This window comes from Pan troglodytes, chromosome 16 (genome assembly GCF_028858775.2).
Source record: "Pan troglodytes isolate AG18354 chromosome 16, NHGRI_mPanTro3-v2.0_pri, whole genome shotgun sequence".
Lineage (NCBI taxonomy): Eukaryota > Metazoa > Chordata > Mammalia > Primates > Hominidae > Pan > Pan troglodytes.
Window position 1 is genome coordinate 72,284,035 of NC_072414.2, and position 67,771 is coordinate 72,351,805.

A 67,771-nucleotide genomic window follows, 5' to 3' on the forward strand; every position below is an offset into this window, starting at 1 on the left:
GTAAGGATTGTGGTTGCTTTAAAAATCCCTAAAATCAAACTTATTTTTAATCAATGATATTTCAAGGAAATACAGAAATAAGAGCTGCAGTGCTTTTTATGCTAATGAAAATGTTTATTTCCCTGAAAAACATGCAGTTACAACAAAATAGTGGATACTATTGGAAACTGTTGCTTATTTTCATCCAAGATGATTTTTTTTTTCTACTTTCAGTGCCTGACCTAATGGTGATACTTTCCAAGATTCTTTTTTTTTCTTTTTTTAAAATTATACTTTAAGTTTTAGGGTACATGTGCACAACGTGCAGGTTTGTTACATATGTATACATGTGCCATGTTGGTGTGCTGCACCCATTAACTCGTCATTTAGCATTAGGTGTATCTCCTAATCCTAATGCTATCCCTCCCCCCTCCCCCCACCCCACAACAGGCCCGGGTGTGTGATGTTCCCCTTCCTGTGTCCATGTGTTCTCATTGTTCAATTCCCACTTATGAATGAGAACATGCGGTGTTTGGCTTTTCGTCCTTGCGATAGTTTGCTGAGAATGATGGTTTCCAGCTTCATCCATGTCCCTACAAAGGACATGAACTCATCATTTTTTATGGCTGCATAGTATTTCATGGTGTATATGTGCCACATTTTCTTAATCCAGTCTATCATTGTTAGACATTTGTGTTGGTTCCGAGTCTTTGCTATTGTGAATAGTGCCGCAATAATCATACATGTGCATGTGTCTTTATAGCAGCATGATTTATAATCCTTTGGGTATATACCCAGTAATGGGATGGCTGGGTCAAATGGTATTTCTAGATCTAGATCCCTGAGGAATCGCCATGCTGACTTCCACAATGGTTGAACTAGTTTACAGTCCCACCAACAGTGTAAAAGTGTTCCTATTTCTCCACATCCTCTCCAGCACCTGTTGTTTCCTGACTTTTTAATTATCGCCATTCTGACGTGTGAGATGGTATCTCATTGTGGTTTTGATTTGCATTTCTCTGATGGCCCGTGATGATGAGCATTTTTTCATGTGTCTGTTGGCTGCATAAATGTCTTCTTTTGAGAAGTGTCTGCTCATATCCTTCGCCCACTTTTTGATGGGGTTGTTTGTTTTTTTCTTGTGAATTTGTTTGAGTTCATTGTAGATTCTGGATATTAGCCCTCTGTCAGATGAGTAGATTGCAAAAATTTTCTCCCATTCTGTAGGTTGCCTGTTCACTCTGCTGGTAGTTTCTTTTGCTGTGCAGAAGCTCTTTAGTTTAATTAGATCCCATTTGTCAATTTTGGCTTTTGTTGCCATTGCTTTTGGTGTTTTAGTCATGAAGTCCTTGCCCATGCCTATGTCCTGAATGGCATTGCCTAGGTTTTCTTCTAGGGTTTTTATGGTTTTAGGTCTAACGTTTAAGTCTTTCATCCATCTTGAATTAATTTTTGTATAAGGTGTAAGGAAGGGATCCAGTTTCAGCTTTCTACAGATGGCTAGCCAGTTTTCCCAGCACCATTTATTAAATAGGGAATCCGTTCCCCATTTCTTGTTTTTGTCAGGTTTGTCAAAGATCAGATAGTTGTAGATATGCAGTATTATTTCTGAGGGCTCTGTTCTGTTCCATTGGTCTATATCTCTGTTTTGGTACCAGTACCATGCTGTTTTGGTTACTGTAGCCTTGTAGTATAGTTTGAAGTCAGGTAGCATGATGCCTCCAGCTTTGTTCTTTTGGCTTAGGATTGACTTGGCAATGCGGGCTCTTTTTTGGTTCCATATGAACTTTAAAGTAGTTTTTTCCAATTCTGTGAAGAAAGTCATCGGTAGCTTGATGGGGATAGCATTGAATCTATAAATTACCTTGGGCAGTATGGCCATTTTCACGATATTGATTCTTCCTACCCATGAGCATGGAATGTCCTTCCATTTGTTTGTATCCTCTTTTATTTCATTGAGCAGTGGTTTGTAGTTCTCCTTGAAGAGGTCCTTCACGTCCCTTGTAAGTTGGATTCCTAGGTATTTTATTCTCTTTGAAGCAATTGTGAATGGGATTTCACTCATGATTTGGCTGTTTGTCTGTTATTGGTGTATAAGAATGCTTGTGATTTTTGCACATTGATTTTGTATCCTGAGACTTTGCTGAAGTTGCTTATCAGCTTAAGGAGATTTTGGGCTGAGACGATGGGGTTTTCTAGATATACAATCATGTCATCCGCAAACAGGGACAATATTTGACTTCCTCTTTTCCTAATTGAATACCCTTTATTTCCTTCTCCTGCCTGATTGCCCTGGCCAGAACTTCCAACGCTATGTTGAATAGGAGTGGTGAGAGAGGGCATCCCTGTCTTGTGCCAGTTTTCAAAGGGAATGCTTCCAGTTTTTGCCCAGTCAGTATGATATTGGCTGTAGGTTTGTCATAGATAGCTCTTATTATTTTGAGATAGGTCCCATCAATACCTAATTTATTGAGAGTTTTTAGCATGAAGCGTTGTTGAATTTTGTCAAAGGCCTTTTCTGCATCTATTGAGATAATCATGTGGTTTTTGTCATTGGTTCTGTTTATATGCTGGAATACGTTTATTGATTTGCATATGTTGAACCAGCCTTGCATCCCAGGGATGAAGCCCACTGATACTTTCCAAGATTCTATAACAAATTTGCAGTCTTCTGAAATCATCCTCTCTAAAGGGCCCTCTCTGTCCTTTAGGCAAACATGAAACTGTGACAAATGTTATATTTACTTTCAGTCATATATGAACATAACCAAACACCTGAGTTAATAGGATTTGATCTTTTTTAGCACCTGCTACTCTCATTTGCCTTACTTCTGTTTTTGGAAGCATTTGAATTCCATGCCGACTCTCATCCTGCTCATACAGATGTATAGATAAAATGCAATTAGCCTCAGCCAGCTAGAATAGCTGAGGACAACAATGGAAAATCTTTTTGTACAATGCAGTGAATTATCAATAATGGATGATTACATGTCCCACTGGTCTGAAGGGAATACTGATTCTGCTGTATCATAAGAAGCAATTTCTGGTGTCAAATGAGGTGGAGAATGTGAGCTTTCATCTATAGTTTACATTTTTGTACTGAGCCCATCAGTGTTGATTTATGGGAAGTGATAGGGACATTTCCAAGTTTGTGAAAGGAGGGTTAAATTCATTTGTCAGAAAGACAAACCAAATGGGTTCCTAATTAAAAACACAAAATCAAAAGATAAAAATGTATGCCCGCTATTTATCTGTGCCATGTATTCAGTATGGCAAAGCAATCCTATGCTGAAAGTTGTTAAGTTACTAATATACAGGTTGCTCATTTGATTTGGTAGAATTTGTGATGTTCTGCAAAGAGAAAGCCTGAGATGCAAGTTGTTTAAGTGATTTATGTCAAGAAGACCTGAGGATGCTAATCTTTCTTGCTAGGTTGGGGAAGTTCTCCTGGATGATATCCTGAAGTATGTTTTCCAACTTGGTTCTGTTGTCCCTCTCTCTTTCAGGTACCATGGTCAGTTGTAGGTTCGGTCTTTTTATGCAATCCCATAGTTCTCGGAGGTTTTGTTTGCTCCTTTTCATTCTTTTTTCTCTAATCTTGAGTGCCTGCCTTATTTTAGCAAGATAGTCTTCAAGCTCTGAGCTTCTCTCCTGTTTGGTCTATTCATCTACTGATAGTTGTGGTTGCATTGTGAAGTTCTCGTGTTGTGTTTTTCAGCTCCATCAAGTCATTTATGTTCCTCTCTAAACTGGTTATTCTGGTTAACAGCTCCTGTAATGTTTTATCATGGGTCTTACCTTTTTTGCATTGGGTTAGAACATACTCCTTTAGCTCAGCGAAGTTCATTATTACCCACCTTCTGTTAGTTCATCCATCTTAGCCTCAGCCCAGTTTTGTGCCCTTGTTGGAGAGGTGTTGCAATCATTTGGAGGAGAAGAGACACTCTAGCTTTTTGAATTTGCAGTGTTTTTGCATTGATTTTTTCCTCATTTTCGTGGGTTTATCTACCTTCCATTTTTGAGACTGCTTACATTTGGATGGGGTTTTGGTGGGGTCATTTTGTTGATGTTGTTGTTGTTGCTTTCTGTTTGTTTGTTTTTAACTGTCAGACCCCCCTTCCATAGGGCTGCTGCAGTTTGCTGGGGGTCCACTGCGGAGGCTATTAACCTGGGTCCCTTCTGCACCTGGAGGTATCACCAGTGGAGGCTGCAGAACAGCAAAGATGGCTGCCTGCTTCTTCGTCTGGGAGCTCTGTCCCGGAGGGACACTGACTTGATGCTGGCGGGAGCTCTCCTGTGTGAGGTGTCTGGCGACCCCTGTTGGGAGGTCTCACTCAGTCAGGAGGCACGAGATCAGGGACCCGCTTGAAGCAGCCTGGCTACCCCTTGGTGGAGCGGGTGTGCTGTGCTGAGCGGAATCTCCTCATCCGGACTGCCCAGCCTCTCCAGAGCCAGCAGAGGGGAAAGACTAGGTCCGCTGAACTGCAGAGACAGCGGCCACCCCTTCCCCCAGGGGCTCCACCCCAGGGAGATCAGAGCTCTGTCTGTAAATCCCTGGCTGGAGCTGCTGAAGTTCCCGCAGGGAGGCCCTGTCTAGGAGGAGGGATGAATGTGGGTCCCACGTAAAGAAAGAATCTGGCCACAATCTGCCACAGCCACTGTGTTGCGCTATGAGAAATTTCTCTCAGTCCAAACTGCCCAGTCTTCCTGGCCCAGCAGGGAAAATGGCCCACTGGGGCCACAGTGATGGTGGCCGCCCCTCTCATTGGGAATATGGTCATCTTAGGTAGTTTCCAGCATGCTGCCGCTGGCCTCCCGAGTGGCCACCAAGAGTTTGCACAGTTCTGTGCTTGGGACCCAGGGTCCTGGTGGCATGGGCTCACAAGGGGATCTCTGATCAGTGGGTTCCACAGATGTGTGGCAAATGCGTGGTTTCCCTGGCAGGGTAGCACAATCACTCACTGCCTCCCTTGGCTGGGCGTGGGAATTCCTCTTACCTCGTGCAGGTCCCGGGTGGGCTGTCGCTCCACCCTGCTTTTCCTCACTCTTCATGGGTTGAGCCAACCTCCTGGTCAGTCCCAATGAGAGAACCTGGACACCTCGGCTGGAGGTGCGGGATTCACTCACTGTTTTCATTCTTCTTGGTGGGAGCCGCAGACCAGAGCTCCTTCTAATTGGTCATCTTGGCCCCTTGATTCTGCTAATCTTTCAAGGACAAGACTAGTGGACTTCCTTTAGGAACCTCCAAGTTTGAGTAAAATCACTTAAGCTTCAAAACATAGACCAAGTGCTGAGTTGACTTCATTCTCATTATTGCTCCCTTCCTCTCTTTCTCTTTCTCCCGTTTCAGACATTGAGTTGAGTGTCAGCGCTACTTGTTGCAACTCCAGCCTAAAGGTTCTACATTTATCCTTTGGAGACACATGGAACAAGTATGAAGTAAATAGCTTTGCATAGAAATGAAGATATCTCATACATCTCTTCTGATATTTCTTTCTTCTTGAATATCTACCTATGTATCTTTCTATGATCCATCTAACTCTTCATTCTTTCATCCATCCATTACTATTTCTATCTCATCTCCACCTCCACTGTCACTAATGTCTTACACATCTCTCCAAAGTGCAGATAACAAATATAAATATAAATGTAAGTTCATTTAATTTGTCCAAAAACAAATATAAATGTAAGTTCATATTTTTATTTTCTTTTATATAAAAGGTGGCTTATTAGTCACACTATTTTGCATGATTTTGTTGTTTTTAACTCTCTAATTCAGCAGGAAGATTTATTTTCATCCTTCAGAGGCAGAGTATTGCATCATATGGACACAACACATTTTCCATGTTTTATTTTTCAGAAAAAAAACTATGTTGGTTGGATATTTGGGTCATTCCCAATCTTTTTGTGTTACAAACTTAATGCTACAGTGAATAACTTGGTGTATATGTTATTTTGTGCATGTGTATCTGTAGTATGACATCTCAGAGGTGAATTGCTGGATGAAAGAGTGAATACATTTATAAGCTGGATAGATAGTGCCACATTCTTTTCCAGAGGAGCATTTTATGGATGTTTACTCCCTCCTGGCAGCATACAGAGGGCAGGGACGCAGGGGAAGGCTGCCCCCTGGTGCAGGTAACAAGGCATTGTTTGTACAAAATAACATGGATGAAGCTGGAAACCACCATTCTCAGCAAACTAACACAAGAACAGAAAACCAAACACCCCATATTCTCACTTGTAAGTGGGAGTTGAACAATGAGAACACATGGACACAGGGAGGGGAACATCACACACCAGGGCCTGTCGGGGGGGTGGGGGGTTAGGGGAGGGATAGCAGTAGGAGAAATACCTAACGTAGATGACGGGTTGATGGGTACAGCAAACCACCATGGCACGTGTATGTATACCTATGTAACAAACCTGCACGTTCTGCACATGTATCCCAAAACCAACTGAAAATTGGTGTGCTTGTTATTGATACCATGAATGGGAAATTCTACAGTCAGTGATAAAATATTTCTTACCCACCCCCAAAGTATTTGATTGGCCTAAATTCTAGGTAATTGCTGCAGTCACTGTTTGGTTTCAATAATCTGCATGCAATCAGTACATGGAAGTTAATTGGGAGAACCAATAGTCATACAGTTGGCCCCTTCAGACTCGGGTACATTTTTGTGTTGTGGAGTAAGAGTGAGAAGGCTCTGGAATCAGAGCAGACAGGTTCCTGGGGGCTCACTTCAAGTGCAGTTCATGTCTTCATGTAACCAGCTCAAATCCAGCTGCGCACCGCTCAGAAGCCGAAAACAGGAGAAACAAGGTGTGGTGAAAGGAAAGCAACATTATTCAAATGCTAGCAATTGGGGAAGGGCCAGGCTCATGCCTTTAACAGACTGTGTTAGTCCATTCTCACGCTGCTGTAAGGACATACCCGAGACTAGGTAATTTATAAAGGAAAGAGATTTAATTGACTCACAGTTCTGCAAGGCTGGGGAGGCGTTCAGAAAACTTACAATCATGGTGGAAGGGGAAGCAAACACCGTCCTTCTTCACAGAGCAGCAGGGAGAAGAACGAGTGCCCAGTGAAGGGGGAAGCCTTTTATAAAACCACCAGATCTTGTGAGAACTAACTCACTATCACGAGAACAGGATGCGGGAAACCGCCTCCATGATTCGAATATCTCCACCTGGTCCTTCCCACAACACGTGGGGATTATGGGAACTATTAATACAATTCCTGATGAGATTGGGCTGGGGACACAGCCAAATCATATCACAGACCATCCCCACTTTTTGGGCCAAGTGAAAGGGTTTAAGAAGGAAGAAGGTGTGGGGAATACTCAGGGGTGGTGCAGGAGGGTGTAGGCCTGCGTGCCTCGTTCCCATAGCTATCTTGAGTAATCACCTGTCTGGAGGGCCGAATTACCTCATTCTGACTCCGCCCAGTAGTGGTGGGCTAACTTCGTAATTCTCCTGGAGAAGGAGGATTCAGCAATTGGGTCTCTCTGCCTGGTTTGTTTCAATGTTGGCCCCTGGAATTTCTAAGCAAGCCCATAATTAGATAAGAGAGCACTGTGAACCGAAGTGGCTGGTGGGAAAGGGAGGAACAAAGAGTTTCAAAGTCTGTTTCAAGGCTGAAAGCAAGAAAGGAAAGAAAAAGTTTTAAAATGCATTTTGAGGCTGAGATACTCAGTTACATTAGCGACTTCTTCAACTATTGACTGATACTAAATTTTGAATTGGCCTAAACCCCTTTGAATGGTGGCCTCGGTTGGCTATGACATCCACATTTTGCCACAAGAAAAATCAGATTTTTGTACTCAATTAAGAGTATATTATTTCATGTGTACATTTGTTTTATTAGATTTCTGCCATCATTCTGGCTTGTTGAGATTATTTTGGCTTTTGTTTCTGGCACCTGCAGTAGCCTCTAAGGGTTTCAGCATCATATTAATGGCAAATTTGGAAGGTCAGAATTACCCATCCTCATTTTGATCACTGAAAAAAGAAAACTGAATGCCAAGGCCAGAACCTTGGGGCAGATCAGGAGATATTTTCCAACAGCTGGCATTATCCCATTAGTCAGCACTCTATGGGAAGGGCCCTTAACACACCTTTTAGTGCTTTATCATTATTTGGGAAGAAATACATGCTCATTATAGAAAATTTACAAGATATAGGAAAATATGAAAGAGAAAATAAAATCCTCCCTCCAGAAAAGACACTGTTAACATTTTCCTTTTTTTTCCCCCCAGACAGAGTCTCGCTCTGTCACCCAGGCTAGAGTGTAGTGGTACAATCTTAGCTCACTGCAACCTCTGCCTCCTGGGTTCAAGTAATTTTCGTGCCTCAGCCTCTCAAGCAGCTGGGACTAGAGGTGCATACAACCATGCCTGGCTAATTTTTTGTATTTTTACTAGACATGGGGTTTCACCATGTTGGCCAGGCTGGTCTCGAACTCCTGACCTAAAGTGATCCTCCTGCCTCGGCCTCCCAAAGTGCTGGGATTGCAGGTGTGAGCCACTGCACCCAGATGACACTGTTATCATTTTAGTGTCTTCTTCATAATATGTACCAGCATTGTCTAATACACTAACTAGTAGCCATGTGTGGCTATTAAGCTCTTGAAAACATGGCTTGTCAAAATTGAGATATGCTATAAATGCAAAATACACACTGGAGTTTGAAGATTTAGCATGAAAAAATGTAAAATAGCTCAAAAATATTATATTGATTCCATGTTGAAACAATAATAAATTACATTATTAAAATTAACCTGAGTTGTTTCTTTTTACTTTTTAAATGTGGCTGCTAGAAAAATTAAAATTACATGTGTGGCTCATATTATATTTCGTTTGGACACACACTCATTCTCTATAGTCTATACATTAGACCTTCAGGGTTTGTCTATATCTCAGTGATCCTGAAGGCCCTTGACATGGATGGGAGCATCTATGTGCTTATTTAGGTATGTGTCTGTGCCTCAGGGAGCAATGTAAAAAAAAAATCAAACCCCCACCAAGGAAGAACCTCCCCACCATCGTAGTCTGTGTGACTCTGGTAGAGCTGAATCCACACCTGGCTCACAAGTCATCCATACCTGGCCAATTGGCATAGTCCACTCTCCAATCAGCACTGGGCATGTGACCAAAGTGGGTTAATTACAGCCGGTTCTTGGACTTCACCAACTGCTGGAGAAGAGACATGCTTTTTCTACTGTGGTAGCCTACAGAATAAAAGTCTGCATCTGCCGCTGACCATTGCTAACCACACATGGAGGGTGGCTGCCTAAGAAAGAAGCCAACAGAGAGGGAAGCAGGGCAAGAGATGGAAGGGGACAGACCACCTTGTCTGGGCACCTGGATACAGCTCTGCCTGAGGCTGGAAGTCTCTGGACTTTTCATTATAAGAATCAACATATTCTACTTTCTGCCATTTTCCACCCATAATTTCACTTCTGTCGTTTGCAACCAGAAGAGTCCTGACTAGTACATACACTATGAGGCGTTTGTGTGAGACCAAATGTTTTAGCTGGTAAGAGAGCATGGCAATGGCCCAGCATCTGTAGGTCATTGACATTGACTCTCTTTACTCATTTTGCCCATGCTGCTAACTGCTCAGAAGTAATAAAGATGTCATTTCCTGGTAATTGTTCCCTCCCCATACACCTGACCCAAACCAATTGCTACACTGATGACATGAGTGAGGAAAAAGTAAAGTGTTCTAATGTTGTATTATATCTTTATGCAGTTATTAAATATTATCAGCAGAGATGGAAGCTACTGAAGATATTAGGCCATGTCCCTCAACCAAGTTAAGGGTCCACTTTACCATTACTTGTTTCTATTTGCACCCATATGCATATTATACCCATATTATCAATGTCTAGATCTATTTGAGGCTTGTTGTCTGTAAAGGATATTTATGAATTTTTAATTCACAGTTGTATTATGAACATTTTCCCATATCAAAAACATTTGAAACTGTAATTTGTGATGACTGATGCTATCCAATTATGTTAACCTAGTAACATTTCTCCTTCTTCAGTAGATTTTGGAAGAGTATTTCTTAATATCCAGTTGAATTTTTAATGGTACATTTTATAGTTTCATTGCATCGAGAGTGTTAAATGTGGCTCCTGTGACTCCTACTTTTTGGATCTTAAAGTTTAAGATGAATTTTTACAACTGATTGTAACTTGAAAATATGGATGTTATCCTGCAAAGTACAAAGTTTGGTATGTATATTTGTCTACTTGCACACACAGACATAGAGATCTGTTGATTCAATAATTATTTCAACTCCTTAAAGTCTCTTATTTAGTGGTCGTATCTGTAATGCATCGGGAGTGCTGCGTTAAAATCTCACAGTGTTAAGGGCAGTGCCAATGCGTAGCTTTGGGAAGGGCTTTTATTCCTTTCTATCCTCTATCAGCCACCGACTTCCGAAATTCCAAAGAAACATACAACCTAAATAAAAAACCTGCTTTGCTGTGCACATACTGCTTCAAGATAAGTCCCCCAGGCTCTTCTTCCAACTATAATGCTACTGTCAAAACCCTTCTTTATGGATAATCTGAAGCCCATTGCAATTGTGATTCTGCAAATTGTTGAAAAATCATTGAAGAAATAGCTATTGAACACCTGCTATATTTTAGCCAATGGACAAGATTTAATTCCTCTTCATTTGCCAAATAAATTTAGCTTTATATATTTTTTGTCATTTTGCATATAGTTTCATGACTATGTCCTTTGTTATTCATTATACCTCTCAATTTAAGTGGCTTTCCACCTCCTCAATTAATTGTACCAGTTATCAATATTATTGATATTATTATTAAATATAAAATATTAGTTTTTTCCTCTGAACTCCCAATATATTCTTCATCATTCTGCTTTATGTTATGAGAAGACCCTGTCAACATCTGTAGGTAATATGTATTTGGTGCTGCTGTTTTAATGAAAAATTTTTCCATCTTTATTAAACATCCTGCCGCATACTCAGTGGTTTTCCTTTCAGCAACACAGCCGATATGATCTGACTCCATTCAAAGCCCTTGCTGTCACTGTAATACCCTTGGTATTCACTAACTGGAGCCTTCTACTGAATAAGTAACCAACAAATATTTATTGAGGTCCTTACATGTGCAGAGCACTATTTGGGGGAAACGCGGGACATGATATAAATTCATTGATTCTCAAGGATTTACTATCTGCCAGCCTCTAACCTTGGTATTGTGGATACCAAGGTGAAGACAGGCATGCTACTTTGAGGATCTGAGGGAAGGGTGAGGACAGGAACTAAACTCCCCACAGGCTCTCTTGTCACCAGGAGAACAAAGAATGATGAGGATAGAAAGGGAAAAGGGAAGGCTTTCCTGTTGCAGGGAGCTTCTCAGCCTGCCTGTGGCCTTCGAGGGTAGGGATGGCTCCTCATCTCTGGGGTCTTGGTGGCCAGCACAGAGCTCAGCAGGAAGCAGATCCTTGGTATTGTTACCATATCAGGCCAGAAACGAAAGTGTCACATGGTGAACCGAATGCCTCTTGCTGGGCAAGTGGGACTTGGACCCTTCTAAGAGAAGTACGAGGGACATCCAGGTGGGACACACCCCACTGCGTCCCCAGAGAGTACACTGCTGTATGCCAGTCTCTGGAAACTGACTGACCGAACACTGTGACCAAACAGGCAGACTCGACAGGCATACGACAGATTATGACAGGTCAAAGGTAGTGGAATGACTTGGGTTTTACAGCCTTTTATTCCTTTAGATGAGTGATTTCAAAATCAGAGGGTCATAACTTGAAAAGCGATTGAGATAGAAAATGGAAAATGTAAAAGAAATGATTTGTGCCTGAATGGGAGTGATTCATGGGCTGCTATTTAGTTTTTAATTTCCAGCAAGCTTGCCTAATCTAACTTCCTCTGCCATCAACTGAAATATTAAGTGTAATTTCATCACATTTATTCCTAGAGATATTAAATAAAATGGAGAGCTCGAGAGCACATTAATATGCACTCAGAGTGTGGTCTGCAGTTTAATAAGCCTAATTTACAAGTACTCAGGCCGTGGCATTTATTTTTTAATTAAGTAAAAGAAGAACTTGGATGTATTCTCTTCAGCAAATGCATGTCCTTCTTCAAATAAACCTGTATGGTCCACTCCAGCCGTATGCTATAAAGATGCATACCTCCTAATATTTAATACTTTAGTTTCTCATTCTGTGAACAATAATACACAAAAATAAGGCTGAGAGATTGTCTAGATGGAAAATCACAAAATCCCTAAATGTCAGAGCTGGAAGGGGCTGAGATATCATTTCATTTCCTCCCAATACCCCCAACCCCCATTTCACAGAGGAAGGGTTGAACCTGGATGTGAGAAGTGACTGACTCAAAGTGGACAGAATCCAGCTCTGCAAGGCCCATGCAAAATGAGAGGGGGGAAAAAAAGGGATTTGGAGACCAACAAAACTCTCAGTTCAAACAAAAGCAAGAACAAAACAGGGCTTCTAATTCAAACCCTGAAACGTTTTGTTGAAGATTAGTTGTTAGAGCAACTCAAGAAGAATTTTCTTTTAGAAATCATTGATTTCATTTGAGGCCATTTGTTTTCCTTCTTTAATGCTCTCAAGCATGAATTTAATATCTTTACTCTAAAACAAATAGCTTCTGTAAGGCTCAAAGGACAAGGAGATATTGCAATCCACTGAGTCCAATAAGATCATTAATTATTTTGCTGACCATTAAGCACTGGTCCTCTGAGTTGATTGAAAAATTATGGGCTGCAGAACGTAATCTTCAGCACATCCTGTGTTACAGGAATCTGTTACCCATTCGCTGAGTGGATTGCCAGTCTTCAGCAGACCCTTCACCCACCTGTTCCTCAATGTCATTTCTGAGCACTGTTTGAAACTTCATCTTTCCTTTAGCTTGTCCAGGTGCTCAGCCTTCAGGATTTGTCAGTATTTCCCGGGCTCTGGGTGTTTCTCCCTGGTCTTCACTTGGGCTCCTACTTCCTGGTCTGACATTCACTTCTGACTGTCCACACAATCCCAACAGCCCAGGCTTCAGAAGAACTTTTCCTTAAAACCCTGTGAGCACCTTAGAAGAGAAAGTCTGTCCCTCCAAGCTCCGTACCTGCCCTCCCTGACCCCAGCTCTGTTCCCAAATGACTATTACAGACATATGTAGATGGTCACAGTGAATTAGCAGGTGGGGAGTTGGGAGCGTTCTTGTGAATTGGCTCTTATTTTTTATCTTTCTACAGTACAGATATTACAATCACACCCCAGGATGCCTGATTGCTTTAGAATAGCCCACAGATAGTGGCTCCAACACTCAAAGCTTCGCAACAAGCCCTCAATCTTAAAGAAGCTCAGGGACTTTTTAGAGAGAAATAAAACAGAATCAGAGAAGAAAGACTGTCTGAGTAATCACAGGGATTCTTCCAGGAAGCACTCAGCCCCAGATACACAATTTTTCCTTCTTTAAATCAAATGAGAGAAATGTCTTCCTCCATAGAAGTAGGAATTCTAGCACAATGCAAGTGAAGACAATCAAGACCCCATCACATTGAGTCATGAACAGCTAAGAGCAAGAGAAATTCAGCTAGGGAAACCTACACGGCTGAGGCAGTTTCTGTTCTTGGATCAGATCATACTTAGCTCATGTGCTGAGCAAAAGGCTGAGAATGCTCCATCACCAAATGATCAGTTCTGATGCTGCCAGCCCATTAGGCCAGCTTGGGAAGCAGGAGCGGATGACGTGGGTGGAAGAAGAGTCATTCAGAACAAGGGTGATGCAATAAGCCAAGGGCCATGCACAGCCAGAACAGAGCCACTGTCTGAACCTCCCCTGGGTGAGAGGACAAGAATTCCCCAAGGAGGAGGGATTGCGAGACCAATGCTGCCGCTGTCTGGCAACAGGGCCTCCTCAAATGAATTCCACATCACCCAGCACAAGTTTAGGAATAGGCTTTATTTTGGAAAGGAGGAACTTACAAAGGTAGGATCAGTAAAAGAAGAGACTGGACTTCCCCCCTCCTCCCAAGGCCCTCGCGGAGAGGGTTCTGGGCAGGGTGCTTTGCCAGGCACACACACACAGTGAGGTGGGGGGTGTGTTCCTCAGGCTCCTGCTGGCCTCTTGTGTAGGACATGGGCGAGCAGCCTTGGAGCAAAGGACTCACACACTGCTTTGACCAGCAGTGTGGATTGGGTGTAGCTGTCAGAGGAGTTGTCTCAGTTCATTTGGGCTGCTGCAACAAAATACCATAGACTCAGTGGCTTATAAACAATTGAAATTTATTTTTCACAGTTCTCTAGGCTGGGAAGTCCTAGATCAAAGTACCAGCAGATTCTACGCCTGGTGAGGGCCCCCTCCCAGGTTTGGCTGTCTTCTCGCTGTGCCCTCAGGTGGTAGAAGGGGCATGGCAGTTTTCTGAGGCTTCTTTAATAAGGGCATGAATCCCATTCATGAGAGCTCTGCCTTCCAATGTCCCCTCCTTTAAATGCCATTGCCTTGAGAACTAGGATTTAACATATGAATTTCAGAGGAGCATAAACATTTAGTCTACAGCAGCAGTTGTCTGGAAATGTGGCTCCTAGAACCTGGGAATATTAGATCCCATGGAAGCTGAAGCCACCTGTTCTTCATACAGCTCCCAGTGGACCCTGGTCCTAGTTCTGGGCAATCAGAGTGAGTCCTTGGATCATTTCCTGACCCTCCCTGTCCCTATATCAGTAAGTCAGGGTAGCCACCTAGAGTGACGGCAGATGCCAGGCAGGTGATTTGACAAAGAGCCCATGTAGGAAGCATGGGGATTGGAAAGCATGAGTTCTGGTCAAAGGGGACAGTCACAAAGAAGCTTGGGCTCATTTTTGTCATGTGCAAATGTGTGCCCAATGTCTCCAGAAAATTGGGTTTTACAAAAGAAAGCTTATTTCCAGATATTTTTTAAAATGTGGACTCAATCGAGACCATCCTGGCCAACATGATGAAACCCCGTCTCTACTAAAAATACAAAAATTAGCTGGGTGTGGTGGCATGTGTCTGTAATCCCAGCTACTCAAGGGGCTGAGGCAGGAGAATCACTTGAACCCAGGAGGCGGAGGTTGCAGTGAGCCAAGATTGCACCACTGCACTCCAGCCTGGCGACAGAGAGAGATTCTGTCTCAAAATAAAATAAAATATAATATAATACAAATAAAAAGTAAAAAGAGTGGACTCTACTAACTTTGTATGTTATTGATGAATTCATTTTTTATAGCACAGTGTGGGCCTAACAGACTCATCTGTGAGCTGGATGCAGCCTCTGGCTGCCAGTTTCAGCCTGTCTTGTAAATTGTCATTTGCAATGTGTTTTAATTCAACAAGCATTTGCTTATTATTCATTTTTGCAAATTTCATTTTTCTCCTGCATACAGAGATGCTAATCTATTCTGCAATTCCATAGGCTTGAGGGTGAGGGAGAAAGTTGGTATTGTCTAGAGCAGAGTTTGGCAAACATTTTTTGTGGTGTAACTCTTTTTTTTTTTTAATGAAATCTTCTTCACTTGAGACTCCAATACATAAAGCACATAAAAGTGATAAATGGGCTCTTTTATTTCCATAGTGGAAACTGACTTTTTGTCTCTCCCCCGTTATATAAATAATACATGTTTGTTGGGGGAAAAATAAAACAATACATAACAGTATAAAGAAAAAAGGGGGATGGGGCAAGCCTGTGAAATCAGACCTCCTGGCAGGGTCACCATTAACCCTTCCAACCATCATGATTTTGTGTATGTCCTTATGCACACACATATCTGTGTACACACACACATAACATTTACACAAGTGGGATTGTGCTGCATTTACTGTAGACTTCATTTTAAATGCTCATTTAGGTTCTCATTTTTTTTTTTTGCTTGTTTCTCCCCCTCCTCTCTTCTATCTCTTCACTCACTCTCCCCACTTCTCTCTCTACACCCCATGCCCAATATATGTTAAGAACCTAATGGGTATTTTTCCATTCTGCTCTCTACGTGTATGATGTCTATGTCTATGTCTGTGTCTGTGTCTATGTCTCTATGTCTATGTATCTATGCATCTATCTGATCTATTTACGTATACCATGTGTGTGAGTAAAATCAGATTTGAGGGATCATTGCTTTTGAAAAACAAATGAGATAGCCTCATGCATACTACCCTGAACATTGCTGTCCTCAGTCAACATGGAAACTGATGCACAAACTCATTTGCCGCTACACTGGTATTGTATCCTTCATAGGATGTTGATGCACCTTATTCAACATCCCCTTTACTGACACACATGTAAGTTGTTTCTGGTTTGGAGCCACTACAAATACACTGTAATAAACATTCTTGTCCATAAAATTTTATGTTTTGGTGCATTTTTTTCTAAGGTTAGAATCCGAGAAGTGAGATTATAGGATCAAAGAGTATGTTTTTAGTTTTAAAACATATAGTCAGATTGTTTTCTAATGATCTAAAACAATTCCCTGGCTTCCCTGAATGCTTACCAGAAAGATGGTTTACAATTCATTTTAATTTTCTCAGTCTGGTGGGCTGAAAATGATAATACACTATTTGTCTTGCAATTCTCTGACTTCAAAGGGTTTTGAATATCTCTTCGTAGGCTGATTAGCCATTTGGCTATGCTTTTCTGTAATGGGTATTCTTAGCCTTTTAAAAATTAATTTGTACATTATAGATATTAATTTACTATCTACCATATGCATTGAATTTTCTCTAGTCTACCATTCATCTGCTGAATTTATGATATCCAGTTTCTCTGTGAAATTGCAAATAGAAATCAGTTGGTTTCAGTTTGAAATATTTTACCATGTAAAATTAAAATGTATATTTAAAGGAATTTGCTTATCTTTTATTAGTTCTGATTCTTTGTCTCGTTTAAAGAAGTTTCCTCATGACTATATGGATATGTGGTGAGAAACAATAGGAGCAATAGTGGTTATTGATAACTAGCTGGCTATTGCTATACAACAAATTATGTCAAAACTCTGCAGCTGAAAAGCAACAGCACTAGTTGTCTTGAAGTTCTGTGGGACAGAATTCTGGCTGTGGCTTAGCTGAGTCCTCCTTGTGGGTGTCTCACGATGCTGCAATGAAGCTGGAGGCTGGGGCTGTATTCATCTCCTGGCTTTACTGGGGAAGGATCTCCTTCCAAGCTCATGTGGTTGTAAACAGGATTTAGTTCCTTGCTGGCTGTTGGCCACAGATCACCCCCACCCAGGCCACCCTACATGGGCCTCTTCATAGGGCAGCTCAGTACAAGCAAGCAGGAAGGGTTAGTGAGAATGCTAGCCAAGAGGGAAGTCATAGTCATAGTCTTCTATAGCTGAATCTTGGAGGTGACATCAATCACTTTTGCTGTATTCTATTCACTGGAAGCAAGTCACCAGGTCCAGCCCACACTGGGGAGGAGATTACATAGGATGTGAATACGAGGAGGTAGGACCCATCGGTGGCTGTCTTAGAAACCTGTCTGCCAGAGAGAGAGAATTACGTCAGTGTATGCGCTTCTATTTTTAGAGGAAGATAGTTTTGTCCTAAAGTAGTTGTTCATGTTTGGCTTTTTGTTTGTTTGTAGACCTCTAGACTTTAAATTGAGTCACTTTTTAAAAAATTTTTATTTATTTTTAGAAACAGGGTCTTGCTCTGTCACTCAGGCTGGAGTGCAGTGGTGCAATCATAGCTCACTGCAGCCTCGAACTCCTGGGCTCAAGAGATTCTCTTGCCTCAGCCTCCTGAGTACCTGGGGCTACAGACACATGCCACCACTCCCAGCTAATTTTTTAATTTTTTAGTAGAGATTGGGGTCTTGCTATATTGCCCAGGCTGGTCTCAAACTCCTAGCCTCAAATGATCCTTCTGCCTTGTTAGGATTACAGGCGAGAGCCACCACGCTCGGTCTCAATTTATTTTTATGATAAATTATTGCACTTCTTTCTATCTATGTTAATAAACATGCCTTTAGGCACCTACATTAATCCAAAGGCTGAGTTTGAGAACCCTTGGACTAGAAGTTTCTTTCTGGTTTTCAAACTCTGCAGCACTTTTCCAACCAGAAATCGACTTTCAGATGCAGCGGTACCCAACAAAGTGCACTTCATCCATTACAAACGCGTCTTTATCATCTAATTAAGCTGCTTAGGATTTAGTGAACAGAAAACCCATAACTGTGCTTTATTCCCGCATTCATTACACAGATGCTGCCTGATATGCTTTTTGAAGCTGATTCACTGACTCTATATTTTCATTTCAAAAAAAAGGCTTTAGCCCTGTGGAAACTACATCAAAATAAAAACTCAGCTTAGCAATAGGCACAGAAACGTGAGACTTAAACTCCAATGAAATCAAAGATTGCAGTTAACACAGATATTTTCTTGGGAATTAAATGTTTACTCAAAAGCACAAAAATAACATGGAAGGGCATTATTATGTATTTATAATTGTGTTTATATGCATGTTTTTATCTCTGTTTTACTTGATGAAAATACAAATAACCAATATAAAATGTTATTTGGAAGCTACCTAGAGTACCAAGAAGAGAAGAGAGAATTTCCTTTTAAGGGAGAAAAAGCATCCATATTTAGGATGGTTTATGCTATACTGGAAGGGAAAACAAAAGATTCATGAAACATATGATGGGAAATGTTTTATCATAAAAAGCAGTCTTTGTTCATTGAAATCAATTATGCTACTTTAAATCATTTCAAGAATATATCATTTGCATAATTAAGCTAGTAGTATAGACATCAGATAAACAGAGAGGTGACAGACGTATTTCAGAATTAAAGTAATCAGAAGCTAAAAAGTCATGTTAGAAATTTTCATAAACGTGTGTTTTCTTGTTACTCACAGAATACCTGACCAACGAATGCTGTCAAATGCATATACTCAATATTCATTCTTTTTTACAATTACAGCTTTATTGAACTATAACTGATGAACAATCAATTTTACATTCTGAAGTGTACAATTAGATGTTTGACATACACACACAAAACCAACAGCACAATAAAAATAATACATTTTTATATCAACCCCCAAAGTTTTTTTGTGCCCTTTGTATGTATCCTCCTTCAATTGCCCTGGTCCTCCACCCCACTCTGTCTCCAGACAGCCACTGATCTGCTTTCTGACATCATAGATTGGTTTGCATTTTCCAGAATTTTCTAGGAATTATTCCATATGTATTACTTTTAATGGCAAAACCCGCAATTACTTCTGCACCAACCTAATATTTTGTTGTTATTGTCTGGCTTATTTCACCAGCATAATTATTTTGAGATACAACCGTGCTATTGTGTGTATCAATAGCTTTGTTCCTATTTTATTGCTGAGTCTATAGTAAGAATATTCCAAAATTTATTTAGGTATTTGCCTGTTGAACATTTGGGTTGTTTCCAGTTTTCAGCTATAAATAAATAGAACTGCCATTAACATTCATATACAAGTGTTTGGTGGACATATGCTTTCATTTCTTTTGGGTAAATATTTAACAGTGGGATGGGTGGATTGTACGGTGGGAACAGGTTTAACTTTTTACTAAACTGTCAAACTCCATTTTCTAAAGTGGCTGCACCATTTTACATTCCTACCAGCAGGGTATGAGAGTTCTAGTTTCTCCATATCCCTGCCAACATTCATGGAATAAATTACAGCAATGTATATTTCTTGGTGTATATAGAATATCTTACCAACTAATGTTGTCAAATGCACACAGTCCTCTTTTATTTTTAATCCAGTGAGGCTCAAAAGGGTCCTATTTTAATTTGAAGAGTTTCTTTTTTGCAAACCAGCACCACAGATTTAGTGAGTGTGAGTATGGGAGTTGCATTAAGAGTGTGGGCTTTGAAATCAGATCGTCTGTCAAAATTCGAGTTCCGTTACTAATAACTGTCTCGCCTCACTTTCCTCAGCTTTAAAACTCATTTAATAACAGTGTCTATCTTACAGGGTTTGGGAGAAGATAAATATTTTAATGCATGTAAGCCACCGTTCACTGGGCACATGGCAATTAATAAATGTTACATATAATGCAAATGAGCTATATATAGTCCTTTGCAGTTACTAGGAAAAAAATAGTTCTTGAGCTCTCATCTTAGGGATTATGAGATTATTTGTAAAGTAATTTGATCTCAATTTTTACAAATAACTGTTTACTGACTTTAAATAATATATATTCATTGCAGAGAATTTGGAAAGCAGGGTTTTGGCAACACATCAGGCTGAGCAGACATGGAGATATTCCTCCTGTTACAACGACATACAAATGGTGGATAAAAGAGAACAAAACGACTAGGCGCAGTGGCTCACACCTGTAATCCCAGCACTTTGGGAGGCCGAGGCGGGCGGATCACGAGGTCAAGAGATTGAGACCATCCTGGCTAACATGGTGAAACCCCGTCTCTACTAAAACAAATACAAAAAATTAGCCTGGTGTGGTGGTGGGTGCCTGCAGTCCCAGCTACTCTGGAGGCTGAGGCAGGAGAATGGCGTGAACCCAGGAGGCCCAGCTTGCAGTGAGCCGAGATCATGCCACTGCACTGCAGCCTGGGTGACAGAGCGAGACTCTGTCTCAAAAAAAAAAAAAAGAGAGAACAAAACAACTTTGAAAAATGCAGAGCTAAGCCCCCGCTAATGGTGAGCTAGGAGATTCTGATCAATATTCTTGTTGAGAACTATAAAAGCTGCACAAAATAGTAAAATCAAAACAGAAACATCAACTTAAGGCTTCAGATTGCTAAGAAGATAAAGAATTTCTGGGCCGTGATCTGGGGATGATGAAACCCTGGTAAGCACCCCTTGTTTGGGATTGGGCCTTCAAGGACTGTGAGACGGAAGTGAGTGCTGGCAGCAGACAGGCTGTCATTAGAACTGAGCTCAGCTCCAAATCATGTCAGTGCTTATGCCTGTCTGAAGGGATATTGGATGGATATTAATCCTAAGGAGCTGGCAGAAGCAAACAAATCCTCTCCGGAGGAAGATAAGAACGCTTTAGACCCCAAATGATTTCCATAAACAATTTCACAAAGACAACCATTGGCACCAACAAGTAATAAGCAGGCCAGGAGGGAGATACAGCAACATGAACAAAACACCACAGAAACAATAGACAGTGGAGACAGACTCAGAAGTTTCCTTACTGGTATTATCAGAGATGGCTTTAAAATATCTATGCTTGTTATGTCCAAGGAGAAACAAGACCAAGATGGAGAAAATCTGCAGAGAACTTGAAACTGTGAAATAGAAAAAAACAAATTAAATTCTACCTCCATGGGTGGGTTTAATAGTGGACCAGACACAACTGAAGAGAAAATTAGAGACTTACAAGAAAATCAGAGAATAGGATTGAATAGACACAGATAAGACTTTGTCTGACACATTGCAGGCAAGGCCATGCCACGTACAGTGAAGGTTGTGCCCTGGAAGTGTCATTTGCACAGACTGTGAGAAAATAACTCTTGGAGTCGTGCAGCACCGTGGTCGTGGTCAAAGGCATGCAGTTAATGACAGCAGAAAATCACTTCCGCCCTCTCTTTCACAATTTACAGATCTACTCATTCTTCATAATGCTAAAACTGCCTCTTGGGCTCTCTTCTGTCCCGAAACTGGAAGTTAGAATATGTAGAGATTATACTGCTCTCAGATATTCTTTGTTTATCCATTTAAAAAACTTCTTAGGGCCAATGCGTGAGCTGGAGAAGGATTTTTCTTTTTTAATTGAATGACTTTGTGTATTTATACATACAACCAAGTCAAGGGACCCTAGTGCTCGAATATCCTACAATGTGAGTGTAAGAAGCAGTGTGTCTCCCTCCAAAGCAAAGCAAAGCAAAGCAAAGAGTGGCTGTCAATTAACGCAGACAGAAAATTTTAATTTTTTCTACCTCTCCATTATACAGGCCCTTTTCTCACTGTATTGAATCCTGAATTTATGAGTTTTTGTCCCCCTTTCCTTGTCTCTGTTTTTATGAATGTGAATAAAGAGCAGTGCAAAGTTAACAAACCCACCAACATTCACTCATTCAACAAATAGTTTTGAGCATTTCCTACCTGGGAGCCAGGCACTGTTCCACATATCAGGAAATACATTGAGAAACAGATCAGACAAGTTACTGTCCTCATGGACCTTCCATTTATGTGAAGGAGGTGGATGCTACCCAAAGAAAACAGCAAACACATAATATAACATCAGGGAAGGACACATATTGTTTTAGAGGTGTCCCAAGCTGTCTCTCCCTCACCAAGAGAGTCCTCTCTTCACTGTGAACCTGAATAAGCTATTTTAAACAGACTCTGTAAGCTCAAAAACAGGAAAAAGAAATTTCATTTCAGTTTTAGTTTATTGATTTTACCTAGCCCCCTGTCAGATTTCTCTGGCTTTTAAAAAATATAATTATGCAGCTAATGCAGCTGGCAGTGAACGCAAAGCAACTACTGTTTGAAGGAATCTGAAAAATGCTGTTTGTGGAAGTGTGAGGGACTAACTAATATTTCCAGTGGCTTCCAAGGGAGTAGAATGTGTTAGGGAAGATGCCAGGAGGAATGGATGGGGAGCTATTCCAGAAGCTTCATGTGGAGCTGCCTCTGTTCTTTGAATTCTTCCCCATAGATTACGACACAATTAAAAATTCTGTTTCCATCCTCTTGCAACTTGTAAGAGGCCTGAGGGGACTCTTCTACAGGGCACTTTGAACATATATGGCAAGATAATTTATTGAAACATGAAAATTGCACATAAAATCTTCCTATGTTTTTTTTGTGCCCAATTTGATTTCAGGAAGGTAGTTGGGCTAGCAAGGCAGAAGCTGCCTAAGTGCATGGCTCTCAGGGTGTCCGTTGTAAAAGTCTCAGCTCACTGACGTGATCGCACAGAGTGAATGGGAGGCTGAGGGGCATGGGGGAGTTGGGAGAGGGAGGAGAGTTCTAGACATTGGGAAGGGGTGGGCCCTGTCTCTGGGCAGTGCCCTGGCATAGGTGGCAGCACCCCATAGTGCAATCGCAGCACCCAGGTAGGCCAAACCCTGTGAGAATTCTCTGACCCCTGCCACTGGGCTTGTGCCCAAGCAGGAAATGGAAGCTGCAGGACCAGCCCTTCTGGAGGCACCACGGGTTTGGGCAATGGCTGTGTTAAGGCCCTTCTCCAATGCCTGGGTCATTTGTCAGACCCTGGCAATCATTGCACAACACTAGCGGGGGTACCCTAAGAATAATGGACTTAAATTTCCTACGTACTGGGGAAGCAAGAAGATCTAAAATGGAATTATTTTATTTAATATCATAAACAAGATAGTTTTTGCACTACTGATTTTATGCATGAATTCTTATTTGCATATTCATATCATTCACTCATCCATTCACTCAGGATACAGTTAATCTATAATGGCTACATACCAGCCCCTACAACAGATGTCCTTGATTCAGAAATGACTAAGAGAAGGTTTCTTATCCTAAGTGAGAAACAGCCAAATTAACAAGTGTATCAGTTATCTAATGCCGTGTAACAAATGACACCAAAATGTAGTGGTTTAAAACAATAACCATTTAGAGCTCACAGTTTTGGAGGTTGATATTTTGGGGTTCTTTAGGTCTGTGTCATGCTCAGTTGCTATCAGCTGGACTTGCTTATGTGTCTGCAGTCAGCTGCCAGGGCAGGTGGGGATGGGGTCAGCTAGGAATTGGCTGTTCAAAAAATAACTCAGCTCCAACCACTGGATCTTGTTCCTACATGTTTCCTTATCAACAACAGGGCTGCCCTGGGCTTGATTCTCCAAGTTTGAAGAGCAGCAGAGGCAATCCAAACGGACAAACTAATTTCTCTCTCTCTCTTTTTTTTTTTTTTTTTTTTTTTTTTTGGTGGTGGAGTCTCGCTTTGTCACCCAGGCTGGAGTGCAGTGGCGTGATCTCGGCTCACTGCAAGCTCTGCCTCCTGGGTTCACGCCATTCTCCTGCCTCAGCCTCCAGAGTAGCTGGGACTGCAAGCACCCACAACCACGCCTGGCTAATTTTTTTTTGTATTTTTAGTAGAGACGGGGTTTCACTGTGTTAGCCAGGATGGTCTCCATCTCCTGACCTCGTGATCCGCCCGCCTTGGCCTCCCAAAGTGCCGGGATTATAGGCGTGAGCCACCGCGCCCGGCCAACAAACTCATTTCCAATCTCTGCTTGCCTGAGACTTACTATACTGTCCCAGTAGCCAAAGCAATCACGAGGCCAGCCGCAACTCAGGAGGGAGAGAAAGACTCCTGCTCTTGAAAAGAGTTGAACAGGGATATTAGAGGGAAGAGGATACAGGGCAAGGAGACTGTGTGGTCAATCTCACAAACAATTACAAGAAGTGAATGAAATCAAAGGTGTTCTGAGATATAGCAAAGTGTTATTTTAGTATAAGGGAGTAGAGAGTAGCAGATAGAAAATTCTACCTGGAGTAGGTTCAAGAAGGGCTTCCACCAGGAAGTGATGCTTGGCCCAGATTTGGAAATGCAAGTCGATGACGAGGACAGGGAAATGGCCTGGTGCATTCAGGAAGTGCCAAGAGTTCTCCTGACGGTGCAGTGCAAGGTGAGGGGTGCCATGGTGGGGGAAGAGCCCGAGGAGAAGGAGGGGCCACTGGGGCATTTCTCTGCATTTCTGACCAAGCCCAGATCTTCCCGGTTCTACTGTGATTCCAACCACTTGTCCCTGTTCTGCCTTCTGGAGTTACACGAATCACACCCCTCTCTTCTCTGGAGAGAGCATGCATTTTCCTCTATGTATTCAGCCTCTCCCTCCCACCACCTCAACATTATAAACCCTTCCTCAAAGGGTTCCCTGTTCCTGTTTTTGCTGCTTCCTGTTCTAAATGGCCTCCAAAACAGAAGCAGATCTGACTCAAGCAGAGCTCAGTGGGCTTTCCCCAAGTGTCTTCCTAACCCCTAGGACAGGTCAAGAACAGGGATGCTGAGCCCCAGTACTTTGTTGTGAGGCCGTGGTGCCATCAATGTCCCAGTGGCCCCAAGGAAAAGCATGGGCGTGCTCATTGGACCTTCACAGTGACCCTTCCTGGGGTTCAGGGATGGGGATGGGGAGGTGGAGGGACAGTGGCCCTGGATCCATCCTTAAGGAACAGCAACTCAGGTGGCTGATCACACAGTCCCTTTCTCCACCAATGCCCATAAGGGCAGGTCTTGCGTGGGATTGCTATTCATTCACTTATTCAACAAATGCACACTGATACCTGCTCTGTGTTAGGCATCGCCGTACTGTCTGGGACTAAGGCATGAAGCAGACCTGATCTCTGCCCCAAAGTTCATTCCAGTCCTTTAAGAGGAAGGGACAGGTTTGTAAAGAAGCCTCCCCAGTGACCCTTGAGTGACATCACGACCACTTATCAGGCTCTGAATCCATAGGGCAAGGGACATCACCGCATCTGGGCACCCTCAGCAAGTTGTGACCTTCAGGGTTAACAACAGTGAGTGTTCTCATGGATGTGTCCTGTAGCAGCCACTGTCCTAGATGCTTTCCACGGGTCCACTGATGCAGCCTCTTACAACCCTGTGAGGTGGGTGGAGTCCTCCCCATTGTATGATGTGGGGAGGTAGCAGGGAGAGGACTCTTAGGGGTCCCAGACTTCCTGGGCAGCAGGGTGCTGTTGGGTGCTGATTAGAAGAAAACATAGGGGAAAATCTCCATGGCATTGGTCTGGGTAGTGATTTCTTGGATATGACCCCAAAAGCATAGGCAATGAAAGCAAAAAGAGAAAAGTGGGATTGCACCAAACTAAAAGCATATGTGTGCACAGTCAAGCAAGCAATCAACAGATTGTTTGGGAATGAGAGCAAGAGGAGTTTTAAAAAAAAAAGTAAAAAAAAAAAAAAGAGCAAAGAGACAACCCACAAATTAGGAGAAAAAAATGGATAAAGGGCTAATATCCAAAATATACAAGAAACTCAAACAATTCAATAAAAAACCTATTTAAACATGAGCAAAAGACCTGAATAAACATTTCTGATAAGAAGACATTATAAAATGACCAACAGGTATATGAAGAAATGCTTAACATCTCTAATCATCAGAGAAATGCAAATCAAAACCCAATGAGATATCACCTCACATTTGTTTGATTGGCTATTATTAAAAAGATGAAAATAGCAAGTGTTGGTGTGGATGGGAAGAAAAGTGAACCCTTGTGGATTGTATCTTTTTTATCCTTACTTAAAAATCAAACACATATATGAATAGACACATCTCTTTTATGCATACATAATACATATACATATATTCAAATAACTTCAGGTTTTGTTATTATTTTCACCCAGATTTACTCATCTTATATACTCTGCATCTTGATTTTATCCTTCAATAATAAATACTTTATGGGGGTTCTCTTACTCAACTTCTGTACCCCTATTTATTTCTAATGACTACCAACTTTTATTACATGATGTAGCTGTACTGTAGATTATTCCCTTATCCTATTAGTATGACCATCAAAGGGCACTCATTTTATTTTTCCTTTTTTTGTCACATTAACAATACAACAGTAAACATCCTTGTGTATATTATAGCATTTATTTCTGTGAGATTGTTTCCCAGCAGTGAGATTTTCAGTTAAAAGAGTGTTTTAAAATTTTAGAGCTATTTCAAGTTGCTTACCCTAAAAGGCTATAATAATGCCCATTTCTAACTATTTCTAAGGATATCCTTTTCCCCACAATCCAGCCAACAATAGATGTAATTAATTTTTAAATTTTGGCAATTTCATGGATACTGTTGCTGAATATTTTCTTGACTACTGTGTTCAAACAACTTTGATTATGCTTCTTGGGCATTTGGATTTGCTTTGAATTGTCTGCTTAAATTCCTTGCTCATTTTTCAAGTGCTTAATGTTTGTCTTCTTCATATAAAATAGAAATGATTATTAATCCTTTGTCATCTCCATTACAAATAATTTGCCAAATCTATTGTGTATATCACATTTTACAAGCTTTTTTCATTTCCTCTTCAACAGTTTAAATGTTTTATAGATAATTCTGTTTTCTCATAGTTTCTGGATTTTCTCTTATAAAAATTATAGATTTTTAAGTCATTTGCTACAATAAAATTGCAGAGCAAAAGGGATAATCTATATATCTTACCCCATTTCCACTTTTGAGTGCTTAGTTGTAGGTTAGAGGGAATCCATTGATTTGGTATATTTGTCTTGTATCTAGCCACATTATTCAAATTTTCATTTTAGTTTTCTAAGTATGCCATTATATAATCATTAAACTTTTCAAAAAAAATCTCTTAATGCTTAACACTTGGTATGCAAATTTTCTGGCTTATTAATTCATGAAGATTATGTTGAGAGATAAACATAACCACATGTTTAGTTCCAAATTTTATTTTAAAATGTTGAATACTTTGCAATTGATCCCATATCTCCTAAGTTTTGGGCTAATTTGTTATGTACCAGTAGATAACTAATTTATCTACTTACCTATTAACTAATGCACCAGTAGATAATACTAACCTTGCCAAACATGGTTAGCCTTATAGTACAAATTGGGGACCATTTTCTCTAATTTCTATTCTTTGATGAACTTTGTATAGGATTAAAATAATTTATTCTATGCATGTTTGGTGAAAACTGTCAGAGAATGGTATTGGCCTATTCTTTTTGTTGTAGCAGATTTTTAACTGTTGCTCCATTTTGTTGAATGGTTAAAGGACTCTTCTGGTAATAATTAAGAAGGTTGTCTTGCTGACTTTAGCCTGCTATATCCCATCTTTAGATATTTTGTGGGTTGTTACTGTTAGCCCTATCCACACTAATTAACCAATCAATCAGAGGTTGGTAACCACTCCTGGTACCAAGTCAATTATTTCAGACTTACTCATTGGGAAGTAATGAATATAGGATATCAGAGCAGTTTTGTGTCTACAAACCTCCTTGAGTTCAGAATGTAGGAAAGATATATTTTGATTTTTTTCCAATTTACTTTTTACTTTTTAAATTATATTTTTATGTTTTCTCCTTTACTGTTTCAAATTTTGCTTTTCAGATTCAGGTCTTTAGTCCAGCTGGAATTAATCTTCCGCATGCTGTGGAAAAGGTGAACAGTTGCATTTGTACATTTGAAGAAAATGCACTACCTGAGTGAACACTCAGGGAGGGCGGCGGCTGGGGCGGTTTCAGCAGTGGGGTCCTCGCAGGGTCCAAGGCCTGTCCCTGTGCCCAGTGCCAGCCCGGTGCGGGGCAGGACCGGAACTCATTCTCTAGCACCGCTTGCGACTGGCCCAGCCCTCCAGTACCACCGCCCCGTCCCCTCCCCAACCAGTTCCCGCGGGGACCAACAGGACAGAAGAAGCTGGCACCTGCGGGGGGCAAGGCTGGGGACTCAGATTCCAGGTGTTTCAGGTTGTAGCTGCCCAGCCGGCAAGGTAGGCGCTGAGAGGTGCGGCAGACGGTGGAGAGTCGTCAAGCGTCGGGTATCACCCAGGAAGGGTGAGGGTGGCTCCGTGGCACACGTGCCCTGGATCAGCCCATGCAAGAAGCCCTCGGATTTTATGTCTGGAGTAGAAGGTAAAGCCACAGAGGCCACACCGCAATGTGGACCACTGCCTCCAGACTGCCTGCACGGTCCTCTGAGGAAACCTTCCAGGGCGCTCACCCGTCGTTGGGGACACTATGACCGGGCAGCAGTGATCTCGAGGCTCCCAGAGCTGCTGCATGTCTAAGGGACAGTGTGGAGATGGGCCTGGCCGTCTGCTTGCCGCAATTCTTGCTGTAAGTGGCTCATCTAGCCAAGCTGGACTTTTTTGAGTGTTTTATTATCAGCCTAGCATTCTGGCAATGGCCACTCCAGGGAGAACAGGTTCTGGAAGCGTGTACCGCCAGCTGTTTTTGCCAGTGCCTGTCCGGGACAGCTCTTCCCAGCACCGAGAGCCACAGTTATCCTTTCACCTATCCTTTCCAATGACATAGCATCCTAGATCTTGCTTCTGCTCCATTGCCTTGTTTTCCTGACCCCATGTTATTTCTTCAGGCGGAATCCACGGGTTCTCCTTTGTCCCCACGTTATTTCTTCTGGCGGAATCCACGGGTTCTCCTTTGTCCCCACTCTCACCACTGCTCTGGATGCTCAGCCTGGAAGAGGCCCATGGAAGATGCTAGAAACTGGCCTATGTGCCAATAGCTGCCCAGGACCTTGGAGCTGGGGGTTCTGTGGACCTGCACTTCTTAGAAGACTGCAGGGAACTCTGATGCTGATAAAGTAGGAGATGCCCTAATTTTCAGGAGTGCTTGTGAGCAGGTCTTCTACGGTGCTCCCTTACTGTGTATAGTCCACGGGGGACTTAGGAGGAAGGTGGAACTAAACTGCCAGGATTCCTGCAGCAAAGCCTGGTCTGGCCTAAGGAGTTTCAGTTTCCTCCACTGTCATCTCCAGGTGTCAATAGACCATCAGAGGAAAGAGGAACTTGTCAAAATAAGTTCAAAACAGACTCTCCAGATTCGACATATGGGTTATGCATTGGCAAAGGGAATGTCAACGTTAGCAATAAATGCCTGTTTGGAGGCTTAGTTGTTTAGGGGCCCTAAACAAAGCCCTAAACAAGACTTCTAGAAAGTGAAAGTAAAATTCGCTTCCTTTTTTCCTGCCAGCCTCCTTGGCCTCCAGCTTTCTCATGAAACACCTCCCAATAATGTGTATGCTTCTTTTAGTTGCTTGGGATAAAGATTCCCAGGAATACCGTTGCCTTCCCCTGCTGAGGACTTTCTCCACTGCTGGATGAGGGTAGGGTGGGAAAAGTCCTTCAGGGGTCGTCTGAGCTTCCAGACTGCACATTCAATGCACAGAGTGTCAGAGTCTCTTCAGTTTCCCAGCAGTTGGGGATAACTCTGGTGACTATGAGCTCTTGAGGGCTCTGAAACTTCTGGAAGCCAAAGACGTCCCCATCACAGCCCTCCTCTTGGATGTCTCCACATCAGGGCCTCAGGATGAGTGTTGTGGTCCTTCCCTCCTTCTTAGTAGGTTCTCTGTTAGGAATATGTAATAGGCACTGTGGGGTTGTGCCCTATGCCACATCTCAAATGGTCAAAGAGCTGTGTAAACCACACCTGTATAACTGGAAGCCATCAGGAACACAGTGCCAGAGGAATGCTGGGGAAGAGGGTGAGTGGATAAGGTGGAAAGGCAAGGTGTGAATGCAGCCAGGGACCAGTGTGACCTGAACCTGCAAAGTTGGCCTAAGTGGAAGCTCCTTAAACTTGTGGGTCCTGGCCCATTTCTCATTCTAAAGGAGAAAGTCTTTGCCCCGAACTTATTTGACTGGGTTGAAAGTGCCATTTGACTCATGATAGGAGGGAGCCTCTAAAGCCTCTCAGGTGGATGATGGGTGCCAGTCCTCATCCCATTCTTCCTGCAGGATGGAGTATCAGGCATTTCAGCTCCCTGGCTGATCTTAGGACTTGGATTTCACTGCACATGAGAGGTGTTCCCCTTGCAAACATCTCCTGGGTTTGTCTTCTCACAGCTGGCTGCCAGTTCCTGATTTTATTATCTAACTGAGAAACTGGACAAGAAGTGGAGTTTGGGGGCAATGGGGCCTGATTTCTGGGATCAGTTCCTGCTTCTTATGGAGAGTTAAAAAGAAGGCAGAATTTTCTGTATCCTTTTTCATGTGTGTCATGAAATCATCACAAAAGCTGTCTCAGATAAGAAGCTGATGGGAATTGCTTTGCTTTTCAATTCAACTTTGTCCTTGAGGCACTCTGCTGATGAAAATACATTCCACTCAAGGAAGCATTCTAATTCTCATCAAGACTATGCCGTTTGACTATATAAAGCACTGATCTTGTACTTAAATGGCAGATTACCCTTCTGAGAAGGCCCATGGGAAGTTTATTCACAAATCTCCTAATGCTGCTATGGCTTAGATGTGCCTGAGAGGCTTCTCTGGAAATGGCCTTCAGAGCTGGCTTATGGGCTGTATGGGATTCAGCTTCATTTTCTTTTTTTTTTTTGGAAACACTCTCATTTGGGGCCTAAAATGTTATTCTCTAGTTTATTTGCCTAAGTTCACACATCTCTCAGATATTTTCCAAAATCAATTCCATTCTCTAATAATGAGTTGCCATTGAGAGCGTATTCCAAAATGTTGCCCATAGGCTAGAAAAGCTTCCCGAAGGGCAGAGTCAGCACAGTGCTGTGCGGTGAGGGCTTTATTGGCATCAGCGTGGAGCTTTACAGCACAGCTACTTAGGTACCAATACTTACATGGGGAGATTAAGTAGTTGGCTGTCCACAAACAGTCTGTCGCCTGACAGGCATAGTCCATGGCCATTGAAACTTGAGGTGTTCTTTACTTATTGAGGATAAGCCTTGGAATTTAAGGCTTTGTACTACAAAGTGAATCCAAGGAAAAATTGTGTTTGTGTGTGAGTTCAGCGTGTGCATGTGAGGTCAACGTGCTGTTATGGAAGAGGACCTGAAAGCGTCAGGAGAGGAAAGAACAGAGAACTGAGAGGAAGAGTCCCGGGGGAAGGGCTTTATGGTAGAAAATGGGCCTGGGACACCAAGAAGGGGACAGAGCAACATGATGAGGAGATAGAGGTCTGTGGGGGAGAGGACCATGAAGGGAAAGAGGCAGGGGAGGGGACCTCAAACCACGGATGGACCAAAAGCTGAGGTTGAGTGGTAAACAAAAACGAGATGATTTGGTGGATTTTCCACATAGAGCTAAAAACAGTTGGAGAACAGGGAGCTAAGGAGAGAATGCAAAGTGAGTGCCCTGGAGCCAGTATGGGAGGGGTCTCCTTAAGACCATCGCTTGCTACAGCAGTACTTGGATTCTTAGATGGGATGTTAAAACTCCTAGAGTCTGCCTAAGGACCAGGATCCTTTTATTCTACCCAATATAAAGAGTCATGCTTAACTTTTCACATTGCGCTTCCATTAGAAACCTGACCATCATGTCGGTCTCTTTACTCACACCCTGAATGTTGTAGCTGTCATGTATATTACATCTACATACACTGAAAACCCCACTTCACAATGTCATCATCTTTGCTTTCATCCATAATTCATACCTTTAAAAACTTAGAAGAATGTAAATCTATTCTATTCACCCCAGTAGTTACCATTTCTATGTCTCTTTAATTCTCAGTTTCCCCAGTTATCATTTCCCTTCTGCCTGAATAACTTCCTTCAGCATTCTGAAAGAGTAAGTCTGGTGGTGATGGATTCTCTTCATTTTTTTTTCATCTGAGAATATCATTTTCTGATTATTTCTGTGGGATATTTTGTCTAGGTATAGAATTCTAAGAAACATGGTTTCGCTGCCTCTGGCAGCCGTGGCTTCTAATGATAAATCTGCTGTCATTTGAGTGGTTGTTTCCCTATGAGAGAGAAATGTATCCTGTTTCTCTGGGTTTTCTCATGGCATTTTTCTTTTATTTAATATTTGATAGATGGTTAGGATGTGTTTAGACATGGGTTTCTTTGAGTTTATTCTCTTTGGAAGTGGCTGAGCTTCTGAAATCTGTAAGCATGTCTTTTACCAAATTTAGGAAATTTTCTTCAAAACATTTTAAAATACCACTGCATTTTCTCCTCTCCTGTGGGACTCTATTGAATGAATATTAGACTTTTTATACTGGTGCTTAGGCCATTTAGGTCCTGTTCATTTTTAAAAATCATTTTTGCTTTCTGTTGTTTAGAATGGACAATTTCTATTGAACTAGCTTCGAGTTCAATTAATTTTTCCTCTGTCATCTTCATTCTGCTATCATCTTGTGAAGTGGTGGGAAAGAGTGGAGTGATGCAGCTCCAAGTTTAGAAATGCCAAGGATTGCTGGAAGCCTCCAGAAACTAGGAGAGAGGCAAGGAAGCAGTCTCCTCTAGAATCTTCAAAGGGAACATGGCTCAGCCAACACCTTAATTTTAGGTTCCTAGCCTATAGAACTGTGAGGGAATACATTTTTCTTGTTTTAAGCCACCAAGTTTATGGTAATTTGTATGGCAGCCCTAAGAAAACTGCATCGGTATTTACCCATATCTCCTGTTCTGGTCCCCAGGCATAATTTGGGTAAATATCAGATAACACAGCTGACAAAATACTGGTTCTACTAAGAGCAAAGAGGACTCTACAGTGAAGGAGCTGCAGGACCTGGTTAATGTGGCCAGCAAGACAGGAGAGTATGCTTAGGAATGGATCCTGAGCTCACTGATTCGGGAGAGGGCTGAATATAAAGTTGGGAATGGGAGATCTGTCACCACAGGAGAAATCTCTTGTAACACAGTGTTTGTGTCCATGGCAAAGACTCTAGAAACAATCCTACTATGCTGCTTGGATTCTTGGGAGGGAAGGGACTACATTCCTTAAGTGCAGATGCTAGAACTATTGTGGTCGACAGAGGAAGAGGAATTAAAAGTCTCAGTAAATGGGTATGGGGAATGGATCTTGTCTATAAGATCATTTCTTTGGAAGTCCTGAAGGCACTCCTTTTACCAGAACAGTGAGGATGGTCTCGATCTCCTGACCTCATGATCTGCCCGCCTCGGCCTCCCAAAGCTGTGAATTATTTTCTTATTCTACCATCAATGGGCAGTCATTTTATTATCTCTTGCTATTATTTTTTAAAAAGTACTAAACATCCTTTGTATATGATAGCATTCATTTCTGTGGGAAATATTCCAAGGAGTAAGATTTCCCGCTCAAAGAATGCTTGAAAATTGTATAGCCATTGCCAAGTTGCTTCCCTTAAAACTCTATAATAATACCCATTTCCAACTATGCCTGACAGGATCCGTCTCCTCCACAGCCCAGCTAGCACCAGGGGTCACTGATTTTTAATTTTGCTAGTTTCACTGGCACTTTGATGGATAGTTTCTTTACTACCAGTTTTTTGAACAATGCTGATTATGTTTACTGGGCATTTGGATTTGCTCCCAATGATTAGCTTCATTTGTTTATTTTTCGAGTGCCCAACTTTGCCCCTTTCGTATGAAATACAAAGTTATGTTGTTGTCATCTACATATAAAATAATCTTCCAATTCTATTGTTCATGTACTACATTGTTTTCCAAGCTTTTTTTCTCCACTTCAGTTGCTTAAATGTTTTATGGTCAATTACATCTGTCTTTTCTCTTATAGTTTCTGGGTTTCCTATCTAGGTTAAGAAAATATTCCCACATTTCCCTTCTAATTTTCTATTAAAATTGTTAATTCGTTTTTTCTTTAATTCTGTAAATATATATGGTACAGTGGTATTTTTTCCAGAATAATAATCAGTTGAGTCAGCATAATTTATGAAATAAATTACAATATTAAATTAAAAAAATAATTAACCAGGCGTGGTGGTGGGTGCCTGTAGTCCCAGCTAATCGGGAGGCTGAGGCAGGAGAATGGCATGAACCTGGGAGGCGGAGCTTGCAGTGAGTGGAGATGTGCCACTGCACTCCAGCCTGGGTGACACAGCGAGACTCTGTCTCAAAAAAAAAAAAAAGAAAGAAAATAATTCATAGCACAGCCACATCATTCAATAGTATTTGGTAGTCATTAGAATGAAATAGAGCTACAGCAATTGAGCAACAGAAATCTCCTTGAACTAATAGTTAAGGAAAAAATCAAGATGCAGACTAGTATATATAAAATGTGCCCATTCGAGTAAAAGTAACAAATACTTGAATATATTTGAATACCTATATGTATTTATATGTGCATAAAAGAGTAGATGCACATGTTTGTTTGTGTGTATGATTGTTCAAGCAAGGGTAATAAGATAGACTGCTTACCAGATTATTGGTATGAATTATTGTGATTCACTTGTGGGACAGGGACGTAAAGTGGAGAGTTAGATATGTATTTTCATTCTGTAGTTTACGTAAGTGTATATAAGGTATACTATATTTTTGTTATAGATGAAATTAATTTATGTTAAATGACTTAGATTAGAACAAAAAACACAGTGTTAGCACTATATCTACTGACTTAACAGGAAAGCATGGTAGTCAATTGAAAAAATGTGCAGAGCAATGTGGGTAGAGTGTGACCCAGTTTCCAAAAGAGCACAGCAAACAGCTGTACGTGTGTGCCTGTGACTATATATATGTGTGTGTCTGAGCAAAGAGAAATATATAGAAGGATATACAAGTGCTTTTTCACACTGGTACCTTCAAGGAGAGGTGCAATTTACATTTGAGGGACAGTTCTGATTATAACTTTGTCTTTATAAAGTTTTGTACTTTGCACATGTTTAAATAGGGATATAAGAGTTTTCTAAGTTAAAAAAAGCACATATATATTTTTAATTTTGCATATGTTTTTTGAATAAGGATAAAAATATCTTTAAAGTTGGATTTAAAGATTTGAGCCACGGCATGAATACACCTACAGACTGCACAAAGTCAGCCTCGGAGAGGTCTTGCTTGCTATTTGGAGACAATGACCTCTTCTGGCCTCTATACCTATAAATGACCAAAATAATTATGTAAAGGTTAATGCATTATTTTCCAAACAACTCTGGAGTGTACCTGTCTACTTGGAAGGAAGAAGGCTGGACATGATGTGCAACTCACTATGTAACCACTAGAAGATTCTAGAAGATTCTCTGATGTGCCACTCCCACCTTCCTCTCCTGACTGGTGTAAAGGAAAACCCAACCTGGTGCATCCAAGGCTACTTTCCAGGACTGCATTTGGAGGACATTAACTGGAAAGATGCAGATTTTAAGGAAAAAGATTTTGGCCAAATCACTTTGGACAGTTGGAAAACCCCAGCTTGTGCTCACCCTGGAGATGCCAGACCTCTTCAACTTCGGTGCCTCTAAGAATCATAAAATTTCCTTCCTTATCATCTGGAAAATGCAAGCCTGGGCTTTTGCATTCAGATGTTGAAGGCTGCGTGGCCCTGTGCCCTGGGGTGGAGGCCTCTGAGAATGGAGGTAGTGCACATGAACTCGCTGGCCCTGCGTCCTTGTCTGTGAGCCCAGGGATCCCTATCTGGTCTCAGGGATCCTGGGGACTTCTCCATCCCTATTGTTCTCCCTCTTGTTTTGAAATCCCATGACATCTTTCATCGTTCCAGATGTCTATCATTGGCCTGCAAACATTTGGGGGAACACTGTGGGAGACAGAGTTCGTGTGCACAGTGGTACAAGTGGTAGCAGTGCCTCATAACGAGCTACACTGAAAACATTATCATACATACTGGGACTTTTCTGGTTTGCAGTGGAGGATCTGCAAGATAATTTCTTTCCTGTATTGCAACATTTGTTTAATGCCAAATTAATCTGCTTCTTTGGGACTTGGAAACAATCTAATTTCTCCTTAACATACATAATATGTAATTCTCTGAGATGTGTCTATGAAAGTGATTTTCTTAGCACATTTAGTGTTAGCATTCAAACAGGAGAATTGCTCACCTTGCTTCAACCTCTTTATAGAGAAGGCATTTATAGGAAGAATTATGCTTACAGAATACTTCTCTGACTTTAAGACTCTGCCATGTGTCCATCTTTCTTGTGCTTTTTCTAAGTAACAGTTAAAAGTTAAAATGGCCTTGCTCTGAACAGAAACTCCCTCACATGTTCTTGTTAGATGGACCCCATCAGGGAAAAGGCAGAAAACAGACATCCGTATCTGAGAGCCTTTTGATGCCGCAAGCGCCAATGGCCCAGATATAAAAACCTCCACCGAGTGGACCTGGGGGCTGGATATGTCAGCCTAAGGGTCTGTGCTAGTTTCTGGGTATGAGAGTAGATTGGAGGTTCAGGATCAACACAGATGAGAGCAGTTTGTGGATGGGACTGGGTAAATCTTGCAAGCAGAGACACAGTTGAAGAGGAGCTCTTGGGAGGGGTGAGAGGACCAAATAAACAACAAGACACAGGGTCGTGCCAGGGGAGGGCAGCCCAGGTGCTGGCCAGAGAAGGTGTGGGGTGCAGACACTGGGCTGGGAAAGGGTGCAAAACTATGATAATAGCAGAAGCTCAGTTAATTAGAGCAGGAATTTAAAATCCCATTCTGAAGTGAGACTTGGCTGTGAGGGGTTGTGAAGCCCCAGGAAGAGGTGGGCAGGAAACAGAGGAGGAGAAGGGAAGATTCTGCAGCATGGGGGACTGGGGTCTGCCTAGCCCTCCTCCCCATCCAGGCTGGGGGCAGCTGCAGAACTCACTCTGTCAGTGTCAGGGGCCCGGGGTCAGTGTGAGCTCCCTCCAGCTCCCACTTCCATACCTACTGCTGTTATTTCCTTAATTCCTCAAGTGATATGTGAATTCTTTCTCATAAGTAATGAGGAACTGAAGGACAGGTCTCCCTACCCACCCGTTCTGGCTATGCTCTCTGTCCCACTTGCCCACTTGCCCACTTCGTCCTTTCCATGGACACAAGGACCCAGGCTTAAACACCTGAGAGAGTCATCTGCCCCTATTCAGAAAAGCCCTTCAGACTCACAGGAGAATTTTTTGGTTCTCCCATTCATTTATTCCTTCAGTTATTCCTTCCCATTACAAACTTTTGTTAATTGTCCACTAGACAACAGTGAGAACTTCCTCAGGGAAACCTCAGCCAGCCTCATCCCGCACTCCAAATCCTACATGTTCCTCTTCTGACGAGGTGTCCAGGGGACATCAGAGCCCTGCGGCCCAGCTCTGATCCCTGAGAGGCAGCTTCATCCCCTACCTTTCGGAGGAAGGCCTCTTCCTTCTGTGTTGCTGGCTCATCCTGTCCAGGTGGAGGAGAACCGATAGGGTGGTCTCTGAAGGATTTCTAAGCCTCCTTTCAGTTGTAGGTATGCCCCAGCCTCTCTGGGATTGGGACTTTGCTTCGGCCCTGGGTTTCTGTGACTCGGTAGCTAGGGCCTGTCCTGCAGGAGATGTGGGACCCTCACCCTCTGAGAACTTCTGGGAGCTGAGTGAGCGCCAAGCTTCCAGAGCCCTGTGTGACATCATTGCTGACCTAGTCCAGTGGGGTGGGCCACGACAACAGGCACACCTGGCAACTGGTGATGGGGGCTTGGGGCAAGGGGAAAACGTGGGTGGGAAATTATATAATTCTTTACCAAAATGGACTTGAACGTTTCCTTGCTCCCGTGGAGTTTCCATTTCTCAAGGAGAGAGATGCTGCAGGGAATGGGGACAGACTGTGGTGGGGTGTGGCTTCCCGCCAACCTCCCCCTGCCTCTGTTTGAAACTCTTCCCCCTAGTCTTAGTCACACAAGGTCCCCCTGAATCCCTTCAGGTCTCCACACCTGAATCTCCTCACAGCTGGTCCCTGGACTGGAAAATTGTCCTCGCCCTCCCTCAGAGAACCTGGGGTGGAGCAGAGCTGCCTGCAGCAGCTGCTGCCTGTGTCCCAACCCTACCCCAGGCCTGGGGGTCTGGGACCCCTAAGTGTCCTCTCCCTGCTCCCTCCCCGCATCTTAAGATGGAGAGCACTCCGCCCACCTCGCAGGGTTGTGAGAGGCTTCACTGGTGGACCTGTGGAAAGCATCTAGGACAGTGGCTGCTATAGGACATGGTCATGCAAACACTCACTGTTGTTAACTCTGCAGGTCACAGCTTGCTGAGGGTGCCCAGATGTGGTGATGTCCCTGCCCTGTGGATTCAGAGCCTGATAAGCCCTCATCATGTCACTCAAGGACCACGGGGGAGGCTCCTTTACAAACCTGTTCCTTCCTCTTAAATGACTGGAATGAACTTCGGGGCGGAGACCAGGTCTGCCTCATGCCTTAGTCCCACAGAGTAGGGCAGTGCCTGACACAGAGCAGGTATCCATGTGCATTTATTGAATAAGTGAATGAATAACAATCACACATAAGACCTGCCCTTACGGGCATTGGTGCAAAACAGGACTGTTTGATTAGATGCCTGAGTTGCCATCCCTCAAGTGTGGACCCAGCGCCACTGCCCTCCATACTTCCCCAGCCCCATCCCTGAACCCTTAGGAAGGATCAATGTGAAGCTCCAGTGAGCACTCCCATGCTTTTCCTTGGGGCTGCTGAGACAGTGACGGCATCATGGCCTCACAACCAAGTACTGGGGCTCAGCACCCTTGTTCTCAACCTGTCTTAGGGGTTAGGAAGACACTTGGGGAAAGCCCACTGAGCTCTGCTTGCGTCAGACTCTGCTTCTGCTTTGGAGGCCATTTAGAACAGGAAGCAGCAAAGTGTGGGAACCCTTTGAGAAAAGGTTTATGATGTTGAGGTGGTGGGAGGGAGAAGCTGAATATATAGAGGAAAATACATGCTCTCTCCAGGGAAGAGAGGGGTGTGATTCGTGTGACTCCAGAGGGCAGGACAGGGACAAGTGGTTGGAATCACAATAGAACAGGGAAGATCTGGGCTTAGTTAGAAATGTAGAGAAATGCCCCAGTGGCCCCTCCTTCTCCTCGGGCTCTTCCCTCCCAAGGCACCCCTCACCTTGCACTGTGCCCTCCGGAGAACTCTTCTGGTTTCCTGGATATATCAGATCATTTCTTCCTTCCACAATTTTGTATTTCCAAATCTGGCTCAAGTATCATTTTCAGGCTAAAACTGTCTCTGACCCATCCCTGATGGAGCTTCCCACCCTGTGACGTGCACTCTTTTGTACCTACTACAACCCTTTGCCATAGCTTTGAACACACTGGGTTGCATTTACTAATTGTGGTGGATGCAACGATGGCCACACGTTCTTCCTCTTTCTGTATCCACACCCTTGTAATGTGACTCTGCTGTTCCTCGAAGAGTAGGAGTCTTTCTCCCTCCTTGGGTTGAGGCTGACCTTATGATTGCCTTCATCACTGGGACAGTAGCAAGCCTGACGCAAGCAGAGACTTGAAAGGAGTTTATGCATGGGGTTGCAATGATGCTTTTCATACCCTGAGAATCCATGGGAACAAGCCCAGGGCAGCCCTCTGGTTGATAAGAGACCATGTAGAGACAGCATCCAGCTGTTGCAGCTGAGTTATTTTTTGAGCAGCCAGCCCTCAGCTGACCCAACCCCCAGCCGATCTGGCCGCTGACTGCAGACACATGAGCAAGTCCATCTGGAGCTGCAGAGCCTGGCCTAGAACAGAACTCCGGAATGCCAAGTTACATGATCATGAGCTCATTAAATGGTTGTTGTTTCAAGCCACTGCATTTCTGGGTCATTGGTTACATAGCAAAAGATACCTGATATACTTGTTAACTTGGCTGTTTCCCTCACTTGACTTTCAGGAACCTCTGCTTCATCATTTCTGTATCAACATTATCTGGTATAGGTTCTGACATATAGCTATTATTTAGTAAGCCTTTGTTGACTGAGTGGATAAATGACTGATATGTATATGTAGGTGTGAATCTGTGCATAAAACCACCTGCTCAAAAAACTACCTTCTTTATATATTTTAAATAAACTGAATTCAACTTCAGATCTCAGCTTCCCAAACTGATGGAAAATGTAAGCTTATTTATTCTTAGGTTACTCCCCACCCAGAGTTGTGCAGTGACTCCCAGGGTCTAATGAAAAACCCAGGCATTGGAGAAGAATGTCAACAAAGCCTTTCCCCCATCATGTGTGGTGCCTCTAGAAACATTGGTTGGCAGCTTCCATATCCTGCTTGAGCACAAGCACTGTGGCAGACCCAGGAGTCCCATGATAAGGCCGGGCTCCCCTAGGCACTTCTGTTTCCCTCCAGATGCTGCCACCTACTCCAGGGCACCTCCCAGAAACAGGGCCCACTCCGTCCTAATGTCTAGAACTCTCTCCTTCCCTTTCTCAACTCCCTATGCCCCTCTCAGCCTCTTGTTCACTTCGTGTAATGTCAGTGAGCTGAGGTTTTTACAACAGACACCCTGAAAGCCATGCACTTAGGCAGCTTGTGATCTGAGCCCAAAAATGAGGTGGGATAGAAAGAAAATATAGGAAGATTTTATATGAATTTAATGTTTTAATAAATTATCTTTTCATGTGTGTTCTAAGGGCCCTGCACAAGAATTCTCTCAGGCCTCTTACAAGTTGCAAGATGATGAAAAGAGAATTTTTATTTGTGTCATAATATACTGGGCAAGATGCAAAAAGCAGAGACAGCACTACAGGAAGGATACAATAGCAGTTGGGGAGAGGAATAACTTCCCATCAGTTCTTTGTGGCATCTTCATCAGCACACTCCACCTCCTCAAAAGTCACTGCAAGTATTACTGATTCCCTCACACCTCCTCAAAGAGCATCTCTCAAATTCCCACAAGCAGTAATTGCTTTGTGCGCCACTTGTGGCTGCATACATAATTATGCTTAAAAAAATACAAAAGCAAATAGGATAGGAGGTTAACACAATAAAATGAAACTGAAATAAAATTTATTTTTCATATTTACTTGGTGTAATCTTTTCAAGGTGTCTACCCAGGTTTACAGCGAAGAGAGGACTCAGAGAAACACAGCTGTAAAATAATAGGTATCACTCCCTGGTTACATTATTTGTGTGTTGTATTGCTTATATATCATCTGCCTCCTCCTCAAAAATGGAAGGTCCACAAGGACACGAATTTGTCTGCTGTGTTTCTCAGCATATTCCTGGTGCATGGGACAGTGCCTAGCACCTAGGAAGAGCTCAAAAATATTTGGTGAATGAATTCATGAATGTTGATGAGTTTGTTAAATTTGTACTGCTCTCCTTATTTACATCAGTGAAAACAAAGATAAGGAAATAGAGACTATTACTCATATAACTGAGGATTAAATACAATGAGGAAAGAGCTTGTATAATAAAGTGACTGAAAAAAATAAAATTTTCTTCACTTGTCTGTGGAGAGAGATACTCTGCTTCTTGCATGCACATTGTAGGATGTTTGAGCCGATATACCCTGGTCTGGTGGTGTGTATAAATGCACAAAGGCGTTTAATTAAAAAAATCCTGCTCCAATTCAAGCATTATCCTTCAGAAGTTTTTTAAATGAGTAAAAAGGAATATATGAGAGCAGCATAATCTCTACATTTTCTTTTTTCCAATTTTGTAAAAGAGGACAGCGAAGGAGGCAGTTTTAGCATTATGAAAAATGAGCAGATCTCTAAATTGTAAGAGAGGACAGATGTTGTGAGTTTCTGCTGTCATTGATTGAATGTCCATGACCAAGACCATGGTGTTCCACAACTCCAGGGGTTGCCATTTTCTCACAGGCTATGCAAATGACATTTCCTGAATTGCACAGTGCATGGCCTTCACAATTCTATGGTCTGGCCCTACCCACAATATGTCAGACAAAGTCCTATGTGTGTATATTCAATCTTATTCTCAAAGCCACTGTTCAAAGTAAGGGTGATTAATTTTCTTTATTAGAGAACAGCAGGCTATGACTCTGACAGGTTAAATGGCTTGTTGAAGCCTGCAGACCACTCTTTGCAACCTGCCAAACTTTCATTTTGACATGGAGGACTCCTGTTAGCATGTGTTGTAGGACAGGTCTGTTTGCAATGAACTCCTTCAGTTTTTGTTTATCTGGGACAATCCAAATTTCTCTTTCATTTGAATGATAATTTTGCTAGATGCAAGTTCTTGGCTGACAGTTCTTTTTTTTGTTTCAGCACTTTAAATATGTCATTGTCCTTCCTTCTGTCCTTCAGGGTTTTTGATGAAAAATATGCTATTAATGTTATTGAGAATTCCGTGTGTGTGATGACTTTCTTCTTTGTTGTTGTTTTCAAGATTCTCTGTTTTTTGCTTTCAGCAGTGTGACTACAATGTGTCTCAGTGTGAATCCCTTTGGGTTTATCCTGCTTGGAGCTGTTAAGCTTCTTGCATATGTAAATTCGTGTCTATTCGTTGGTATTTATTCTACTATATATTAATTTGAGATATAAACTAAAGTACAAAGATAATTATATAAAAAATTTGAGAGTGGTTACCTGTAGGGAGTGGGAAAAAATTATGGTATGGGGAAAGGAATTTCTGTTTTCCTTAACAAGCTTTGCAGAACAAGTTGACTCTTCAAACTGAGTGCATGTATAACTTTGATAAGGTAAACATTAAATTTTAATAAACGGCAAAAGATAGAAACAATCTACAAAAAACGAAATACAAATGGCTCAACCACACTCATAATAACACAAGTGAAAAGAGAGAACATTATCACCTATCTGATTGGCAAAGGTCAAAAAGGTTGGTAACACACTGTATTGACAAGAGTGAGAGGTGACAGGCATTCAGATACATTCTTGATACAATTACATCAGGTTGCACATGCCTTTTGGCCTAACAATTCTACTTCCGCAAGTTTATGCCACGGGTACACTCACTAAGGTGCTCATAATTATGTATGCACAAAATCAGCATTGTTTGGAACAGCAAAAGATTTGAAGCAAATGTTCACCAGTAGGGGACTGGAAAAATAAAGTTACATCCATACAATAAAGCACCATGGAACCATAAAAAGGAATGAGGACATTCTAATGTACTTACATGAAAATATCTCTAGGATATTATGCTAAGTGGAAAAAAAGCAAGATTTAGAAAGTGTATATGGTATGATTCCATTTGTGTAAACAAGAGGAAAAGGGAAGAATTTATATATATATGTATTTCCTTGTATATTCATAGAAACATTTCTATTTTGATACCAAACAATTTGTTTCCTCTGGAGAATGGAACTGGGAAGCTAAGGGTAGAATTGAGAGGGGGACATTGTACCCCCTTATGCTTTTTGGATTTGAATGATGTAAATGTATTACTTATTCAAATAAATTAATTCAAATAGTATGAATAAATGACTGAATGAATAAAATAATTCATCTAATGAATAGAAACACACATTACACATTCCTTTCTGCAAGTCAACACGAGAGAATTTTATTCACCTTTCACTTACTTAGTCTCAGCTTCATTATCTTTCTGTTCTTTTGTTCTATCGCCTCTTATCTCTTCACCTCTTTTTCAGTGTCCAGTCAGGCATGAGGCTGTCCAGGAGGGACAGAATGACCACCAAGAAGACACAAAATAATATTTTAGTGATATAAGCAAGTTTTATAATCTGATCCTAGTATTGTTTACTCAGAAATACCTAGAATGGACCAGACATGCATGTCACCAGAGAGACATATAGAGAAGCCAAACCCTGGCTAATAAATTTATAAGAAACAGACCTGGTTGGACTAGATATTCACATTATACTGAGCAACACATTCTGTCCAATAAACAAAATGTGTTAAGAAGATTACTAGATCACAGGTCTTCAAACTGCATTACTTGGAAAGCAGAATCTTTCCAAAGAGTGCATGGGCACAGTCTTAAAGGAATCCATTTTCATGTTCTTAATTTTCTTATCTCATTTAAAAATCATCTGCCCAAGAAATCTCCTACATCCCCAATAGCCCTTTCCCATTTTGAGAAAGAAACATTTATCTATTAGCTATCCTAGCTCTTATCACGGTGCTTCTCCAGCATTACTAGATATTACCAGATTGTCTTCAATGATTTTACTAGTTTATAGATCTACCTAAGAACTGGCATTGTCAATCTTTTTAATTTTTTAAACGTCACAGGTGTGAAATAGTACCACAATGTTGTTTTCATATGAATTTCCCTGATTATTAGAAATGTTGAGGACATTTTCATGTTTACTGGTATTCAGTGTTCTTCTGTAAAATGATTTTTGTACCGTGTACCCCACTTTTTATTGTTTTCTTTCTCATTTAGCATTAAAAGTTTCTTCATATATTCTTGATACTAATCCTGTGTTGGTTACACAAATATACACGTCTTTAAGCATTCAGGACTTCTATCTGTGCTCCTGGACAATTTCAGTGTGCTAAAGTTTTAATAGAATCAAATTTATTGGACTTTTTCTTTCTGGCTTATGCTTTTTGGTCTTCTTTAAAAAATCCTTTCCATTCCCTAGGGCACAAGTATATTCTCCTATATTTACTTCCAGATATTTTGTTCCTTGCTTTTAATATCCTTAAGTCTTTAATTTACCTAGAATTGATCTTTAAGTATGATATGAGATAAGAAAGATAATCGAATAACTAATAGTCTCATCATCCATTGAGTAATCATCATTTCCCCCACTCATTTGTAATGACATCCCTATTGTAGATCAAAATTTCTGTAGTGTGTGCTTGCTTCTAAGCTCTCTATTCTGTGTAATCTGGGGAAGTTTGGTCTATTTATATACCAATACTATGATTTCTTAATTATTACCATCTTAAAATAAATGTTGACTTCCAGTTGGGTGAATCCAAACATTCTGTTCTGTAAAAACTTTTTGTGTCCTCTTTCTACATATACTGTGAGAGTTAGCTTTTTAGGTCCCACCTCCCCCCAAAAAAATCCCTGATGGAATTGCAATTGATACCATATTGAATTTATAGATTGATTTTGGGAAATGGCTATCTTTATTTTTAATTTTTTTTTTTTTTGGAGATGGAGTCTTACTAAGTAGTCCAGGCCAGCCTCAACGCCTAGTCACAAATGTTCCCTGACTTAGCCTCCTGAGTTGATGGGACTACAGGCACAGGTTACCACGCCCAGATGTCGTCTTTAAAATATGGAGTTATTTTCCATCCAAGGACACAATCTAATTCTCCATTTACTTAAGATGTTCCTAATATTTTTCAATGAAGATTTTTTAAAGTTTTCTAACAGATCTTGGACACCTTTATTGATATTTAAAATGTGTGTGTGGGGTGTCATTGTAAAACACACTATCTTACAAATTATTCCTCGTGGCAGCTTTTTAAAAATGACTGTACATTCTCCACATCTCCGTTTGAGACATGGAGACTAATTCTTGTTGCCTTTGCTCTGGGATGGCTTTAACACTTGCTTTTAACAAGTAGGTTATGGCAGAAGTGATGCTGTGTGACTTCTGAGGCAAAGTCAGAGAAGGCCATGCAGCTTTCTCCCAGTTTTCTTGGAATGCCCATTTTCTGAAGTCTCCCTCTCAGATGTTTCATATAATAACTCAGCCACCATGCTGTGAGAAGTGTAAGCCTTATGGAAAGGTTATCAATAGGTGCTCCTGTCAACAACCCCAGCTGAACTCATTTCCAGGCATAGCAGGACATGTGTGAATTAGAAAATTATCCTAGAAAAGGATCCTCCATGCCAATGGAGCTCTTCCAATCCTGCACTCCCAGCTATTTGAGACTTCTGCAGTAAATCCTCATACATCATAAAGCAAAGAAGAGCCATTTTCATTCTCCCATTTTTTTTCAAACTTCTGGCCCACAGATTCTGTCAACATTATCAAATTTTTGTTCTTTTATATCACTAAGTTTGGATAATTTTGACATAGTAACAATAATCAGAACACTCCTTATTGCCATTATAGACATGCAACTTAATTTTGTACATTTATCTTATATTTAGCAACTGTGTTAAACTCTCATTCATTCTAGAAGTTAGTTTTGGGTGTTTGATATCAGAAGTCGTCATGCTTTTTCTTAACAACCCAGACAAGAAATATGTTAGGTTGGTGGGCCACATTGTTTTTTGTTAAAACTGCTCAACTGCTTTTGTGGTGTGAAATCAGACACAGACAATATGTAAAAAATGGGCATGGCTGTGTTCCATTGAACCTTTACAGAAAGAGGAGCTCCTTGGGCTACAATTTGATGATACTTCTTTATATAGATTATTATTTATTTGTGGTTAATGACAGCTGTGTTTCTTCCTTTCCAGTCAATAGTCAATCTGACAATGGGATGTACATTTTCAGTGGAGGCAAAAATTGGTTATTCAATGGGGGATAAAAATAATCTTGGATATTACAGTTGTTTGTGACCCTATAAAGGGCTATGGTACATATACATGTGTACAGCATTTCTGTGGTATAAAATTATCAGGGGAGGAGTGGCAATTATTGGAAAAGAAATGCCTGAAAAGGCTCCTTAGGGAAGCAAAAACTTTTAAAAAAATGTTACAATTTACTGCTCTGGGGTTAACATCATCCAGTACCATGTCAATAGAAATAGTAAATCAAGCAAGCCATCTTATCTTATTACTAAATTTAAAAATAATGCTTTTTTTTTTTAAACTATGATGGTATCTAGCTAACTAGATATGACATTAGCTAGCTGGTATCACACAAACTCTCCCACAAGGAACAACTATAAATGCTATAAAATAATAATATTTTTGCAAACTGTTTCAAGCCATGAGATAACCATTAAGGCAATGAGGACTTGAGGGATTAAAAGCTTAAAAGCCTGAAGGCAGGGAAACTCAGAAAAGCGAGCCTTTTTTATAGCTCATATTTTCCCTTTGAGTCTTCAGCAACAGCCCAGAGGCTGAGAAGCTCAACAGAGCCTTTAACAGTCTCCAAAAGCTAAGGAGACAAATATAAAAGCTCCATTCTGCTAAGGACAGGCAGTCCTGCATTTTACTAAGGACAGGCAGGCTTTCAACTCCAATCCTTGAAAGTAGTAGAGAGGGAAAATTGGAAACATACCAGACCTCACACTGTCTGAAATACAGCTTCTAATTGTAGGAGAACTGTTTTGCCATGGCACCCTGTGACCTTGCGTGCTTTCACTTAGGCCATAAATGCAAGGATCAACCCCAGACTGATCCAAGTATTGGCAGAACACCTTGAGATCCTCCCAGGAACATGGCAAGATGGGCAATCTTGTGAGGAGCTGTCACAGATCATTTCCCATGTGCCTCTCTGTCTTGTGGGAGGCTACCACAAGGCAGTTTCTGATTTGCCTCTCTGGTTCTAACAAGACATGGGACTTTCTGCCTCTCCTCCATCCTTGAATACAGTTTTCAGGCTATAAAACTGTTTAGCTGCCATATGGAATTGGCTCTTCCACAATAAAGCTCCCTATAACTCATGTTGCCTATCATCTGGCCCCTTTGGTTCAATGACATTCTATGGGACATGGGGAACTGAGAGCATGTGATCTTGTTAATGACAGCTGTGTTTCTTCCTTTCCAATATTCAATCTAGTATTAGGGCATACATTTTCAGTGGAGGCAAAAATTAGTTCATCTAGAGGCTCCAGGAGGGAAATATGCATTTCCAAATTGCCTCTGGTTGTTAACAGAATTAATTTCATTACAGCTGTATGGCTGAGGTCCTTAGTTTTTGCTACCTGTTAGCCAGACTGCTCTCAGCTCCTAGAGGCTAGTCTTAGGTCCCTGCTTCATTGTCCCCTCTACTGGACCTCTTATATTTCCAATCTCTTTTTCAGGAAGGGCTCAGATTTTAAAGGCTTGCTTGATTAGGCCAAACTTTCTCAGATAATATTCCCTTTAATTATCCCCAAAAGATTGATATAGTTTATTACTTACACAGGCAGCGTGAATAATTCAAAAGTCAACTGACTAGTAACATTATCATAGGAGATATTGATCATATTCATAGGCTCTTCCCACACTGAAAGGATATTCTCTGACCACATTGGAATGAAATGACAAACCATTCACAGAGGAAATTTGGGAAATTCATAAATATGTATTAATTAGGCAATACATGCCTAAATAATCAGTGGGTCAAAGAAGAAATCAAAAGGGAAATCGGAGACTACTTTGAGATGAATGAAAATGAAAACACAATATACCAAAACTTATGGAGTACATCTAAAAAAGTGCTTAAAGGGAAATTTATAGCCGTAAATGCCTATATAAAAGAACAGAACAATTTCAAATCAACAACCTAAACTTCCACCTTAAAACACTGGAAAAAGTATTAGACCCCAAACTCATAACATGCAGAATATAGAAAAATAATAAAAATTAGAATGAAAATAAAATAGAGAACAAGAAAATAGCAGAGAAAATCAACAAAGTCAAAATATGTTTCTTCGAAAAGATTGACAAAATTGACAAACCTTTAAGTAGACACTGAAGGGAAAGAGAGAGAAAATTCAAAGGACTATAATCAGAAAAGAAAGAGGAAACATTACTACTGACCTTACATAAATAAAAAGGATCACAAAAGAATATTATAAACAATTGTATGCCCCCAAGTTAAGTGAAATAGACTAGTTCCTTAAAAAAAAAAAAAAGAAAACCTCCACAAACTATCAAGATTGATTCAAAAGAACCAGAAAGTCTGAATAGACCTATAACAAGTACAGAGATTGAATTAGTAATCAGAAACTTTCCTCGAAGAAGAGCCCAGGACTAGATGGCTTCACTGGTTAATTCTACCAAATAAGTAAAGAATTAACACCATCTTGTTAAAAAACCAGAAGAAGAGAAAACAGTTCTCAACATATTCTACGAAGCCAGTACTACCCTGATAACAAAACTGACAAAGGCATCACATAAAAATAAAACTATATACCAACATTTATTATAAATATAAATGCAAAAATCCTGCACAAAATATTAGCAACATTTATAAGCAAATCTAGCAACATTTAAAACATGATCAAATTGGATTTATCCTAGGAATGCAAGCTTGGTCCAAACTGTGAAAATCAATCAATGTAATAAACCACATTAACAGGATGAAGAAAAAAAAATCACGTAATCATCTCAATTGATGCAGAAAAAGGCATTTGACAAAATGCAGTACTCAACAAACTGGGAATAGAAGGCAACTTCCTCATCTTAATAAAGGACATCTTTGAAAAACACCCACATATATCATACTTAATGCTAAAAGATGGAGAGGTTTCCTACCAATATCAGATATATTTTTACCACTTCTATTCAACAATGTACTGGAAGTTCTAGGCAGGGCAATTAGGCAAGGAAAAGACATCCTGCCTGGAAAGAAAGAATTAAGACTGTCTCTATTTGCAGATGATATAATTTTATATGTAGAAAATCCTAAATGATCCAAAAAACAACTATTAGAGCTAATAAACAAGATCAGTAATGTTGCTGGATAAAATATCAATATACACAGATTATTTATACTTCCATAAACTTGGAACTTGGAGGATGCACACTTTCTGACTTCAAAATGTACTACAAAGCTACAGTAAACAAGATACAGTAGCATTGGCATAAGGCTAGACATATAGATCAATAGAATTGAATTGAGACCTCAGAAATAAACCCAAACATTTATGGTCAATTGATTTTTGACAAGGGTGCCAAAAAAATTCAATGAGGAAAGGTAGTCTTTCAGCAAATGATGCTGCTACAATTAGATATCTACATACCAATGTAGTTGGACCCCTACCTCATACAGTATTCACAAATTAACTCAAAATGGATCAAAGTCTTAAATGTAAGAGCTAAAATTATTAAATGATTAGAAGAAAATTTAGGTGTACCGCTTCATCAGCTTGAATTATGCAACAATTTATTAGATAAAAAAGCAAACAAATAAAATACTTAAAAATTGAGAGTCATCAAAATTAAAGACTTTTGTGCTTCCAAAGACTCCATCAAGAAAGTAGAAAGACAACCGTCCTCTTGAATGGAAGAAAATATTTTCAAATCACATACTGTTAAATGTCTAGTATTCAGCATATATAAAGAAGTCCTGCAACTTATAGTTGTATTACTCACAACAGTAAAGAGTAGAAACAACACAAATATCCATTGTGGTAGGCTGAAATATGCCACCTCCTCGCATGGTATTCACACCAAATACCTAGAACATGTTAATATTACTTTGTTTGGAAAAAGGTTCTTTGAAGATATGATTAAGCTAAGAATCTTGAGATAATCCTGGATTATATGGGAGGGTCCTAAATCCAATGACAAGTGACTTCGTAAGAGAAAAGCAGAGAAAGAGACATGAGTCAGACAGAAGAGGAGGAGGAAGAGACACAAAGACCCAGAGGAGAAGGAGAATGTGAAGATGGAGCAGTGAGAGATGAAGGCACAAACCAAGGAACGCCAGCATCCACCAGAAACTGGAAGACAAGGAATGGAGCCTCCCCTAAAACCACCAGAGAGGACGTGCCCTTGCTGACACTTTGGTTCTGGACTCTGGCCTCCAAAACTAAGAGATAATGAATTTCTGTTGTTGTAAGTCATCAAGTTTGTGGTAATTTGTTACAGCAGCCACAGGAAACAAATACGCCCATGAACTGAAGAATGAATCAATAAAATGAGGTACGTTCATATAACGGAATACTATTCAGCCATAGCAAGAAATGAAGTACTGGTTCATGCTATAACGTGGATGGACCTTGAAAACATTATGCTAAGTGAAAGAAACCAGTCGTGAAAGACTACATATTACATGATTCCATCGACATAAATATCCAGGATAGGCAGATTTTATAGGACAGAAAGTACATTAGTGGTTTCCAGGAGCCGAGGGGAAGGGATAACGCGGAGTGACACTAATAGGTATGGTGTTCTTTTGGGGGGGAGATAAAAATGTTCTAGAATAGTGGGAATGTTTGCACTACTTTGTGGATATATTTAATGCTAAAACCACTTAATTGTACACTTTAAAAGGACGTCTTTTATGTATATTAATTATATCTAAAATTTTAAAAAAGTGAAGCACTAAATCCAGCCCATACTCAAGGGCAGGGGAATTAATATCTACTTCCAAAGGATGGTATATCAGAGAAATTGTGGACATATTTCTAAAACCACCAGTAACTACTCTCTGTCTACAACTTATTTTCATTCCTCATACATGCAAAATACCACTTCCCAAGGCCCCACAAAGCCTCATCTCATACCAGGATCACCCAAATGTCCAGCAATACGTACTTAAATGCATATAGCAGAACTACAGAAGCCAAAGCAAAAGACAGCATTCTAAAAGAATCAGAAAAAGAGACACATTGCCTTCAAAGAAGCAGCAGGAAGATTCTCACTGACTTCTTAAGAGAAATGATGAGGTAATATCCTTAAAGTTTTAGAAAAAATTGCCAATGTAGAATTCTATTCCCATCAAAAATGTTCTTTAAAAAAATGAGAGTTACTAAATGCAATGTGGTATCTTGGGTTGGATCCTGAAACAGGAAAGTGATATTTGTGGAAAAACTGTTGAAAGCCTAATGAAGTCTGCCATTTAGTTAGTAATATTACACCAATGTTAATATCTAAGCTGCGGCTGGGCGCAGTGGCTCACACCTGTAATCCCAGCACTTTGGGAGGCTGAGGTGGGAGGATCACCTGAGGTGGGAGTTGGAGACCAGCCTGACTGACATGGAGAAACCCCATCTCTACTAAAAATACAAAATCAGTCGGGCGTAGTGGCACATGCCTGTAATCCCAGCTACTCGGCAGGCTGAGGCAGGTGAATCGCTTGAACCCAGGAGGCAGAGGTTGCACTGAGCTGAGATTGCACCATTGCACTCCAGCCTGGGCAACAAGAGTGAAACTCTGTCTCAAAAAAAAAAAAAAAAATCTAATTTCTGACAATGTACCATGGTTATTTAAGAACCATTAGTGGAAGCTGGGTTAAGGGGCAGTATTTTCTGTCCTATCTTTGCAACATTTCTGTAAATCTAAAATTATTTCAAAAACAAAAGATTTCTTTTCAAAAAATGAAGGCTAAATAAAGACATTTTTCAAAGACCAAAAGAGAGAACTTGTCACATCAAAGGAAATAGTAAGGCAAAGACGCTGAAAAAGAATCAAACCAGATGGAAGCGTGGGGATGCATAAAGGAATGACAGGAAATAGGGAAGATAAACACGTAGGCAAAACAAAATTAATACTGGCTATATGAAGCAATCAAAATCATATATTGTGGAGTTTAAATATACATGGAATGAAAATACAATAGCATGAAATGTGAGAGGGATGGTAAATGGAATTAAAGTGTTCTAAGGCCCATGCTTTGTCCTGAAAGTTGGTGAAAGTGTTAGCTAAATTCTACTGCCATAAATCAACTATTCATATTGAGGAAGTAGGCTAACCACTACAAGGATAATAAAGTGTATAAACACGGTATATAACTAATTAGCTAATGAGGGATGAAATGGAATAATTCAAAAGGAGAAAAAGAGACAGAGACAGAGAAATATAGCTTTGGCGAGATAACGAATATTAAAATGGCAAATTTAAAAGAATCCTCCAAATTTTTCTACATTAAGTATGAAGTTTATTGTAGGGTTATTTTGAGAGGGAAGAAGCAGATACTCTATTAGAGCACAGACATGTTCTTCTGGTTTATATTCTAAAAGTTTTTATCACGAATGTCTTGAATTCTATGCATTTTTTGTATCTACTAAGAAAACCATTTGTTCTTTCCTTTAATAAAGTGATGTGTTAAGTCACATGAATGGAGTTTTCTAATGTTAATTATCCTTGTATTCCTAGGATAAACACAACTTGGACATAATTAAAAGTATGCATTCCTGAATTCTGTTTGCTATTTTTACAAATGTGAGCTTGTCAAGTCTATGTTCACAGTGAGTGGACCTTCCTTATAATTCCCACGTCTACTTTTAATATTAAGTTTATAGTTGTATTAGTCTGTTCTCATGCTGCTAATAAAGACATACCTGAGACTGGGTAATTTATAAAGGAAAGAGGTTTAATTGACTCACAGTTCCACATGGCTGGGGAGGCCTCACAATCATGGCTGAAGGTGAATGAGGAGCAAAGTCATGTCTTACATGGTGGCAGGCAAGAGGGCATATGCACGGGAACTCCCTTTTATAAAACCATCAGATCTTGTGAGACTTATTCGCTATCATGAGAACAGCACAGGAGAAACACACCCACATGATACAATTACCTCCCACCTGGTCCCTCCCATGACACATAGGAATTATTACAATTCAAGGTGAGATTTGGGTGGGGACACAGAGCCAACCCATATCAATAGTGGTAGTAAATGAGTTGAGGAACGTTTCCCCATGTTCTCTTCTTTAGGACCATAAACAACAGAGATGACCTAAGGGATACATATTTAATAGAACTCTCCTACTAAACCATCTGGGCCTGGTGTTTCTACAGGGAGTTTTTAGCTACTGTGATAATAAAATAATATATATATATATTTGGTCTCTGCCCCCAGTTTTTGATGCAGAGCTCCTCAATCCTGAAATGTCTGGGTGATGGGAGCATCTTTGGTTTTAATGACTATTGGTGAGCTCCTGGATTGTTTTAGGATGGGGGCTATTCACTAGAGAGACCAAGCATGATTAGGAAGTTGGACATTTTAGCCCCACCCTCCATCCTCCAGGGAGAGGAAAAGGGCGGGAGACTGAGTTAAATAATTGGTTATGCCTATGTGATGAAGCTTCTCTAAAAAACCCCAAACTATGGGAATTGAAGAGCTCCTGGCTGGTAAGTACACTGAGGTACTGGGAGGGTGGTGCACCCAGAGAGGGCACTGAAGCTTTGACTGTGTGGCTCCCCACCTTGTCCTGGGCATCTCTTCCATTTGGCCATTCTTGAGTTGTGTTCTTTACAATAAACAGTAAAAGTAAGTGAAATGTCTTCTTGAGTTCTGTGATTTCTTCTAACAAATCATTGAACGTAAGGAAGGGGTCGTGGGAGCCTCCAGTTTGTAGCCAAGCCAGACAGAAATCGTGGGTAACCTGGGGACCCATTATTTGCAACTGGCCTCTAAAATGGGGCACAGTCTTATGGGACTGAACCCTTAACCTGTGGCAGGGGGTCTGCCACCATCACAGGGTTGTTAGCATCAGAATTAAATTATAGAACAGCCAGTTAGTATCTGCAGGGATGTAAAAAATTCCTTGGTTTGGAAAACCCACACATTTTGTGTCAGAAGTGTTGTGAGTATAGGAAAAACTGTTTGTTTTCTTTTTTTAACTATTGATTGAATTCACTTAATGAATATGATCTATTTACTTGCCTATTTTTTTGTGAATTTGGATTTTTTGTAAATTATACTTTTCTACTACATTATATTATCTAAAGATTTACATTCATTGGGTAAGGTAATTTATATTATGTATATTAAATCTAATCTTCCTATATTTATAACTCCCTTATCATTCCTAATTGCATTTATTTGTGGCTTTTTTTTTTAAATCTAGATCAATCTTCCCACTGGTGTGTATATCTATTTTTACAAAGAACAAATTTTTGCCTTTATTGATACTTTTTTTTTCTATTTAATTTGTTTCTTCTCTTACCTTTATTTTTGCCTTCTATTATATTTGGATTTAGTTTCTTAGGGTTTTTTTTCTGGCTTCTTTATTTAGATGCTTAGTCTATTAATACTGAGAAATTTGTCTTCTCCAATAATTATACTTAAGGCTATAAATTTTCCTCTAAATACTTTAGTCACACCCCAAAAATAAAGTTCTAGTTATTTTCTAATTTTCATTATTTTTTATTGAGGAATGTGTTTTTAAATTTTCAATGTCTATATCTTTTAACTTTTGAAAAATTAAAATACAACATACATACTTAAAGATGTCAAAGACTTTAATAAATTTGCATAAAACTACCAGCAAGGCCAAGGCATAGAACTTTGCCAGTTCCCTAAGAACTCCCCACATGTCACCTTTCAATTACGACTCCTTTTTCCTTCCCAAAAGATCACCACTATTCTGACCTCTAACGCTGGAGTTCAGTTTCACATATTTTCTAACTTTAAATAAATGGAGTTATACTGTATGTGCTATTTTGTATCTGTTTTCCATGACTTTGACTCTATGGTTCAGGTTCACATATTTTTGAAGTTTATATTAATGGAAGTAAACAGTATGTATTCTTTTGTATCATTGTATTTTGATATACTTTATGTGAGATTCATATCCGTTGTGGTATTTACCTAGAACTCATTCGTTTTCAGTTCTCTTTACTATTGCATTACACGGAAACAGCACAATTTATGGATCCATTTTATCACTGGGTTGACAATGGGTGTTTTTCAGTTTGGGGCTATTGTGAATAGTGCTGCTATGAGCATTCTTGTCATATCTTTTGGAGTAAATGGAATTCCTGCGAATAGCTGACTTCAGTTCTCTCTCCTTACTCACTAGAAACTGGAGGGCTAACGCTATCATATGTTTGCACTGACCAACATATACAGTGATAGAGGCCACTCTAACCTGCAACCTTCCAGGTCCACAAAATCTAAAATAATGAGCCTCCCAAAGAAGTGGTAAGAAAATTTGCAGTCAAGGGCCTGGGAGCACATGACTCGTCAGCTCCAGAGCAGCTCCCTTGGCACTTCCTCGGCCACCCTCTGGATGGAAGGCAGATGATCAACACTGCACAACATTAGCAGGCGAGGGTCCCATCTGCACACCTGTGGGGCTCCTCTCCAGAAACACGAGTCGTTGTTTAAATCATAAATAATAAATCATCTTTGATTTCTGACAGGAGGGTGGAATGATAAATTTATCTTTGTCTTGGTTTTGAGGAATGCAATAAACAAAGAAGGAAGCAGGTAACGCCTTTCCCCAATTCTCGCCTTCTGGATGAGTTACTCTCCATAGCTGGGTGTTTTCAGAGCTGGAAGGGCTGGCAGGAGGGCCTTGGTAGTGGAAATGTCTGGCATGGGCTCAGCTTAGCTTGCCTCCACCAAGAGCCTTGGGAATCTCTCAAGAAGGGAGCATGGCGAAGCCTGGCTGCTGTGGCCTGTCTCTGTACCCAGGGCTCAGTCTTCTGTCTTTTTTTTCTCTCAAAACCTCAGTCAACAAAAATAAGCGTGTTCCTCTAGATCATACCATGAAAACTTTTTCCATTTGTTTCCTATACTTCTATGGATCCTTTGTTAGAAGTCTGGCTTGGTTCTTGCCAGCAGGTCAAATTTGTCCAGTTAACAGAAGGTTAAAATACATATTGAAAGACATAAAAACTTAACTCTCATGCACTTTCTCAAACCGATACATTCTTAATATCTTCAGCTTCACTCTTACTTTCTGAAGAAGAGATTTTCATGACATAGTTTTCAGAGGAAATTTTCCATCCCAATAGCTAAACACTCAGTAATAGGTTGCCTTAGGTGGTTAGGTCAATATCATGCATCCCAATTGATTGGGATGGTTCTGACTATCAAAAGAGAAAGTATGGGGGAAAAAAGCAAAAATCAAATGTTATCTATGGGTTTGGAGCATGTGATGGTTAATTGGTGTAAATTGGTTAGGCTATGGTGCCCAGACATTTGGTCAAAGGCCAGGCTAGAATATTGCTGTGAATGTGTTTTTTTAAAGGTGCAATTAACACTTAAATCAGTAGACACTGAGTAAAGGAGATTATTGTACGATCCATGATGTGGTGGGCTGCATTCAATCAGTTGATGGTCTTAAGAAAGAGACAGAGCACCCCCACCCACCCCCCACCAAGGAAGAGGGAATTCTGCTAGTAGACAGCCTTCAGACTTCAGCTGCAACATCAACTCTTCCCTGGGTCTCCAGCTTGCCAGCCCATCCTGCAGATTTCAGATTCACCAGTCCCACAATGGCATGAAACAAATCCTTGAGATAAATCTCTCTATACGTATCTGCATCCAGTTGGTTCTGTCCCTGTCAAGAACTCTAATACAGAGGCCACATTGTCAAGGGTCTGAGATAACATGCCAGTGGAAGGAGATTGGTACTCTGTGTCTCTGCCTCCTCCCAGATTACACTCACTGTGCCTTCTTCATTAGTCAGTCTATGAGTGCACAGGAGTGTAGACAGGAATACTTGAGAGTTTGGGAAGACTGGGTCAGGAAAAGGGATAGGGAAAGGATATTCATAGTGGGGGTGGTTTTTCACCATCAGCAAATTAAACTGTGGAACACACGCTGCTAGAACCAAGATACACTTTCTGGTTCCTAAGTCAGGTGCAAACCCCTACTCTTTCTCTCAGCTTTCCACTCCTGCTGTGGTGGTCAGGGGTATTTGGGCCATCCTCACCCTGACTCAGTTGGAAACTGTCACTGCTTCATACTCCTGTTAAACATGTCCAAACCAGCAGCTGCTTAGCAGCCTTTACCTGTCAAATGTCATGCTAGACACTGAGACCAGGGAGAACTCTTTAGCCAAAGAAGCCTCCAAGAAAAGAAATCCTGCAGAAGCCTAGCTCAATGGGCTCACAGTTTATTCACTTAGTGGCTGCTAAAAAGTCTTGATGCATCCCCGTTTTAAACTATTTACTGTCTGGCTCATTGAAGAAAATGTTTGCTGAGCCCTGAATTATTCACTGTGTGTGTCTCTTCCCTAAGGAAGGCAAGGACCAACCTCTGTTCATTTTCCTCCTCACTCTGTCACCCTGTTCATCTTGCTGCCATTGCTTTAGTTTAAACTGGACCCACAAATCTGAGCTATGTCAGCAATGAGGTCACACAAGGTTCCTGGAAGCCTTAGTGACCACTCCGAACCCAGTTGGAGATTGCAGTTCTAAGAGCTTTCTGTGAGAGAGTGACTTTAGTTATCATTTCACAACAAATTAAAGAAAGTAGCATTTCTCCTGGAATGTTACCTAGAACCACAAGAAGTCATAGAACATCGTTAATCACCTTATTTCCAGATGCAGGTTCTCCCTGATTGAATGAAGCATCAATTCAAGAGTAACAGCCTTACCCTTAACTCTTCTAGTAAGATGAGGGGAGATATCTTTCTCCAAGAATGGGAATTCGGTGAATAAACTGGTCTTTCCAAGGGGCGAGAATCAGATACAGAAAAAAAAATATGGATATAATTTTGAAAAGGCTTTATTGAGGCAAAAAGCATAGCGTGGTTTCTGGGATGTCTAAGCCATTCAACAATCTTTCCATTCCCAATGAACAAATGGAATGAAGGAAGGGAGGTAAAAAGGAACACGAATATTTGAATCTTACCTTGATTAAGAAGACTCAAGTTCGGCTGGGCGCGGTGGCTCACGCCTGTAATCCCAGCACTTTGGGAGGACAAGGCAGGCGGATCACGAGGTCAGGAGATTGAGACCATCCTGGTTAACACGGTGAAACCCCGTCTCTACTAAAAATACAAAAAAATTAGCCGGGTGTGGTGGTGGGGGCCTGTAGTCCCAGCTACTCAGGAGGCTGAGGCGGGAGAATGGCATGAACCCGGGACGTGGAGCTTGCAGTGAGCCAAGATCACGCCACTGCACTCCAGCCTGGACGACAGAGTGAGACTCCATCTCCAAAAAAAAAAAAAGACTCAAGGTCTTAAGATGATCTGCTGGTCATAGACAAAGATGTATTTCTCAGTTACTCAGATCTACGGTCTCTGTAGAGTGATCGACAACAGCTGCAAGGATATCTCTAGAGGAGACACCACCTTTTTATTTTTGTGAACTTTCAAAGGTGTATTTTTATTATGAACAGCATTGCATAGGCGGAGGGCATGAAAGGAAGAAGATTCGGGACAAGAGAATGAGAGGAGAGTTAGGTGGTCTGACATGTGTCTCCAAAGAGGAGGTTGATGTTTAACAAAGGAATTGGGGTAACAGGAAAAAACAGGAGGGGATTGAAGAAGGATGGAAGACCAAGGTCTGGGGAATGAGAAATGCCAGCAGGGAGGACTGTGCTTCCTGGACCCTACTGTCCCACCATGAATAGGCTGGAGAACCACTCTTGCTGAGCCGGTTACTCTATCCTAGATCCCGGGGCCCATCGAAGATGCTAAAGTGTGATGATTTGCAGATAATTGGAAGCCAATGAGGAAAGGAGAAGGTGTTCCAGGGTCTCTGTACCCTAAAGGCAGAGAGAGAACTGCAGCTACCTAGGGAAGCAGATGGAGTGAAACTGTGAAACTGAAACAATGCCTGGAGAGAAGCAAGAAATGGAAGAGTAGAGGGTCAGCCTGGGACTGTGGTTGGGACCCCCTCCATGGCCCTGCTGCTCCTCACTGTTCTGGGCCCATGGAACTGTGGACACCCAGGACTCTTAAAAATTGGGAATCAGCAAAAGTTTAAAAGTAAAGTAAAAGCACAAATGGCAGAATATGAAAAAAATTTATTTGAAAACAAAAACCATTTCTGTGGAGGTGTGGGTGTATATATATATATGCATATGTGTGTACATATATTTGTATAAATGTATATATGTGTATATTTATACATATTTAAGTTAAAGTTTTGGAATTGTGGATACCATCTGGAAATGTAAAAACTAGGATATCAATGGGAAACACTACCTTCATCATTGTTGCTCTACTGGATATGGAAACTAAACTCATTCAGTGTTTGAGCAATTTTATAAATCAAACCATAAACAAGCGGATTCTGGGAGGGAGGTGGAATTAGGGTGCAGAGCCCCAGAGGATCTGCAGAAGTAAATATTTGTTGCATCAGGTGTTGTAGTCCACAGCGTAAACACAGCACGCACGCGCACACACACACACACATGCGAGCACAATACACTCTCCTTCTGTCTGAATTTTCTCTACCCTGAACTTGTCCTCTGGCAAGTTCTTAAATAAACTCATCACATATTTGCCTTCTGCTTGAAGATGATGCTCTTTGTTAGACACATATTTGATAAGGGAATACACTAAAAGACACTTTGTACTACTCAGGTTTAGATGTGAACACTCACACTATGCAGAGGGAAAGCAGGAAATTCTGAATCAGGACATCTTGGTCAAGCCGTAATAAACTGATAAGTCTCCTTCTGATTCGTTAAGTGTAATTCCTTACAGGAGAAATGGCTGCCCCCATTAAAAAGGTAGATAGTCCCTTTATTTTACACTAAAAATTTATTGAGAAAACTTATATGCTTCCAAAGAAGAAAATTCATATTAGAAGTTGGAAAAACCACAAGTCATCATTCCACTAAACCATACTGCAATACAAGAGTTTTAAAGTATTCAAACTTTACCAAAATATACAAATACAATGTATTAACATTGTCTCCACATAAAAACCCTCTGGTAGTGAGATATGACTGCGTTTAATCCTATTGGATACAGTAGACTAGGAAGGGGAATTTGATCCTCTTTGACCAACCTTCTACCTGGGCACTAATATTTCAAGGTAGGTGATGCTGAGCTACCAGCTGGGAGAAAGAATCGGATCATATTTCATAGAATAATTGAATGCCTGGCTAGAAAGGACCTGGGGGTCATGAGCACAAAGCCTTCAGTTTCTAAGTAGCAACATAGGGGCCCAGGAAGCTCATGGGAGTCTGCTTGTTTTCCAGAGGTCCTGGCAAGAAGGGAAAGCCCAAATGAGCCTGGACCTGATAAAACAACAGGGCCAGCCTCAATGGAATTGGAGACTAAGTGAAGTAACTCAGCAATGGAAAACCAAACGTATGTTCTCACTCGTAAGTGGGAGCAAAACCTACTGAAATGAGAAATAAATTAAAACAACAACAACAACAACAACAACAACAACAACAACAACAACAACAACAACAGTTCCAGCAAGAGCCAGCAGGTAGTTGAGTGATCTTCCAGCTTAGATCCAACACCTCCCAGCTATAAGCTACCTGACTGGCCCCAAAGAAACAGTGGAACAATGGATTGGATGTGCATATTTCAGGAAAGTCAGCACCCTAAAGGGGGTAGCAGTTAAATGGGAAACAAACACTGAGTTTTTACCCACCAAATATACCCTCCAAGTCTTATCTACTTATTTATTTATTTGTTTATTTATTTTCAGACTGAATCTCGCTCTGTCGCCCAGGCTGGAGTGCAGTGGCGCGATCTCGACTCACTGCAACCTCTGCCTCCCAGGTTCAAGCAATTCTCCTGCCTCAGCCTCCCATGTAGCTGGGACTACAGGTGCACGCCGCCATGCCCACCTAATTTTTTGTATTTTTAGTAGAGATGGGGTTTCACCATGTTGCCCAGGCTGGTCGCGAACTCCTGAGCTCAGGCAATCTGCCTGCCTTGGCCTCCCAAAGTGCTGGGATTACAGGCGTGAGCCACTATGCCCGGCCACCTTCCAAGTCTTTGAAGCTGAGCTTTCAAGCCAGAGAATTGGTCCTCCTCCCAGTACAGACAACACCAGATCCCTGGTCAGCCCCATCAAGCCTCTTGAGGAGGAGCCTAATGCCTGCACACTTAAGCCTGCTGGGCAGGTGCAGGAAGGAAAGCAGAGGCCCCTTGTGGTGACCTGGAGTGACCAGTCACCTGCAAGCATGGCTGTTTTCTGCTGCATGGCCTGCTGCCATGGGTTGCCCTTCTGGGCAGCTGTGGCAAAGCCTGCAGAGCACAGCTGGAAGGATGGGTTCAGCTGCCATCTCTTACACTGGAGATGCTAGAGAAGTGACAACCTCTTTCAGAGTCTTAGAGGCCCAAACAGAAAGACCCAATGGGCCAGCATCTCCAAATGGTTGTTATAGTGGCAGAAATGGAAACAAAGCAAAGAACATCTCAAATGCTCCAGGGGCAGTTGGATGAGGAAACATAGCAGCTGCAGAGGCAGGAAAAAGAGCTGCCAGAATGCAGAGGCAGGCATGGTGCTCAAGGAGAAAAAAGATCTCACCTTATATCTCTTAGAACTCCATGGAGCAACCAGTAGAATGGGGGTGATCAAGCTCCTGCTGTAAAAATATCTCCATTCAAACGGATACAGGAGTTAAGAAGAAATTACTTCAGTGGGTAGTAAGGGCACAGAAGTCCTTGGTAAGGTTTTCCTTTTAATGAAAAGCAGCCCCAAATTATTTTCCTTTCTAACAAAGAGCAGCCTGTAAAATTGACCTGCAGACATAGATGCTGGCAGTTGTGCCAATCATGTTCAAGATGGCGGCTCCATCTTCCCTTCTCTTTGTCAGCCACGTGTACAGTAAGGAGCAGATAAGATGGCACTGGCCAAGGGGAAAGTTCCTTTGCATAATTAGATTAGGATGGGCTGGCCAGCCTTCCCCATGTGCTATTGTAAACATCATACCTGATCGAACCAATCTGTGAGCGCTGTGTAAATCAGATACCTCCTCAAGCCTGACTATAAAATCCAGCGCATCTGCCACTGGCCAGTCTTTTCTGCTCAGAGGACTCTTCTCTCTCAATAGAGAGCTGTTTTTCTTTCTCTTTTCTTCTGCCTGTTAAACCTCCACTCCTAAATTTCTCGTGTGTGTCCACGTCCTAAATTTTCCTGGCACAAGACGATGAACCCTGGGTATATATCCCAGACAATGTAGCCACTTCATACTGGGGACCTTGTCTGGGATACCAAGGTACAGCATTCATCAAAAAGGTGAGTAGAGGAGCAGACTTGAACTCTGTCCTTTCATTTTGGGGCTCTCAGCCTCCATTTTAGGACCAAATGAAATCAATAGCAGGCATTTATCAGCCAATTAAAAACATGGTTAGTGTGGCTGCCGCTCTTAAAGACTTAGATGTGGGGCTTACTGGGGAGAACATGGAGCATCCCCCAGCAACCACAGGTTGCTGGGCATGTTGGCCATGTTTGAACCAGCTTCCTTTCGTGGAGGACTTAGCTGTCACATGGGACTAGAAGAGATTTTGGAGCAACTGAGGATTTCTGGCTGGAGCTACCCCCTGGTGTTATCTAAAGGCTTCTGGACTGACCCCAGCCTTTGACTGCCCGATGGGATGTCGGCAACAGGATCTCCAACTTTCCTATCATAATTTCCTCCTTCCCTGTCTGTGACCACCATATATCCTATCTTCTCTGTGTATGCAATGTGTGGGATGTTTTACAGTTCAGGGAAGTAATCTTGTTTGGCAAGATCAGGGAATGTCATAGTAAATGGGGATATAGCTCAAGGGAAAGTGTCTTTGTGATTTTCTGGGAACAGAGGGTTCTACCCCTCCCCCCACAGTGAGCATCACTCTCTGCCCTTGGTCTGGAGAGCACATGGCATTTCAAGGCCAACACCGCCACCTAGTTGAATAGGGATCCTCTCCATGAGGCACATTGTCGGTCCTTTATAGAAACACTCTAGCTTTGTAATTCTCCCTTTTTGTGCCCCTCTGCTAAAGACCAGGCCTTATGCTGCTTCTATGAACAGGAAAATTCTGCCTTCAACAACTAGGAGTAAAATGTCCTCCAAAACCAAATTTTAGTTTCAATACTGTCTCATCAGCAGGAAAATGGCCATTTGGTTCCTATGTTCTTTTAAGGCACCTATTCTGCCTCCAATTAGAATGGTAATTAATAAGGGGATTTTAGGTTCAGACATTAACTTGAACCATTCTCTAAGGGTAAATGCTTTAGCATGGGCCATAATAGCATGATATAGAGCTCAAACCAGCACACTTCCTGCATTAAAGAGGGAATTGCAACAGTTGCTCAAATGCAACTGTGATGTAGTCTCACCTGAGATCCACTTTTCAGGGATCCAGGCAGATCACGGAAGTCTAGGAAGTCAAAGGGAAATCACAGGCAGAGGAGTAGAGTTGCATGGGTAAGTGTGACAAATCCCAGTAGCTTAGTTCCTCTGTTTCCATGGCTGGGGGTCACGCCTGCAACCATGGATGGCATGTTCAACAAGGTGCTGGGACTCAGGAACCACAGAAGGAAAACAGCAGAGGGGCACCCCTACTGTCTTCCTCTCCACCCTAGGTCACACGGAAAGGAAGGAGACTAAAGGGAAGCCTTTTTCTTGCTTCTCTTTCTAGATGGGTACCATCTTCAGCCTGCACTCCCCTGGAGTGCATGCTGCAGCAGTGGGACTCCTTTCACCCTGAGACTTTAAAAAAAAGCAGCTTATTTTCTTTTGCACAAGGGCATGGCCTTCTTACCAGACCTTATGCAAGCATTACAAAACCCACTCAGTTCTTTCAGCAATCATATCAGGCAGGCCCAAAGGGAATAATTCCCCAAAAGTAGAGAAGCAACTTCCAGGGGAACCATCTGAGGATCCCCCTTATTTGGGGCCCCTTCAAGGTCCTTTCTCATTGCAGGACCTTAGGCAAACAAAAAAGACTTAGGCCAACTTTCTGATGAACCTGATAGGTATAGAGAAGCTTTGCAAAATTTTACTCAGGTGTTTGATCTCTCATGAAGGGATGTTATGCTGCTACTAAGTCAAACCCTAACTGCAGCTGAAAAACAGGCAGCTCTGCAGGCAGCAGAGAATTTCAGAGATGAGCAATATGTCTCCTATCATAGGCCAAAAAGGAAAAGAGAAAATAAGCAAGGCAAAGAAACAGGGGAAACTCCATTTCCAATAGGAAGAGAGGCATTACCTCTTGACAACCCTAATTGGAACCCCCAGACTTTTCCATGGTGTTTTTCCTTCTTTCATGGTTTGAAATGGCTCCTGTATCTTCTTTTATAATTTTCTTCCAACCTGGGAATAGTTAATTTTCCAAACCTTAAAATGCTTGGCTTAGAGTTAAGCTAGGGGGAAGGGAACCCAGAAGGCTGATACGCTGGCAAAAGTGTAAAAATTTCTTACCAGTTGGGCTTTTGGCTTCCCTCTCCCTTTGCAAACTGGTAAAAGGAATAATAAGGATTGTTGTTTATATTATCTGTAAAGTTTTAATTAATGAAAAGGGATTTGTGAGGTTTGTTTTAAGCTGTAGCCAATCTGATGTGCTTTTTGTGTCTTTCTGTATGGTTCTGTCAAGATAAAGGGTGCCTTAGGTAAACATGCAGACCCAGGACCCTATAAACCTGCTGTTCAAGCCATCCCAACAAAATGGTCAGTAACAAACTTGGCTGCAGGCCTCCATCTTGTCTCATGTTCTTGGGAACATGACCTGTAACTGCATGGCAATACTTTGTTCCAGTCTCTGCCATTTTATGGTGGTGGCTGTCTTCTTTTACTAAGTCAGTTCTTGGGTGGGGGCCACAAAATCAGATAAGCCAGTTTATTGATCTGGGTGGTGCCGGTTGATCCATGAAGGGCAGGATTTACAAAATATCTTAAGCACTGATCTTGAGAGCACTTTAGGAAAGGTCAAAATCTTGTAGCCTCCAGCTTTGTGATTCCTAAGCCATGGTATCTAATCTTGTGGTTAGTTTCTTGGTCTTGTCTCCTGGCAAGTTGGAAGTAAATTTTAGAAAAGGGCTGTTATCATCTTTGTTTTAGGCTATAAACTGTAACCAGGCTCTTCCCAGAATTGGTTTGCCCTACACCCAGGGATGGGCAAGGACCGCTTGGGGGCTGGAAACAAAATGGAGTTGTTTGGGTTGGATCTCTTTCACTTTCTCAGTCACAATTTTGCAATGACAGTTTTAAAAGCTGCTTATCACCCTTTTAAAAATACCTTGTACACTCGTGGCTAAGTCATAACTTAGTTAAGACTTGTTGGTTTCACCTGTGAGATTACTTTCTGTAAAGTTCAAAAGCCAAAAATCTTAACTGCTTGGCATGGCTAAAATCCAGTAAAAAGGGAAGTAAAAGAATTTTCTTAAAGACCACTCAGCTTAATTAAAAGTGGATATCCAAATCATAGGTATACTGAAAAGGTCTTTATGTTTTTTCTCTACTTGGATTTTGTTTTTCTGAAAAAAGGATTTTTTTCTTCTCAGTCCACTGAATTATTTTTTCTCCTTTTTTTTTTTTTTTTTGAGACAAAGTCTAGCTCTGTCACCCAGGCTGGAGTGCAGTGGCGTGATCTGGGCTTACTGAAACCTCTGCCTCCCAGGTTCAAGCAATTCTCCTGCCTCAGCCTCCTGAGTAGCTGGGATTGCAGGCATGTGCCACCATGCTCAGCTAATTATTTTGTATTTTTAGTAGAGACGGGGTTTCACCATATTGGCCAGGATGGTCTTGATCTCCTGACCTCATGATCCACCCACCTTGGCCTCCCAAAGTGCTGGAATTACAGGCTTGAGCCACCATGCCCGGCCTGTCTTGTCACTCTTAAAGCACACATGAGAGGCCCTAAGGTAACTTCTGGTAGCCTGTGACTCCTTGGGAAAAGCAGAGGAGGTGCCACAGACCCTGTTTTGGGAAAAAAACCCTCTGTTTTCCTCACGAAACCCGAGGAATCAAAAGCAAACAGTTTCCTCTCAAAATCAAAAAGGTTGTGTTCTGTTTTGCATTTTATTATGTGACAGTTTTGAGTTTTGGAGGTATCAAAATACTTAACATTATGAAAGAGCTTTGGCGTGTAGTAACTAGGTAGGAAATATACTTTAAGGGATGGCTAATAGTAGTTATGGAGGGATACTTAACTCTTTGCACATTTGAATCAGAGAAACATGCTCTTGGCCACCTGGAAGATATGGAAACATCCCCACCCCCCCATTTAAGAGATGAGACTCCCATGGGGGATGGGATAATTGCAGAATGGGCTGATTTGGCTTTGGGTTGCCTTACAATGAAATGCATGGTAGAAGCACTGACCTGCCTTTGGGACTCCTATAGTATCTCTCTCCTTTTGGGGATCCAGAATCCAGTAAAAAATGGCAGCTTTAATTTTGGGATCTGTCTTTGCCTTCAGCTGTGTCTGCTTATTAGGCCCTAAAAATGCGTGCTATCGTGACCCTGTTCCTCCAAGGGTTCCATCCTGAAGGCAGTGATCTAATTAAGAAACTTGCAAATGAAAAACCTTACAAGTGCTGAATCTTCTGTCTATATTGCTATATATATATGTTGTGTGTAATGCCTATAAAAAGAGCTCTAATTGATTGGCTTAATGAAAAATAAGCACTTAAATATTTTTTTAGTTCACATGACTTTAATCTTTAAGAAATAAAAATAGTCTTAAGGATTATTGGTAAAATGCAAACGTTGTCAAAATGCAAATAGTGGCCTAAATCATACAAGTCAGATACTATTTTTCTCTCTGGTGCCTAGGCTCTATTAGTGCCCTGGACAGTGAGCTCTCCACTTGTGGGGGATGGGGATGAGGGGAAAGAATGGTGGTGAAAGTTATTCCTAATTTAAATTGCGATGGCTTCTTTATCTCTCAGGCAAAAGGGGCAACTGAAGGGGAGTTGAGCCAAAAGGATGTGCCAGGGCTGAGCTCAGCATATCATAGAAAGGAGAACAGTATGGAAAGATCAGCAAATGTATACTATCTCATGCAGAGGCTGAGCTGAGGGCACCTCTGGTTCCTCTGGACTTTCTGGGCCTGGGGACCTCCATGGCAATGCAAGTGCTTGGAATGTCTGCTAAATACATCTGATTACAAAATAATTTTATGTTCTAAGGAATATACACCCTCTGGGTC

At 41.3% G+C, this 67,771-nt stretch overlaps 2 long non-coding RNA genes across 2 annotated transcripts; both read right to left on the reverse strand.

Annotated features, from left to right (window-relative positions):
• Window positions 1-16,845: 16,845 nt before the first annotated feature.
• On the reverse strand, window positions 16,846-22,164 carry LOC129137156 (uncharacterized). Its single transcript, XR_008539374.2, has 2 exons — window positions 22,066-22,164; window positions 16,846-17,488 (listed from the first exon to the last, which is right to left on the reverse strand). It is a non-coding gene; the product is annotated as an uncharacterized LOC129137156 (long non-coding RNA).
• Window positions 22,165-35,322: 13,158 nt separating this feature from the next.
• On the reverse strand, window positions 35,323-59,721 carry LOC129137155 (uncharacterized). The gene is made up of 3 exons (XR_008539373.1): window positions 58,567-59,721; window positions 37,659-43,888; window positions 35,323-35,444 (listed from the first exon to the last, which is right to left on the reverse strand). It is a non-coding gene; the product is annotated as an uncharacterized LOC129137155 (long non-coding RNA).
• Window positions 59,722-67,771: the final 8,050 nt, after the last annotated feature.